This window comes from Phaethon aethereus (genome assembly GCF_964289735.1).
Source record: "Phaethon aethereus genome assembly, chromosome: 3".
Classification (NCBI taxonomy): Eukaryota; Metazoa; Chordata; class Aves; order Phaethontiformes; family Phaethontidae; genus Phaethon; species Phaethon aethereus.
The window spans coordinates 95,042,644-95,112,014 of record NC_138576.1 but is presented as its reverse complement, the minus strand read 5'-3'; the positions used below and the strand labels follow the sequence as shown (position 1 = coordinate 95,112,014).

At 53.9% G+C, this 69,371-nt stretch overlaps 3 protein-coding genes across 3 annotated transcripts in view; 1 reads left to right on the top strand and 2 right to left on the bottom strand.

Moving 5' to 3' along the window:
• CAPN11 (calpain 11) overlaps positions 1-7,520 on the bottom strand; it is a gene marked incomplete at its 3' end in the record, with an annotated part of 8,829 nt that extends 1,309 nt beyond the window's left edge. The window contains exons 1-16 of the mRNA XM_081997287.1: positions 7,263-7,520; positions 6,598-6,667; positions 5,017-5,135; positions 4,758-4,891; positions 4,407-4,575; positions 3,757-3,840; positions 3,585-3,670; positions 3,304-3,378; positions 2,731-2,891; positions 2,482-2,651; positions 2,248-2,259; positions 1,733-1,944; positions 1,582-1,621; positions 1,260-1,325; positions 854-911; positions 691-755 (exon numbers count right to left, since the gene is read on the bottom strand). Coding sequence (XP_081853413.1) covers positions 691-755; positions 854-911; positions 1,260-1,325; positions 1,582-1,621; positions 1,733-1,944; positions 2,248-2,259; positions 2,482-2,651; positions 2,731-2,891; positions 3,304-3,378; positions 3,585-3,670; positions 3,757-3,840; positions 4,407-4,575; positions 4,758-4,891; positions 5,017-5,135; positions 6,598-6,667; positions 7,263-7,508 — 1,767 coding nt within the window. The 5' untranslated portion in view covers positions 7,509-7,520. The remainder of the gene's footprint in view (positions 1-690; positions 756-853; positions 912-1,259; positions 1,326-1,581; positions 1,622-1,732; positions 1,945-2,247; positions 2,260-2,481; positions 2,652-2,730; positions 2,892-3,303; positions 3,379-3,584; positions 3,671-3,756; positions 3,841-4,406; positions 4,576-4,757; positions 4,892-5,016; positions 5,136-6,597; positions 6,668-7,262) is intronic.
• An 8,052-nt stretch (positions 7,521-15,572) lies between these two features.
• On the bottom strand, positions 15,573-32,586 carry TMEM63B (transmembrane protein 63B; the record flags this gene model as incomplete). Its single annotated transcript, XM_081998155.1, has 23 exons — positions 15,573-15,737; positions 16,805-16,885; positions 17,120-17,235; positions 17,377-17,544; positions 17,622-17,727; positions 17,894-18,056; positions 18,196-18,261; positions 19,648-19,734; positions 20,573-20,679; positions 20,932-21,085; positions 21,361-21,498; positions 21,645-21,778; positions 21,860-21,983; positions 22,117-22,197; positions 23,004-23,074; positions 23,591-23,699; positions 23,990-24,041; positions 24,296-24,438; positions 25,213-25,250; positions 26,068-26,158; positions 29,815-29,853; positions 31,699-31,778; positions 32,410-32,586. 23 exons carry the CDS (start codon positions 32,584-32,586, stop codon positions 15,573-15,575), a joined length of 2,490 nt encoding a protein of 829 aa, XP_081854281.1.
• A 29,119-nt stretch (positions 32,587-61,705) lies between these two features.
• Positions 61,706-69,371, top strand: part of MRPL14 (mitochondrial ribosomal protein L14) — a gene marked incomplete at both ends in the record, with an annotated part of 10,788 nt that continues 3,122 nt past the window's right edge. Inside the window, 2 exons of the mRNA XM_081997570.1 lie at positions 61,706-61,770; positions 69,299-69,371. The exon at positions 69,299-69,371 is cut by the window's right edge and continues 8 nt beyond it. Coding sequence (XP_081853696.1) covers positions 61,706-61,770; positions 69,299-69,371 — 138 coding nt within the window. The remainder of the gene's footprint in view (positions 61,771-69,298) is intronic.

Sequence of the window (69,371 nt, the reverse complement as noted above, 5' to 3'; positions counted from 1 at the left end):
GGCCACACTTGGCCTGCCCAGTTTTCCTCCCAACTTCCCCTCTCTGTCCTGCAGCATCAGCAAGATGAGAGCCTGCAACCCAGCAGGGAAAAGTGCAATGTTTAAACTAGCTGCCATGCCACTCCCCAGGAGCAGCTGTGCACTTGGAGGTGCTCCTCTACCCTCGCCTGACCCCTCAGCTGCATGTCCTTGTGCAAGCAGGAACACAGGTCATGGCTCCTGACACTTTACACCTCTCACCCTCAACTGCTGGACAGGATGGTTTGGGAGGAAGGCAGCCCAACAGCCCTTGTTCCCTTCCAGGAGTGCCTTGAAAGCTGGGTGGCATCATGGCATGTCAGGCTGGGGAGCCTGTGGGGAAGGGAAGCACAGGGTGCTTCCTCCTGGAGGGGAAGACTGAAGGTGCAAGTGGGTCTGGGCTGGGCTTCTGGTGGTGGAGCCAGGGCCTAAACCAAGCAGGGGAACCGCTGGCCCTTTCCAAAAAACCTCCTGCTAAAGCCCAGTGGCGTAGGGCAGGTGTCCCTGAAGCCACAAGGACTCCTTCCTGCCTGCCTGCCTGCCTGTCTTCCTTCCTCTGGTTGAACAGCCTCAGCATGGCCAGAGAGCCAAACCCCAGCTCCCGTGAATTCTTGCTACCGGCAGGCTGAGCACTAGGGAAGCTGACCCCTGCCTGCAGCACCAAGAGGATACATCCATCAGATTGACCATGTTGCGGCAGGAGTCCAGGCTGAACCCATCCGTCTTCAGATCTTTGTCTGAGGAGGAAGGAGGAGCTTGAGCACATGCATCAAAACCCAACCTGCTGAGCAGGCATGGGCCACGGGGAGCAAGGGGTGGGAAGGGCAGTGCTTACGCCTAGCGATGACTCTGTTCAGAATAGTCCGGAGCTCGAAGACACTGATTTCCATGTCCTGCAGCAGGAGCAGAGTTAGCAGCACCCCTTGCCTGCCCTCCACCCCACCTGTGGCCATTCTACAACTCCTGCCTAAACATCTCTGCCTTAGTCACAAAACTTCAGGGTGCCATTGCATTTCCTGCATGCTCAGAAGAGCTTGGGCCACAGCTGGATGCCCCTTCCCCAAATCTGCTCCCGTCACACCACCCCTGCAGGCAGCTGGGCTGAACCATGGCAGAGATGGACTTGTCTGCAGGATTGGACTGAGCAAGCATTGGGTGGGCAGGAGCTCTCATGGCCAGGGGTCCTGTCCCATACTCTCCCCAAGCCAGGGCCCCCCAGAGCTCGGCGCAGCTGTACCCACCTCCCCTGCCAGCTGCTGGAACATGTTCTTGAAGCCGTCCTCTATGTCATCCTCAGTTATTGCCTCCTGGGGTGACGCAAGGCAGAAAGAAGTTAGTGGTCAAACCCGGGCTCTGCCCTGCCTCCCAGGCTCAGAAAACCCAAACTGGAAGGGAAGCTCTTCTTTGTTCTTTGTTACTTCCCACATCCCCATCACCTCGACCCTGCCAGCCCCTCTCCAGCCACAGCAACGTCCCAAACCCAGACAGCCACCTCCTGCCTCCAGCTTCCCCTCCCAAGCCCCAGAGCCTCAGCACCAACCGAACCAAAGCAGCAGCTCCTACCTCATCTGCCAGATCAGCTGAGATCTCCTCGTCCAGCTCCCTGGGGGCAGAAAGGAGGAAAGCAGAGTGATGAGCAGGATCCCCAGCCATCTGGGGGAAATGTCCCACCGCTCACAGGCACAGGGCATCCCCTGGCCAGACAGGGACTCACGCCGTGTCCGACTGCTTCTCCGTGAAGACTCGCAGGATGAAGTCGGCCTCCTTGTGCGGCTCGAAGGTGGAGGGCACAACGATGTACTCGCCGGGGGGCAGCCGGATCTGGTTGCTCACCTCCCGCAGGTTGATGAAGGTCTCAGACCGTGCCCGTGACTGGTTTCGCAGGAAGAAGTCCTTCTTCAAGTGTACGCTCTGGCTGCCCTGCGCCTAGGGGAATGAACGTGCTTGGGGCCCACAGCTCTGCAATGGCGGGAGGGACCCACAGGGAGTGGCAGGACCAAAGCTGGCCCCGTTGGGCAGGACACCCCTACCCTGCCCATCCCAGCAGGAGCCATCCCTCCGGCATGAAGGTGCCCAGCACCCATTAGCACCCTAGCCGCTGCCAGCGTGGTGGGAGCTCCCATGCCGCTGGGTGCACATGCATGCATGCATGCATGTGCATTAACCCATTCCTGTCCACTCTTGCGCTCCCCTCCAAGAGGGGTTAGGCTCTGGTGGCTCAGGACGTACCTCCTCAGGAACCTGCAGGGAAGACAGAAAAGGGAAAAAAAAAAAAAAAAATCAGAATCCCAGTACCTGCCCCCATCCCTTGCAGCGTGCAGAGCACGGGACAGGGGACATTAACCCACACACTGGCCAAAGAAGGTGGGAAATCTTTCCTTGAGACTGGGGTGCCAGGTCCAGGCAGGACTGGCGGGGCTGAGCTGGTCCCAAGGAAGCAGCATCGGGGCAGGCAGGAGTTACCTCGTAGACAGCGAAGCCGATGGTGTGCATGTCACCCCCGACCCGCCTCTCTCGCCGACGGTGTTTCTGCATCAGAGCCACCAGGAAGCTGCAGGCCACCTCATCGTCCCCGGGGTCATCATCCTCTTCCAGCAGCTTGATTTTAAACTGGGGGTTGATCCAGAACGTGGCTGGGAGGAAGAGGATACACAGATGAGACACGCTGCTCAATCACGCTGCCAAGAGTGGAGATGTGGCGGGGAGAGGTACCTGGGTGATTCCTGCAGCCCCCTGCAGTGCTCCCCCGGCGCCACGTGCCCTCAAACACTTGCGTGTGCCACCTGCTGAGCTCGTCCTTGGTGAGGGCATCGGGGGTCAGGTTGCAGATCTCCAGCCTGGAGAACTCCCTCATGAAGTCCCGGAAAGACATCCTGCAGGAGGCAGACAGAGGCTGAGGCCAGGGCACCGCAGGTCGGGGGGGAGGAGAGCACAAGCAGCTCCAGACCCAGCCAACGTTTTGGGATAATGAAGTGACAGCGAGATTATTCACCCTGAGCAGTTATAGCTCATTTAAAGCCACTGCTGGGTTTGGGGAAGAAGGGATGTTTACCCTTTCTAGATGTTTATTTTGCATTTAGTTGGGCTGAATTTCCTTGAAGGGAGGAAAATTATTAACTAGGTCAGATGAGAAAACGCTTCCAGGCTTTCCGGTGCTGGAAACCCAGCTCATAAAGGCAGGTCACGCATTTCAGGTGAAGCAGGACCATGGGATCTCTCCCCAGCTCCTCTGCTCTTTCCCAGGCTGGCTGCTGAAGAAGAGCAGCACTTTGCTCTGGCACTCACCAGAACTCTCCATCCTCCATCTTCAGCTGCAGCTCTTCCCTGTCGCCAGGGTCAATGTTGTTCCACTCAGAGGAGCTGGAGAAGCAGAAGAGAGACAATTAGACAAGGACTACTCAAGGTGAATCAAGAGCACTTCAGAGCTGGCCCTCAAACTGCCCCCCTCACCGAAGGGCATTGCATGCTGCGAGCTTCCCTCGGCAGTGCCGCGTACTCTGTTGCTGCGTGTGCAGGCCCTGCTGGCCTGCCAGCAGTGGGACCGAGGTCCCATCTGTCCAACTCACCCATCGCTCCAGGCTCCGGTCCACTCCACCTGACCCCAGGGGTTCCTGATGCGGATGAGCTGTTCCTGCTGACCCCGGTAGTTCACCTGCCGGCCATCAGACACAGGAGGTTGAGCCCATGCCACTGGCCAGGCTATTTTACTGCTATTAAAGTCTCATGTAGCCAACTCACATCTCTGAAGGCTGTGACAGAATAGGCGTGGCCCTTCACCAGCTTCTTGAAGGTCACCGCTTCCATATCAAAGGCACTTGTGATCTGAGGAGAATGCGCAAAGCTCGAGTGAATATGATTAAATTCATGTAGTCCTACCCCTATCCCTTCCCTCCACCATGTGGAGAATTCCCCTTGCTTTGCACTGCTCTGGCCAAGAGAAGCAGCAGGTACCAGCACCCTCTGCTCAAAGGCTGCTGGCTGAGGACAATATAAAGACAGTTTCCCAGCCAGAAGACCCTGAAGATCCATCAGGGAACCACCCAAACTTCAGAAAGCAAGCAAAGGATTTCATGAGAGGGAACGGATGGAAAACCTCACTCCAGATAATTCTCAGATGCTGACGTAAGACATGGCCAGAGCTATAGGCAGACCCTTGTTCAGCAGCCAACGCTGGAGATGGACATTCCTGCTCTATCCAAAGGAGCCCATTCCCAGCAGCTGGGCTGCGGCCCCACTCGCTGTGCCCCAGGGCTGCCACGCTGGCTCTGGAAAGGGCGCTCTGCTAAGAGGGGAAAGAAGTAACGCCCAGCAAGGGGACTGCTGACACGATCTCGGGCTGCGAGGCCTCACTTTGGCTATCGCTGGGGCAGAGCGGGTGCACCACTTACGTCGATGGAGCAGCCCAGCAGGGACCCCCTCTCCAGCGCCTTGCGGATGATGTGGCCCATGTTGCGCGGCGGCCGCTTAAGGTCGTACATCTCTGCCACGCCGCCGGTGAAGTCCTCGAAGCCCTCGGTGGTGCTGCCCCCCGAGAGCGACTCGTAGCAGCCATTCAGCCTGAGCGCCGGCCGGCAAGAGGGGAGCGTGAGGTGACAAGGACACAGCACAGTGCTGCTCCCCACTCCCCAGGCACCCAGCACAAGCAGGGCCAGGGATAGAAGAGACCCCCTCCTCTCCCCCCTGCACAGTGAGGTGCCCTGTCCCCCACCTGCCCATGTGCCCGCCGCGGGGGTACCCACTTGGCATAGGCCTTCTCCAGCAGAGCACTCCAGAACTCGGTGCACTCTGCCGAGTGCACGAACAGAAGCTCCCCGTCCTTGGTGGGCAGCTGGTCGTCCACCACCACGTCCACCCACTCACCAAACTGCCAGATCTGGGGGGTCCAGGAGAGAGTGGGGTGAGCTCAAGGCATCGCACGACTTGCTCATCCCTACCCCAGACGGATGCCCTCAGCCCACTGCCCTCCCTCCTGTGGAGGTGCAGGAGCTCCCAGCCCACCTGGAAGTGGAAGATGCCGGCATAATCTTCCTGGAAGCTCTGCCCGTGGGGCACCACGCGGTGCAGGAGCTCCTCATTGAGCGTGAGGGAGCCGATGGCAGCCAGCAGCCAGCAGTCACCTGGGGAAGGAGAGAAAGGTGGTGTGAACACCCATCACCTCCCTAGCTGGATGCGTAGGAGCCTGCAGCGTGCTCTCCTTGTCAACATTTGGGGTTCCCAGCTCAAAAAGCACGTGGAGCAACCAGAGAGGGTCCAGCAGACAGAGCTCAAGCAGCCAGGCTCATTCAGCCTGCCTTGGAGAGAAGTATTAGCTCAAGGCAACAGGGAATGATCCTCCCTGACCTGCAGCCTGTGTCCAGACCACCACATACAGTCAGCACCAAACAGACCCCTCCTGCAGCCTTTTATCTAGACCCTCTTGGGACTCATTCGTATGACCGCCCTCCACACCTCACACAGTGAATTCTGCAGTGGAATTACACTTTGTATTTAAAAAAAACCATTTTATCAGCGAGAGGTTTAACGCTGCTGCCCTGGCTTCTCAAATTGTGAGCAACACCACCGCACTTTTCCTTCCAAGTGCTGTTAACCACAACTGCTGCTCCAGGCCAGCACTGCACTTCAAATTCTTTGCCTTGGTTCCCCTTTTTCTTTTGCCTTTGAAGCCTGTCACACCTTAGCCTTGAGCCTGGATAACTTGTACCAGGCTGTGGTTTGACAAAATGGCATTTCAGACTTTTTAATGACCAGTTGAACACCACCGCAGTGCTCTGGGCTGTTAGGTGCTCCAGTTACCACCTCAAGTTTGTTTTAATTACTGGATGCATTAAATGTGGTCAACCCCAAAAACAACATGCTATGTGTTCTAAGGTACACGATACTCCCAATAGAGTGCCCAACTTGATCCAAATCAGGATGACACTCTTGGTGGTACCCAGATGGGGTTCCGATGACCACGAAACCCCAGTTGCCAGCCCTGTCAGCCTACCCAGCCCATTAACACTGCTCTCCTTGTCTCAGTGCCTTTGTCTCAGGAGACATCCCTGAAGAAATGACAAATCACCACTTGTACTCTGTAGCTCTTCTCTCAGTTCCCTTCTGCCACACCGTGCTGCTTCGCAAGCACTTTGTCATGACCAGCACATCCTCACCTCAGTTTGTTACTGTCATCCAGCTGCCATCCCTCACCATTTATCAAAGCAGGGAGCTCTTTGGAGCAGCTCCTGGTGTTGCCGTTGGCATTTGTCAGGCATGGGTCCACCCGACATCTCCCGTGATCTTAGAATCGTCAAGCTGTGCACACATCAACCCAGTTTTGTGGAACCTTAACCTAGAACCACCAGGAGGCACAGGGTGTCCCCTGCCTTCCAGTTTTCACCACACTAAATGGGAGGGTAAGCCTTTGGTGCAGAGATGGTTGTGCAAAGGCTGGCATGAAAATGCACCGGACAGGCCTGGGACAAGGTGCTGTGAAACTGGTCCACCCTCAACCTTATACAAACACCTCTTCTCCAGCCACACCAGCCCTCCCCAGCCACTGCTCTCCAGACCAAGGTCTGGGGACAGAGCTCCAGCACTCACCCAGAGCCCCCTGGCAGATGTCTGTCCGGGTTGCACCACCAACGATGAACTGAGGGTCATCCACTAATTCCTGCAGGCGGAGGAGAGAATCAGATGCTGGTGTTGGATCTCAGCAGGGCCTGGGCTTCTGGGAGGCTGGCACCCACTGCAGCTCTGACTTGGGAGGAAGGGTATATGGTCCTTGAGAGATGTACCCCACCTTCCATCGGCCAGGGAAATCTGCTTGACTGCAACCCCAAGGCCATCACGGTAAGGCGAGGCAAGATCTTCTGCTGTAGCCATGGGAGGGCACAGCTAGATAGACTAATGGCATTCCCCTTGCACTCATGGCACTGGGGGATATACACCCTCAAAAGCCCTAGTCACTGAGGGTGACACACCCATGCTACAACACCTAGAAGGAATGACATAGCCCACCCATTTTAAAGCCCACGGTCTGCTGCCCAACGGAAGCAGGACCTGCTCGACATGATTCTTTTCTGAGCAGACTCTCGTGGGGCACTGCTCTAGACCCTTGGGAAAGGAGGCTATGAAGCACTTGAGGGACTTTGAGCACCAAGAGGAGCAGTCCAGGGCCAGGCTGCAGCTTGGCAAACCACCTCAGTGCAGACCTTGCAGGGCAGGGATGCCAGCCCAGCCGGAGGAGAAGCAAGCCCAGGGCTTACCGATGGACGCTTCCACTCCACCCCCCGCGTCTTGCTTGAGTGTGGCCCCAGCTCCTTGAATCCAAGGGCAGAGGGGCCAGCTGGGAACTGGGGGTCCCTAAAGAGGGTGCCGCTCTCAATGCACTCCTGTTTGAGGGCCTCATAGTCCTGGTTGAGGTACTTGATGGCGTTGTTGTGTTGGCCAACCCCCTCGGCTCTCAGGCGGTCCCTCTGCAGACGGGCAGCCATCCCACCAAAGGGCATCATGGCTGGGCACCGGCAGCACTACTGTCAGCTCCTCTCCCTGCAACGAAACCAGCATGGCCGGGCTAAGGCAGCACCCGGTGCCCGTGTACCCCCTGGGGACGTCAGCCATTTCACACGGTGCCAGTCTCAGAGGCTGGATCCCCAATTCCCCACCACCCCCACTCCATCAGCATTGCCCCGGGGCAAGGAGGACCTCCCCAAACCCCATCCCCGGCAGCAGCCCCGTTCTAAGCCATGGCCTCCAGCCCGGCCGTCGCAGCCCTGCTGTCTTTAGGGGACACCGAAGGAGCAAGAGCGGCTTTGAGTGCCGCTGGGAGGAGGCAGCCCGCCGGCGGCCAGGCTGCGGCTCTCCCGTCCTGTCGTGTCCCTGCCGCGTGGAAAGGCTGAGCCTGGAGGAATTTCAGGCACTTTCCGCCCCAGCAGCCTCTCCTCCCGGCGCAGCTTTCTGGGACCTTCCCTCATCGCAGCTCCTCCTCACCCGTCGCAGCCGGGAGGGCGTCGGCGGCCATCCCGCAGCTTCTCCCGGCCGCGGGCGCCTCTCCCTCAAAAGCCGCTCCAGCTGCCTGAGCGCTGAGTCAATAGGGCGGTGAGGGAGGAGTCCAGCGGGGCGCAGGGACTGCTCTGTCTATGGGGCCGGCGGAGGACGAGGGAAGGAAGAGGCGCGACAGCCCTTCCCGGCACACACACACACACACACACACACACACACACCGCAAGATGACTCAAGCCCCGCCGGCGGCCAGCGGAGCAGCCCGCTGGGAGGCACTGGGGAAGGGATGCGGGGTGCAGCGGGGCACCCCGGCACCGGGACACTGGGGCAGGGCAGACCCTGCAGAGCCCCCGCATGGCGCCGGTCCCTTGCCCTGGCGGAGGCCTTGCCACAGGCCTTCCTCCTGGCGGGTTTTAACCGGCAGCTCACGGCCAGGCGTGTCGAACCGGCATGACACAGCTGTGGGGCATACCTGGCCCCGCAGCCCGGCCCCACTGTGGTAGGGCAAGCCCCAACTCCCCTCCCTGTGCCCAGCTGCCCTCAGCCCTGCTTGGGCATCCATGGCAGGAGCTGGTGCTCGTGCCCACCGCACCGCCCAGGCTGGAAGAGTCCAGTCCTCCATGCAAGCAGGGTCACCTGCAGCAGGGCCATGGGGCAGGTGCCACCACCAATGGGCCCACCGGCACTTGTGGCTGACCCTGCCCCACTCCCCAGCCACCTCAGCTCCTGCTCGGTGTGGCTGGTGCCGAATACTCTGGAGGTTTCTCCGTACAAGGCAGCGGAATAGTCCTTGGGTAAATAACCCAGGAGCCAGCAACCCACTCAGAGCAGCAGGCTGGGATGCCAGCGCTGGCCTGCTGCCCCCCAAGCACCCCGTCTCAGGGGAGCAGGGTGCAGCCTGGCTCCGCAGAGGCGGCTCCCCTCGCCCTGAAGTGCTGTGATAGCGAAGGGAAGCAGGGAACAGCAAACAGCGCGCAAGCTCTTGGCATGTGCATAGGGCATAAACTTGGCTGCTAACCCAAGGGGCTGCCCTAACCAGAAACTTTTCAGGAGGAAAATCTATTCGTCCCCATCACTCTGCCTGCCTGGGATGCTCTAAACCCACTATCCTTCTCCAAGGCAGCGCCAGCCCTCCTCTCCTCTACAATGTCCCCAAATTGTCAAGCTCAGCACTCTTCCATCATCTATCTCGTCCCTCCGACTCCTGCTCTGCAGCCAGCACCCTGGCAGGCTCTCCCAGTGGCGAGGCACTCGTTGCCTGCAGAGCTGGCAGGATGGCTGCTCCGCTCCCAGCCGCTGCCCAGAGCCCAGGGGGGCTGTGGGAGGAGGAATCCCAAACGCAGCATAGCCTCCAGGTCCCACCTCGCCACCTCCCCAGCACTCACACAGCAGCCTGCTGAGGGCCGGGGAACCCCCCTTGCCCACAGCCCCTGCCAGGCTCCCTGCACCCTCGCCCACCCTGCCTACCAGCACTGGACATGGCTGCGGACACGGGGAGCTGTGTGCGGCCCAGACACGGGCACTGTGCGAGTTATTCTTAGCTCTGTGGCTCAAAATACTCAGGAAGGTTGTGCTTAGTGGCAGATGGAGGTCACGCAAGCGCAGAATGAGGAAAAACATTTCAGACCCCAGGATGGGACAGAAACCACACGGGGCCTTAAGCAATGGGGTCAGTTGCTGACATTCCCCCCTCAGACTGATGCTGATGGACACTGCAGGTCCTCCATGGGGAAGGCAAGGGCCTGCAGAGGCAAGCCAAGTCCCCAAGGCAGTTTTCCACACCAGGCAACATCCAACCCCAATATGATGCTTTCCAATATCGGAGGCACCTCTGATCCCTCCCAGGTGGGAGCAGAAAAACACTTTTGGTCCCCGCAGGGTCCCTGATACCTCGTGCACCTTAACACATACTGGAAAAGCCCTAGACAGCATCACTGCTGAAGTCCAGCCAAAAATGCCTGCAGACCTCTGGTTTGCCGGCTACTCTTGCAGATCGAAGGAAGAAGGGAGCTCCCTTCCCTAAAAACTCTTCATTTCCCACAAGCTCCCCTTTATATTCCCACAATCCCTTCGACGAAATGCGGCGTTGGCTCGGGCTCGGCATCGCGGATCGCTGCGGTAGCGAGTTTAACTCCCCACCCTGATTAGGAAGCCTCCGCGTCTCTGTGGTTACGTTATCTAATACCAAAAGCCCCTCGGATAAAAAGAAAAGGGGGGGGGGGCGGGGAAGATAGGCAAGCCTGGAGCAGCTCAGAGCCCGGGGGAAATAGTTTGCGGGGGGGCCCCCGCCGACGGGCGGGCAGGGCTCCGCCGCGAATGCCCCCGCGGCGGCGGAGCCCTGCCCGCCCGTCGGCGGGTGTGTGTCCCTCCCGCCGGTGCTAACCCCATGCTGGGGGTCGGATAAGGGTGAGGATGAGGATGGTGGAGGGGGGGGGAATGGATGGACTTACGGAAGCTGTCGCCGCCACCGCCCTGCCCGCTTCAAGCCCAGCCCAGCCCGGCGCTGTACAGCCCCCCACGGAAGGTGGGGTTTAGGCGGGCAGGATGTGCGAGCAAAACCGGGAGGGCGGTAGGAAGGAGAATTAAAGGCGCAGAGACCTCTCACAGTTATCAGGAAGGGATTTATCGGGGATGTTAGTGCGGTCGTGGGTGCTGTCACCCCCTCCCAGCTCTCGGGGATGGAGGGGTAGGACCGGGCTGGGCGCGCTCCTTCCACCTGCGTCCCGAGCAAACGGCTCGGTGTACACGGAAACCGGGGCTGGAAGGAGAAGAGGAAGCGACTTTCCCCGAGAAATTGTTTGGGGGTGACATGGCACTGCCCCATGCTGCTGGCATGCCAGCTTAGCTGGGTGAAGCTCTACGCTGCGCCTCGACCCCAGGGCTTGTTGACCTGGTGCCAGGGCTAAGCACAGTGGTCCCAATGGCTGTTACCCACTGTGGGGTCCCTTCTCCTTCCCTTGTGCCCAGAGAGGCTGTTGCCTGCACCACCTCACACCTGCAAGCCCAGGCAGTCACAGCTGGCACCCACCCCACCAGCTGCCCCGTGCTGCTGGGTGCTGGCAAGGCCCATCCCAAGCAGGTCTCACTGCCCTGGGGCTTCCTGCAGCAGGGCTGCCCGTGCGTGCGTGCCCTCCATGACTCACGGTGCGGCTATGCCGGGTGGTGCCCTTGCTGACACGTGTGGCCACAGCGGGGCTTGGCACGGCACCGTGCAGCCCAGCATGGTGCAACATGGCATTGTCTGGCGTGGCATGGCCCGGTATGGACTGGCACAGCTTGGCCTGGTGTGGCTTAGCCCAGCATGGTCAGCATGGCTCAGCACAGCATGGCATGGCTTGGCCTGGCATGACCAGCTCAGCTCAGCCCATGGCCTGGCCCAGCCCCGGGTAGAAGCTCTGCACTGCCATCCTTCTGGTGCCAGGGCTGAACATGGTGATCCGAATGGGTGTCACCAGCTGTGAGGCTCCTTCTCTTCCCCTCATGCCTGGCTGCAGCTGGGGAGGCTGTGCCCATACTGCCTCATTGCAGGAGCTGGCATCCTGCCTTGTCCCCGAGGGGCAAATCCTTGCTAAGCAGGGAGCAGGTTGCACATGGGGTAAGGAGCTGTGTCCCTTGCCTAAGGGAAGGGCAACCAGGACATTCAAAACCAGCTGTAGCATGGCCCTGCTGCCGCACCCATAAGTGAATGCTTCGGCCCTGGCCAGGACCCACAGGAGCTGCTCCGGTCCCCATCCCCGCCTAGGAGAGCCTGCGACAGGCAGCTTGTTCTGCCCACCCTGGCACAGAGGCAGCTTTGGGGTGCTCTGCTCTGCGTTGCCGCAGCAGCCGCTCCATCTTCTCCTCAGCCAGAAGGCATGTGCGTTGCTGCCCGCGGGCTGGAAGCATAGTGGGGTCCCTGCTGGGGTCACCAGCCAGCTCTACACCGAGCTGCAGGCAACAGCAAGGAGCAAGCAGACTGGCAATGCCAGAGCTTGCTCCTCCTGCTTTGGGCTTGTGCCTAAATGGCTCTGCCAGCTTTTTCTCTGGCCTTGACCACCACTGACCATCCTGCCCACTCAGTTCCACCCAGGACAGTGTCCATCCTTGCTGCGACCCCGTTCTCCTGTTCAGCTCTTGCCTCATTACCCCTCGGTGGCCTTTAAAGCCGCTTTCACAGTTGACTCTCCTGGGGTAGGAGACAGCTCCTGTATAATCCTGTCACGTGGGCTGTCCCGTGTCCTGCCCCATGTGCTTGGGAGCAGTTTCTGTCAAACACCCGCACAAATACCTGTGCAATTTCCTTGTTCCTTTCCCTCCAGCTTCCCCGGGCAGCGATGCCTGCAGGGACTTGGCAGTGAGCACCGTTCTTCTTTTGGTCTTTGGTTCTTTGTCTGCACCCAGGCGTTGCCTCTTCCCCGTCCTTTGGCTGCAGGCTGCCAGGGGAAGGAGAGCTTTTTGTCCCCTGCTCACACCACGCTGCTGGCACATGAAGTCACAGAGCCTGACCAGAGCGAGGCAAGAACGGAGCTGGGAGCCTGGGGTCACTCAACCATCTCTCAGAGGCCTGCCCCACACCTCGGCCCTCCATTGTGCCATTCTCCGAGCAACAGCCACTGTACACAAATTAAGGAGCACGCAGCAGCCGCCTGGGAGCCACCCCAGCACCAGCCCGCACGCCTGGGGGCTGGCTGCCTGCCCCTGTGCTTAGGGGAGGGCCGGGCTCTAAGGAGCATCGCACAGCCGGAAGGCTGTGCGAAAGACCCTCCCCCCCATGCTCCAGGAGGTCTAGCACCCCTCACCCTTTCCCAAAGGCTTTAGCTGTCCACCCAAACCAGGCTAGGAGATGGGTTCCCGTATGGAGACGGCAGGAGCAGCCACATAAACTGCTCTTGGGATTGGGTTGGGCTGACATATGCCACAGAGGCTACCAGCAAAACACCCCTCCCCTCCCACGCCATTCCCAAAGCATCTTCCCCCATTGCAGCCTCAGTACATGCAGCTCCCCCTTCTACCTGCTTTTGGCAGTGAAGCCTTCGATGCCTTTGCAAGCCGGAGGGAGAGCCCACCTGTGCTGGGAGAGCCCCTGAGCCACGGCCGGGTTCCCGGTGGCAGGGCAGGGCTTAGTGCTCACACAGGGGGAGCACACAACCCTCCTCCTTTTGCTCCACGCATGCTCCTGCATCTCTGCTGCAGCTGGGGTCCTCTCCTCCCAGGTCCCAGCCCCCACCCCCAACAAAGAAAAGACTGCAAGAACAATAGCTCCTTTTCCTTTTTTCTTTTGTACACAAATATATACAGGGTATTATACACATCTCTACACAGACAGTGCCACTCAGAACACACAGCTCTCCTCAGGCAGAGCCCCAACAGCCGCAGAGGCAGCCCTGGGCCATGGCCATACCTACAGAGGCTGGAGCATCTCAGCCCGCCTGCTGGACCTGGGCAAGGGTGGAAGGTGGGCACAAGAATAGGGAAGCAGGATCAACATCTTCCCTGCTCCAGCCTGGGAGCAGACCAGGAGCTCTCAGCTCATGTGCTTGTTTCATTTCCAGCCCGTCCCTGGAGCAGACGGGTGACACTCACGGTGCCCTGCTGCACCCACCTGTGCTCCAGCCCCAGCCAAGCCCTGGCAGCTGGGGTAGCCTGCCCTCCACATGCAGAGACCCACATCTCTTCCTTTCTGTCCCCGCTTTCCTCCAGGCCTGGGATTCCTATAGAGAGGTGTATAGGAAAGTCAGCTATATTGTCCCCAGAGCAGCCCCCCGCCTGCTCCGTGCCTCTGGCTCCCCTCCTCTAATGGGGGGCGAGGGGGAGAAAAGCCATGGGATGTGATTGCCCTTCCCCAGAACGGGGCTGGGCAGGGCTGACGCTTCACTTCTTCAGGTCGATTAAAGTGCTTGGAGCTCCAGAGCCAGCACAGATGACTGAAAAGGCAAAAGACTGTCCCCTTCCGCCTGGCCCCATAAGACCCTGGAGGACATGGCCCCAGCGAGCCAGTGCAGCACCCACAGATGACAGGCAAAGGGAAGGTGGTAGTGTGCGCAATGAGCACCGAACGGGATGGTGGCAAGGGGTTGAGGGAAATAAATATAGCTCAATAGCAGGGAGATTTATTATTTTCCTTTACATTTTACACAAGGGGAGGGGGGAAGCCATTGAGGGCAACTGATCCTGAGCAGAAACCTCCTCAACAAGGAGCATTTCAACAGGGTCAGACCTCCCTTGCAGGTGCCAGGGGCTCCAGTCCACCTCTCCCACCGGTCCTGTCCCCTGCCTGTCTCTGGGACATGGCTATCAGCAGGGAGGCGGCAAGGGCAGAGGTAGGGGAGGAACTGCCCCCCACTCTCAGGCTAGGTGATGGCAGGGGAGCCCACACCCAGTCAGGGCAAGTGAAGAAAGCCAGCACAGCCCCACGAGGCTTTTGTGCTCCTGAAGATGGTGGTTTTGCTTGGAGAGGGCTCCCAGGGGCTGCTCGCCCAGGGCTCCCTCCCTCTCTGAGCACCTCAGCTAAGGGAAGACCCTGCGGCAGCTCAGGGAAGGCAGCCCATGGGACCCTGTCGCAATCAAGTGGCCCTGAGGGTGCCACGGGCATGCAGTCCAGGACCACTTTCTCCCCTCTCACTAGCACCCAGGAGACCCCCAGCACAGCCCCCATCTGCCCCCAGGCCTGACCCTGACGTGCAGACACGGGGCAGCAAAGAGGGCCACAGTACCGTGTGGGAGTCAGGTTGATTTGTTTGAAAGGGGAGTAAAATGTGCAAAAAGAATGCCACTTAAAATGATGCTGCAATCCCCTGCCTGTGCCCCTGGGGGAGGAGGGGATGGCACCTGGGGGAGAGGCTGCCTGCGCCTCCTCCTGCCCACAAGAAACGCCCTCAGCACCCCTCACCCTGCGAGGGGCTGCCCAGCCCATGCCAGACCCACACCCCTTCCCTGGGGTGATGCCACCCCTGACCGCGAGGCCAGGTTGTCACCTTCCTTGTGGGGGGGAGGTCTCTGTCACCAGCCCCTGTGCCTGGCCCAGCTCCTGGCACATCACACCAAGGGGATGCTGCAAAGGGTTGAGAAAGGAGAGGCACGGGGAGAAGGTGCAACAAAAGCCACCCCCCTCCCTAGGGGGGACTTCCAATACACTGACTAAAGCATTGTGTTTGTCACCTTCCTGTAAATCTAATAAATTATTAGTGTTTCTCACCAGGAGGACAGGGGACAGAAGGGCCTGCTGAGGAGCCCCTGAAGGTTCCCTTTGTGCCCTTCCCCAGAAAGCACCCAGCCTTCCTCCTCCCTGCAGGTCCAGAGCAGCACTGCAGGGGTCACAGTCCCCCTCCTCCCCAGCCCCTAGGGTTTTGGGGTCTGGAGATACCATAAAGAAGGTAGCTAGTAAAGAGCATGCCTGCTGAGCTGCCGGGCCAGCGGAGGGGTGGACGGGCAGGGAAATGGAGAGCTTGCGGCAGGGCTCCTGCCCTCGCTGAAGGCAGCGGCCCTGGGGGCAGGCGAGGGCAGTGGCCAGCACCCTTGGGTGCCTCTCTCTAGGTCTCCATGCGCAGAGCCTGCCACGCTCCTGGGCCTCCTTCCCCTCCCGCCCTCTGAGGTCCCTACTGGTGGATCTCGTTCTCTATCAGGCTGTCCTCACACGACTGGAAATCCGTGTCGTTCATGCCATCTGCGTTGATGAGCTCCTCGTCCTGCGACCCCTGCTCCTCCGACTCCGTTGCTTCGCCCTCCGGCGAGGAGTCCTGCAGCACTTGGGCGATGTACTTCTGCCGGGCCACGCATGGAGCAGGCGAGGGGTGGGGAGAGCAGAAACACATGTGAGGCTTGGGGGGCTTCTCATGGCAGCAGAGCACAACATGCGAAGTGCCATGCAAGAGGTTGAGCATGGGTATATGCTGGGAGGGCGAGGAAGGGTCCAGATTCCATACAATGTACCGGAATAGGGGGGAAAAAGCAGGGTAGGGCTGGCTTAGCCCTGAAACAGTGGACATGCCAAACTCCAGCATCCTGAGATGGGCAGAACTCCCAGAAAGCCAGGGCTGGAAGAGCATGGGATTTCTCAGCTCTTCAGAGCCCATGTGGACTGGAAGACTGTGCTCCCTTTTCTGCCAGTGGACGTGTCCCTCTGAGGCTGGGCCTGCATCCTATGGGGAATCTCCTTTTGGACAGATGCTGCTTCCCTTAGATACGTGGAGACTGGGAAGAAGCCTAGATTACATGTGCACACCCTGGCCCTGCTCTCCTGAGGAAGCATGAGGCTCTGCTTTACCTCGGCTCTGCATGAACCCCCTGAACAGCTCTGCACAGACGCCAACTAGAAAACAGCTGGAATGAACCAGTGAGCCAAGAATTTCAGAAAACTGACTCTGTGATGTCAGAGAGCTGGGCAGGGGAAGGGAGAATCCCCAAAGCACTTTCATGGCCTTCAAGGCTGTGCCCATAGATACCCCCTTGCACTGGCACTAGGACCAGCCCGGTGGGTGACATCTTTGCTAACAGGCAAGCATGCAAAGATGCAGAATGAGAAGGGAGACTGACCCGGCTGGATTCACTGTCCCAGCCAAGAGAGAAGCAGAAGGTAAATGCCCAGCATCTGAGCAGCAGCAGGAAAGGCTTGTGTGTGTTTGTGTGTGTGTACGTGTGGGGTTACACTTCATCACCCAGCTCAGGTGAGGGGCACAGCACCCAACACTTGTCTCCCACCCTCACTGGGAGGCTCTGGGCGCTGCCTCAGAGAGGTGAGGAGTGAGGTACTCAGACAGGGAGTTACCTCCCCCTTCCCAAACCCAGGTGAGGAGTGAGCCAGGGCATGGAGGTGGGGACAGGGACTCACAGCTGATTTGGGAGCCGGCAGACTGGTGGCAGGTCTCCCATTCTGCCTGTTTTCTATGGTGTCCACTTCTGTGTGGTCAATCTGGAGATGAAAGGAGAAATTGAGAGACTGCCAGAGCAACATGTTTGCTGTCCCACCACAGGAGCAGCATACAGGCAGCAGGGACAGCATTGGGACCGTCCCCTTTGTGAAGCCAGGGTTGAGAGGCTCTGCTGGGGCGATGACTGGGACCTTCCTCAGCACCCCTGCTGTTTTGCAGCTGAGCTGTGCTCCAAGTAGAAGGGTCCCACATGCCCATCCAGCACTCTGCCTCACCTTGTAGTTGTGAGCGCTGAGGTATTTGAAGTGCCCAAAGCAGACGTGACACAGGCAGATCACAATGGTGATCACGAGGACCACGAAGGTGAACATGGAAGTGGGGGCCAGGAACCCTGGGGCAAAGAAAAACCAGTGTGGTGGTGTCAGAGGGACCCTGACCATGCCTCATAAACTGGGGCCTGCCAGGACCACAGCCCAACCAGGGAAGCGGCTCTGCACGAGTCCAGGGGATGGCATCCCAGACCAGCACTCACCTGTGCGCACAGTAGAGAAGAAGAGAAGCCAGAAGAGGCAGAGGATAGGTGCTGCCACCACCTGGTTCACAGCCCCTGAATGGATCTTCTTGTCCAATTTAGCAGGCAGGTAAGCATAATACAGGTTGTATCGGTCCACCAGGTGCTTCAGCAGCATGTACATGAGCCCTGGGAGAGAGGGGAGGGATGCCAGCAGAGTGGAGAATCAACCTCTGTCCCAGTACAGGCAGAGGGGTATCACTTACCAAAGGGGACAATGATGGGGCAGGTGATGCTGTACGTCATGACCACAGTGAAGACACACATCATCCAGGCGTAAGCAGCCCCAAACTGGAACTCGTAGGCCTGGTGCTGCAAGAGGGAGCAGACACCCGTCAGCACAATCCCCCGGGAGCTCAGTGGGGGTGTGTGACACACCCAGCTGTACACACAGCATCGGGTGAGCCTCTGAGTGTGGGGGCCCCATTTCAGCGCTCCCAGCCCTGGGCAGAGGCCATGACCTGTCCCCGCTACGTACTCGCTTGACGTTCCTCCGCTCGGCAGCCGAGCGGGCCAGGCAGAGGCGTATCATGTACATGAGCAAGCCGGGGATGCGCAGCAGGTCCATGGCATTCCCGATGAAGGCAGAGGCGATGACATAGTTGACGAAGAAGGCCCCATTGTCCGGCAGAAACACACACCTGGGGAGGTGCAGTGAGAGCAGGCTACAGAAGGTGCTCCTCCCTTGCCGGGCAGCAGTTGGGAGTCCCCCAGTATCTTTGGATACCAAGATGAACCTCCCCCATCGCAAAGAAGGGCCTTCCACCCAGCTCCACTTACTCAAATCGCACAGCTGCTTCGGCGAGGAACTTTTTGTCAAACAACCAGCGGAAAAACACATCCAAGCTGTGGGGGAGGGAAGCAAGAAGAAAAGAGGAACAGTCAGAAGCAGTGATATACGGACATGCACATGCCATGCGTGGAAGATGCTCTAGGAAGACCCAAAGCTCTGACCATAGACTGTTTTGTTCCCTCTTGGGATGTGTCACCAGCAATTATGTAAATCAGACACTGGGAAAAACAGTGCAGCACACAGAAAGGGATGTAAAGCTTCCCACTCTCATGTGTTGTTTTCTCCCTTTGCCCTGATCCTATCAGTTAAGTATTTTCCTCTCCCCTCTGTTTGGGAACAACATCCACACAAGGAACAGGTGACTGACCCTACAGAAGAAATCGGTTAGGTAAAAAGTACCCTCCAACAGCAAGATTAAGAATCCTTTAGGAGAGACAAATCCCATTTTCCTTGATTCTGATTTTTTGATATGAAACTGTGCAATCCTCCAGCACCTTGGGTACTGGTGGAGTACAGAGCTCCACATGCAACAGCAGCAGGACTGTGTCCTCAGAAGCAAGCGTGATCTGTTTAATGGTATCCAGGCAAAACGCAAACCTGAGAGCATTCACCTACCTAGGTCCTAAGGTCATAAGCAACAAGGCATTTTTAATCTGGCTGGGAAACATTACTATAGTCACTCATCCTTCTGCCTTTATCAGAGGCTCATCTATTTTCAGGAGCTGTCTGACTTAGCCACTGAGTGGCTGTATCTCAAATCCTGGATTCAGAGGGGTTTAGATTCCCCAACTCACAGTGTGTAACTCCTTACCACACTAAGGAGCCCCAGTCCCACTCCCACCTCCCTGTTTTCCCTTCCTCACACTGTTTCCCTACTTGGCCACTGTTCAGTGCTGGGAGCCCATACTGATGGCTGGCAGCCGATGCACCGCTGCTTGCTACAGGGCATTTCTATAACCCCTGCAGGAAGATTTGGGGCCTGCATCCAGACGGATCAGTAATTCTGCAGCCTACACATAGCAATCCCACACAGTCAAGCAGTGCAACCTACTTAGCTCTGGCTCAAATGGGTAATTTACTAGTTTTGTGCAAAATTTGGAGTGCACACTGAGCCCAAAGGTGAGGAGTTCCTCCTTCAGCAGCAGACCTTGACCAGACTTTTCACATGTCTACTGACCATGCTAGTTTTTGCCGCCTTACTTGTAACACCAAGGTACACATCAATGCACCTGCAGATTGATTCAACAAACTCCTAGGGACCCAAGCAGGTATGGTCTGGCCTGGCCCCATAATCAGAACTAAATGCCACCTCCCCAAGGGGATGGTGGCTATGGCACTTGTGCAGCAGGGAAAGGAAGCAGTGTAGGACAAGAATCATGGGTGCATCTCAACCCTCCCCATGCTCCAGGTCTCTGCTTTTGCTTTCCCTCCAGCCCTACCTGCTCAGGCCCAGTGATGGCAGCAGCAAGACCATGAAGATGAGGAAGGTGTAACACTTGTGCATGGTTGTCCTGTTCTCTCCAGACCTGAGGGCAGAGAGGAGGCTGTTGACCTTTCATTGTCACCCCACTAGCCCCAGGAGCGGCATCCCCATCGCTTTCTCACCAGAAAGCACTTCCCAGTGTTTAAATCCAAATCCCACCCTGTCCACTACTGGTACATGAATATGCCCCCCTTTCCCTCCAGTGTGTCTGAAGTCTGTCTGTTCTTGAGTCTCAGTTCCTCCCCCCTTGTCTCACAGGCTCTCCAAGCCCTTATATCATTAGAGGGCTCTCAGCAATCACTCCTCTTCACCTGCAATCCTCAGAGCTAGTGACATCCTCCCCACCAGTCTCTGCAACACAGAGCAGAAAACAAAGCTTACATTGCACACCCTGCTGGGAACGTGCCTCACAAGCAGCACATTTCTAGTGCTCTGCACTTCAAATACCTTTTCTATGGCCAGAAGGCATAGCTGCTAAGGCAATTTTCCCTTGGAAAAGCTATGACTTACACATGGGTACAGGCATACCACCCCTGCCTGCTCACTTGATCCAAGATTTCCCTCTCTACTAGCATTTCTCACAGTGACCAGCCCCAACTCCAGCTTTCTTCTTCTTGTAGACCTACGTCAAGCTCTGCTCGGACAACCATGCTGCACAACAGCAAAGGACTGGCAGAACAGCTGTCCATGGCAGATCCCATGTGTCCAACTGGTGCAGCCTAACACCATGCTTGGAGTAGAACACAGGAGTTCAAGCAGAAGGATCAAGCCAGCAGCTTTACATCAGTGTGTGTATCATCACAGAAGTGATGTACACCAGAAGTGTCCAGTGGCCAGGCAGCATACCAATATGACTAAGAACAGGCACTGTCTGTCTTTACCTGGTCCAGTGCGCTTCGAAGAAGGCAGAGTAATACACGATGGTGGGCAGCAGAGCAGAGAAGCACCACAGCAGCAGGGTGGGGAAGAACTGGGTGATGATGGGGTTCTGTAATGAGGCAGAGAAGAGACTGCATGTTACACAGTGCAGCAGCTCTTGCACTAGCCACAGGTACAGCTGCTTTTGGTGACGCCGAGTCCCCAGCACCGTGGCTGCCACTGCACCCTGGCCAGGCTCAGCACCTCCCTCCTGGTCAGGCTGACAGGACCTGGGGAACACTGACAATCTCTCTCATGACCCCCTCCCTTGCAGGGGCTGTTCCCATGCTACCCATCCTGTACCCCTTTCTGAAGGCCTTACGTTGAGGTACTCCACGGGCTTGGTGACATTGAACTTGTCCATAGTGGTAATGATGATAGCAGGGGTGGTGAGGAAGAAGAGGAGGATGAAGAGGACCACGTTGATCACCAGGCAGCGGATCCACCAGATGAAGCCCCGGATGGAGAGGTGTTCCCTGGCAGGCAAGGAGGGCATCAGAATGGTTGTGTGGGGGCTAAGGGCAGGTCCAAGGCCTCACGTTCACAATACGGCCCAGGCTGTGTGAACAACACTTGGGGCACAAGCCCAAGGTTTTCCCCCTCCAAGTCAGATCAGACCTCTAGCTCAGCCAGGCTGGGCTTCAGCAAGAACAACCCATTCAGTTACCAGAGGAGCAGATGGGGAGGGAAACAGGGAGGATGTGCTCCTTTCCCATCAGCAAGGCCCACTGAGCCCCACAGAGCTGCTCACCAGTAGATGTTCTGTGGGTCAGGGGCATAGCTGACAGTCCAGTTGGAGACATGGAGGGACTCGCTGCAGGAGGAGGCCCTGGGCTCCCCACGGCATGCACAGCCCTGACACTTGCAAGCGTTGAAGTCTTTGAGGATTCTGGAGAAGAGAGAGAGGAAGATGCTGACACAGAGGGCTGGCAGGGACAAGCAAGGGGGGATGCCTTAGTGGTGGCATTCCTCTTGTTTAAGGGGAGAGCTGCAAGAGGTCACCTTCCAGGGAAGGGCATGATCCTTTGCACTCACATGGCTGTGATGGTCTCATTGTGGAAAGTGACAAAGGCCATCCCCAGAGGCTTCTCATTCACCTTCTCCTTCTCCCGCTTGTAGTCATCTTTGAGCTTCTCCTCCAGCTTGGTGTAGTACTCAATGGCCTCCACCTGGGCAGGGGGACACAAGTCAGAGCAGAGACCCAAGCCCCTGTGCGCCCCTCTGCCCAACACCTCCAGCTCTCCTCCCACCTCCTCACAGCCCCTGATGACACAGCAGCACAGGTGGCCACAGGGCTTGGGGTTGATCATGGATGGTGTGTTCTCCTTGCTCTGCAGGTTGGTGAAGTAGATTCGCCCACGCTCAGCTTTCTTCCTGAAACAGGAGAGGGGAAGAGAAGGAAGGAAGGAAAGAAAGAGTGGCTCACAGAAAGCTCTTACATTATCAGACTTGAGGGGGAGCCCACAGCATTGGTCCACCCTGCCCTCTCTCCCAAACCACAGATTACCTCTCTGCATCGAGGAACATCAACCGGGCCACATCGTAGCAGGGACGGGCCTCCAGGACAGTGCAGTTGGCGTAGGCCTCCCTGTGGACAGGAAGCGCCAGCTCATCACACCCAGCACCAAAGATTGTACCCTCAAGCAAGCCCCACGTGTCCAGGACTTCTACCCTGCCCCAGGCTGAGCATAATGATGCACAGCAAGAGGCTGTCCCTTATAGTGGGAGCAACGCAATGATCAAACACTACATCCTCTGGGCTCTGGCACAAGGAGCCTCTTCAGACTTTACCCCGTGGCAAGTTAAGGCATCCCTCTGACCCCACATTCCCTCTCTGCCTTCACGGGCCACAGGGCTTGGGGTCAGAAAGAGGCAGAAGGCTTCCCAAAGGGTACAAAGAATTTCTTCTTTCCCCATGGTGCTTCTAAACACACCCTGACAGTGTGTCCATTGACGTCCTGATGGAAGAGGACTTTTGTTCTTTTTAACGTTAAAAAGAAAAATCCACTTTTCTACAAGGACCATGACCAGGGCAGAAGCAGCAGCACCACATCCCACAGTCATTGCTTAAGCGCCTCCTGCCTGCATCTCAATCTCTGAACTTGACTACATCTCAGGACACGCTCTGTCTGCTACCTACCACGCTGACCCCCAATGGCTCCACAAGGGATATCTGGGCATAACCCAAGCCACGAACCAAGAACACTGCACATTCAGATAAAAATTTGCACAGAAAAGTAGTACTGAGATGCCTAAAATAAGAGTGTTCACCTTAAGTTGACTAGCTTTCTGCTCTCCATGTATTATTGCTGCTTCAGGTAACACTAGCACTACCCCAATAAAAATGTCCTCATTACAGAGCAGCCTTTAATTAGAGATGCAGTTCAGACTCACTCAAAATGCTTCTTGATCTTCTCTGGCTCAGCATATTTTGAGATCCCATTGATGAAAAGAGTTCGCTTAACCTGGAAGGAAGAAAAGGAGAGGGCAGGTAGGTGTGGATGACATGAAAGACCAGACCGCAGCAAAACCCCTCAAGGCTCGAGGCAGCAATGGGAAAGGGCAGTCCCTACGCTTCTAGCACCCGGGGCTTCCCTCTCCTGTGCTTCCACTATCTGCTGGCATCCTGCATTGCTGCAGATTGACAGCCTGGGGGACTACATTGCAGCTGCCAGAAGAGAAACAGGGGGTATCCTTGAGAAATGAGGAAGGCAAAAGCAGCTGGAGCAACCCCTGAGGAAGGCATGGGGTCCCCCTGACACGTTCACTCAGTGCAGGCCTCTCTTGCTTCCCCCCAGGCAGTCAGGATGGCTGCTGTGGAAAAGGTCTGCCTTCAGCCAGGCAGAACAGAAGAACAGCCAAAACAAGACAGCCTCAGATTGCTGTGGGAAGTGGGGTGCTCCGCATCCTCTCCGAAGCCACCTGATTTGACAGGAGGGCATGGAAAAACGTGCGTGGGAGAGCGGCCAGATTCTGCTCACCAAGTCATCCTCTTTGTAGCGCATCTTGGAGGTGTGCCGGCGCATGCTGTACACCGTCAGCAGCAGGTACAGGAAGGCAAAAGATGTGTGCAGCCACAGCAGGTTATTCCTGTCACAAGGGAGACCACAAAGGCCAATGCAACGTTGCCACTACAACTCTGTATATGACTGGCCAGGCCCTGAGGGTGCTGGGGCCATGAGCAGTGTAACCGGCATGGCACTCGCATGTCCTACAACCAACTTCCAGGAGCTCAGCCTGGAAATTGGAGCAGGGACAGAAGCCTCACAGTGAGGGCAGAAATGCAACCTTCAGGGGGGTGAGGCTCTGCAGCAAGTGGACACTTACAAAATACCCCCCTGTGGGCTTCAGTTGTCCATCCCACCCCTGCCCACACATACCCAGAATTCAGGTTAGCAATAGTTGTCCTCCCAAAGCTGTAGGCGTTGTTTTCTAGGGAGAAAGAAGCAGATACAGACATGTTCAGTTATACTGAGTGGCACAAAGCACCACTGGAGTGGGATACAGCAGGAACCTCACCTGCAAAACACCCTAAACCCCATGCTTCCCAGGACGACACATGCTCAAAGTTGGACACGAATCATGGTTTGTCTGTGTCAGTCCTGTCCTGCCTTTCACTACTCCCCGGTGGTCTGGGCCATGGCATTGAAAGCCGTGTCCCCAGTCTAGCCAGAAGCTGCTCTCACCTAGCAGATCCCCTGAGAAGTTGACAGGTAACACGATGCCCACGGACAGCACACCCACGGCTACCAGCAGCCCAATGATGTGCCTCTGGAAGGACAGGTAGTGCACTGCATCACCCCCACACTTGTCCCGGATCTCATCATCCCTGCAGGGGAGAGAAAGGCAGTCAGGCAATCTCCTGTGTTCCCTCAAGTGCTGGAGAAACACAGAGGGTTATGGCTGCCCTCCTGGTTTGAGCCCACACAGCACCCCTAGTAATGCCCTACAGAGCTATGGCCAGGCCCCAGGGTAGGGACCCCAGCACTGAACCTTTAACTAGCCTGGGCAGAAACCTGCCTGTGCAATGCCCCACTCCCCATACCCCTACCTTCTGCATCCCAGGACAGGCAGCTTGTATGCACGCAAACCCCACCTCACACCCTTCTGGTGGGCCTTGCCTCCCCTGCCGAGATCCAGGATGGCTGACACTGTCCTAGAGCACTCTGAAGCCAAGAAGTGCTTAGGAGATTACTCCTGAGAATCATCAGGCTGGGGGTTTCTCCCTGCATCCTCCAGGTCCCTCCTTCATAGTCACTCCTTGGACAGTAGACTCCTAGCAGGAGTCCCAGGGGAAGAAGCATCTCTGCAGAGCAGTGGGCATTATTTCTGAGATGGGACAGAGGCAGAGGAGGCCTGGGCTGGGTGCTCTTCTCTGTAACAGACTCACTGTGCAACCTTAGTTTTGGCTTTAGGACTCCTCATCTAGTCCCGTCTTTGCTTGTCCTCTCCAGAGGACACACTTTGCTTGCACTCTTCAGAGAAGGGGCTGCAGCAAGGGCAGTGACTTCACACAGCTGTATTGTGCTGGGTGTCCCAACACCCTGTGCTACTTCTGCTTATTCCCCATGTGGGTCCCCTGTGCAAGTCCTGGGGCACTTACTTTATCCTGAAGATGGCTGTCAGCCAGGAGCAGAAACCCTGTGCAGAAAGAAGACAGGACGGTCTCACATCACTCTGTGCTCCCTTTTCCCTGCTCCCTCTTTCAAAGGCTCAGGGGACCAGGCTGGTGTTCTTGCACCTCCACAGACTTGGCTCAGGTGGGACCAACCATGAGCACTCAGACATGCGGAGCAATGGACGGGCCCAGATGAAGGAGATGACAGTGCTACTCCACAGGGCACAACACAAGGCTGGACTCTGACATGTGGCTGTCCCCTACCAACTGTCAGCTCACACTTCCAGGCAACCCAGGGGCTCCTGGCTAGCACAGGAGCTCTCCACAGCCTAGGCACACCCAGAAAATTCAGCATACAGGTACTTCAGCCATTGTCCTGGACAGGAGGAACTCTGCAGGGACTGGGAAGGCAGAGTGGGCCAAGCCAGTGCTCCTCAAAGAACAGCTAGGGGGGAATAACGTCTCCAGGGAGCTTCACCACCCATCTATCACACCCTGTTGTCCTACTGAACTGTGCCTCCCCTTTAGAGAGCAACACAGCAGTAGAGGTAAACAGTGGTGTTAGGAGCCAGACACCTTTCTCCTGGCAAGTATGGTTTGTAATGTTGACATGATAGGTCAGACAGATGTCCATTAAGCCACAGGGATGTACAGCCTCCATCTTAAGCACATCTAGAAGCCATTAGTTGTATCTCCTTGAGCTCTATACCACACTCACACACTAAAAGGTGTGGAACCTAAGGCCCAGGCATGGGCAAACAGTGTTGCTTCTGAAGACCCCTTGGTTCAGACAAGCTGTGGCCACTCAAAGGCAAGGTGTTTGACTCTGCTGCTACTCACGTTGTCCCTCTGGTCGAAGTCCACAGAGCTGGAGACAGAGGTGAGGCGCTCGTAGCGGTCATGGTTGTCGGAGTGCAGGGCAGAGGCTACGCTAAAATGACAAGCGGGAGGCGAGGGAGAAAGTTAGAAGATGTGAGGAAGCAGCCTGGCCAGGAACCAAGAGCACCCAGAATATCAGAGGTTAATTCAGATCAGTTTGCCCCAGGTGAGATGGAGAGGTGAGATCAGAGAGCAGAGGGTAGCAGTAAGCAAAGACCTCAGACACCACCCTGAGCCCGGCAGCCATCACAGGCATGACTGTGGATGCTACTTGCACAGCACCTTCCGAGAGGCACCCACGTTACGCAGCAGCTCCTGTGAGGAGGGGCTGGCAGCAGCTGCCACGGAGAGATGCGGTCTGTTTAGTGCAGGGTTTAGAAGAGGAGAGGAGGTGGGAACCAGAGGGTGCCACAGCCCCCCTGGCTCTGGTGCGGCCACGAGGCGGCAGCCCCGGTGCTCCGGAGAGGCACCGGCATCAGCTCCTGTCCTGAGGTCCTGGCCAGCCTCACTCGCCTTAGGGAGGAGGAAGGCTGGGAGTCTAGTGGGCTGTATTCCCACTACACCAATCCTCCCTGCCCTTAGTGCTTCAGTGCAGGGAAACCCAGGAGAAGGAGGAATGCAGCTGAGCCCCAGCAGCTGTGCTGCCTGGAGCCAGGCTCAGCCCAACCTGCTCCACAGCCTCAGCTGGACCTCTTGCCTGGAAATCCCTCCAGCAGGAGCAAGGCAGCAGCTAGAAGTGAATGACTGCAGGCTGAAGGACAGGAAAACAAGAGAAGTGAATAGCCCAGACCACTTTACTCCAGATGCAGGCAGGGACCTAGATGAAGAACCTGCGGCAGAAGCATCCAAGGCAGACAGTAGCCCCCACTACGAATGGAGGCAGAGGGCAGCTGGCAAAGGAGATAACAAAATGGTCCAGAGACCTAAATTAAATAGCACTTGCAAGATGACAACGGCAGGCTGGGACCTTGGAGGTACAAGAACAGATATGGCTGATCTGAAGGCTGAAAGCAAAGGGGAAAAAAAAAAAGATGAAAACAAGGTCTCCCTGTAACCAGTACAGGTTCAAGGAAGATCAGATGGACAAGAACCCAGAGAAGAAGCAACTGAGACAAGTGCTAGAGACAAGGTGGATGATACTATGGGAAGGAGAACAAGCAAAGATCCTTGTGACCCTGCCAAAAGAAAGAGGATGTGACACGTGGCCTCCCTCAGAGCAGACGAGCACCTGCCGAGTCCCTAGCTGGAAGTAACAGTGAGAGGGGAAAGGAGATCAACTGAACATCATGGGACTACATGAGTGCAGATCAGACAGTGGTGTGCAGCCTTGTGACTGCGCAGCCCAACACCCTGCTCTGCTGGAGGGACAGAGCGAGCTTCGACCAAGCTCTCGGACCCTCAGCCCTTTAAAATCCCAGAGGTCTTCCAGCTGGGCATAGGGAGCGAGGGTGAGTTTGGGCTGTCCGTAGCCCTGAGGAGAGCCCAGCATGATGAGACAGTGTGCTTTTGGCTCCTAGGTACTGGAAAAGCAGAGGGCAGAGCACAAGCTGCACTTGAGGGAAAAACTGAGAAGAGCTCCGTGTTATGAGATGACCAGGCTAACTCAGCTCCATTCAGTGGGATGCAGAGATGATAATCAGGATTACCAGCAGTACTGAGAAGATAGAGGGGGTCAAACCTTGCCCAAGATGGGAAGCTGAAGAGGGAGCTCCAATGGTACCTGCACCTAGCTGGCAGCTTTTTAGAGCAAAGCACTAACAAAGCAAGTAGGTGGAGACAAGGTTGCCCTAAACTGCAAGAAGATTAAGGTGGGACCCTGCCTGCTGCCCCCGATTTGGTGTATGGGCCCTGATAGGGAGGGAGAAAGATGGGGTCCAAGGCACGGCTAGTCTCAGGCCAAGGGAATCACAAGCTCTGGGAGGAGAGGCCAGGCATGCTGTGGAAGGGGCTTGCTGCAGTGCAAGGCAGGAGGCAGCTGCGTGGGTGGCAAGCCCCACAGGGCTCTGTGATCCCCTGCCTTTACACACGGAGGTGCAGGTGGGTTGCCACTATCTTCCAGTGCAGACCAAGTCACCCATTAAGAGTGCCGACGGCTACCGCAATCCCTGGCAAGGGGCAGGACAAGGGTACTTGCTGGTTCTCGGGCAGAGACACATCTGAGGAGGACGTCCTGCTGCACCAAGAGCGATGCTGCACATTCATGGGCTGGGAGCACCAGGCAGTATACACATGTCCCTAACCCACCACGTGCCACTGTGCCCCAGCAGAGAACAGCTGGGATGGGAAGGTGCCAGCAGCCTTGGAGAAGAAGAGACAGGTTTCTTTGCTGAGCTCAACAAGCTTTTGGAAGTTTCTAGGTACCAACACCATCCCAGTTCAAGCAGTAGGTTTTGGGGAGGGGGGGGGGGGTGTGATCAGCAGAGAGGTCCAGCCAGCCCAGATGAAGAATGGGATTAGGAAGCAGTGACCCCCTAGAGAGATATGAGCATTTGTGAGGATAATTGAGGTGTCTCCCCTGAGAAGCTTCAGAACATGACAGCTCTGCTACCTCTACCTTACACCCCTTGCAAGGTGTTAGCAGTGAAAAGTTGCCAGACACACCTGAAGCAGGGTCAACCACTAGTGAAGCACTCAAGCATAAGCGAGGCATCCCCTCTGTGCCATGTACCACAGCTACCATCACCTCTGTTTTCACAACTCCAATTGCTCTGCTCCTTTTGGGGCAAGAAGCAACTACAAAACCAGGAGCATTCCTGTACCCTCTCAAGACAGTAGCAGGTACCCACTCTGCAAGTGATGGAGTGTGAGAAGTGAGGCTGTGGCTTGTTCCCCTGGCCTCAGACATACATCAGCCTGGCTGCAGTGACCATCGCAGGCTCTGTCCTGCCAGCTGATTGTATCTTCTGAAGCATGCACCACCCAGCCAGTTAGCAAAACACAGGGGATGCTCTTTACTTAGGCATAAAAGCAGCAAGAAAGATGAAAAAGCAGGGAGGGAAGGTCCATGGCAGCGCTTAAGAGGCAACACTAGGCCAAGGTGCTGGAGGATGCTTTCAGCAGTGCTGAGGCAGGAAGTTTGCTTCCGCAGGGGGAGAGAGAAGGAACAAAGGTGCTGCCTTGCCAAGCATGCTGCCAGCCAGGGGTAGCTGGCAAAGGACAAGGGCAAACACTTGCCCTCATCCTGGCAGCATCATGGGGTGAAGGAAAAAGAAAGAAGGCTTGCAACTGCCTGCCAGATCCACCCCATGCACCCATCTGCCCTTGCAGCTGGTGTGGGAGCAGCAAATACTCATGGCACCTTGGCACGAGGAAGATGAGGCAAAGGAGGCTCCCCTGCGCCTGGGTGACCCAAATGTGCTGTGGGCTCAGGCAACTGGGTTTATTTTCTCCATCATAAGGCAGGAAGAGCATGGTTATGTGATGTGGCACCCTCCACCTTGGCTGGGACTGGGAGCTCCTCAGCACTGCTGCCCTCAGGGAGCATTTAAGGGCTACTAGGGGAAAACCAGAGTGAATCCAGCTGTGATAGAGACTGACACAAAGGAGAGGAAAAAAGAGCATCAATCCACCGAGAGGCACAAATCCAAGCCCGAACTCCCAGCCACTTAGATTAGTTGAGAAGTAACACAGAAAACTGCAAGAGAAAGGAGAAAGAGAGAGTGCGAGCAAGAAAGACAGAAGAAACGAGACCCTGAAAAAACGACATACTATTCCCGCTCCTCTCGCTCCGTCTGCCAGCGTCGGCGCCTGGGGGCACAGAAACAGAAAGGGAGAGGTTACAACCACGGGAGCAGGTGCTGGGTCTCTTCCATCGAAGGGAGCTACATACCCGACATGGCTCCAAACTGCCCTGAGGAAAAGAAACCTGCCAGTGGTCAGGCTGGAGAGCAGCTTCCTTCCAGAGCCCAGCACCACCCCAAGCCACAATGACCCGGAGCCCTTGCTGGCCCAGCGGTGGAGTGCTTTGCTGCCAGCTAAAGCGAAGCTGGCTTCACTGGGAAGGTGGCCTGGATCCACGCAGTGGGCATCCCAGGGAGCTCCTGAAGGACAGGGCCAGGCAGCATAGCCTGTCAGGGCTGCCTGGCTACCGTCTGAGCTCCCCTTCCATGCCTCTCCTCCCACCCAGGCAGCCAACACACTTGCATCCCGGCCTCCCGAAACAGTCATCCCACCCCATGGATGAGCCAAGCAGCAGGGATCCCAGTCCTGGTGATCCACAGCCCTTACCACAGCCATGCTGTCCTTCTCCCTACACTTACCAGCTCTCCCTTGCCAAGCAGCTGGCACCCCTCTGCCCTTCTGCCTTCAGACACTGCTCCTACTCCCTTGCACCCAAGGTGCTCAAGCATCGCCTCTGGTAAGGGCCAGCCCTTTCTCTCCACTGAAGACCAGAGCCGTGCAGCCCTTGTGGCTACCAGTCAGTGCCTAGGTCCAGATAGCTTAACCCTGAGGAGCTGCTGCCCTCTCCACAGTGAGGTCTCACACAGCTATTCCCTTCTCCTTGCTTTCCCCTAATGCCATTGCATTGCTGATTTCCCCAGCCAGGCCAGGAAAGGAGGGGCAGAGGAGCCACAGGGACACAGCTGCTTATCTGGAGCTATCCAGGACCGCTTATCTAAACCAGGACAGTTCCTGGTTCGGTACTGGACAAAAACAACTCTTACTCTTTCCATTGTTGTGCAGGGAGTGCTCAAGACCAGCTTGCTTGAATCTGTATCACCAAAGAAACCAAAGAGGCTGGAGCTCAGCCCCATATGAGCCTTTGTGCCTGATGAGCTTGTAGAGCTGATCAAGGGGAAGAAGAAGCCACAGCCAGCCTTCAGAAGCCACACTTCAGCCTCCAGCATGTGACAAAGCCCCACAGGCACAGCAAACCACCCCTGGAGAGAGGCGGACTACCCGCACAACCCCTCCAGCTTAATCAAGGAGAGTTCCTTGTTTTGCACTGGAAGAAAATAATCATTGTCCTTCCTGCTGCTGACAGCAAAAATAAGAACAGCATCTCACTCTGCTGTGAAGCTGCCATCCCCAGTGGGTCCCAGCTTTTGCTGACAGACACTGTAGCCCACAAATGCCCTGGGCAGGAAGGATCCATACCCAGCCCGACTCATCAGCACTTGGGATGCGAGCTAAACTCACATTAGCACAGCAGTACCACACCTGGAAACACAGCCTACCACTTTCAAGTGCTCTTAACAAAAACTGAATCCAGCAGAGCCATAAAGACACCTTCAGAGGCTTAACAAAGCCTTCACTGTGGCAGCCCTCACCCTTCCTGTGACCTCTTTTCCTTTCTCCTCCCTCCATCTGCTGTTCCTCTGTAAAAGCCCTTGCAAACCTCCATCACTGTAGGGACTATAAGCGATATGAAGCCAGTGGGGACAATTCCCTGTGTTAGGAGAAGGATGCTGCAACAAAAAAGCCAGTAAGTGGGGATTTTTCCTGTTCCTGGAGCTCAGAGGATACAACCGGCATGGCTTGCCTCTCCTCCTCTGCTGCCTCCAGCACACACAAGGGGATTTATTCCTTCTGTCCCACAGCAAAGAAGGGTACCACTCATGCCTTGTTTTCCTGTCCCTCTCCCACGTTTACCTGTCAGCATCTGTCACCAGGGCCAGGCGTCCGTAGTCCCAAGCAACTTTACGCAAAATTGAGAAGACAAACAAGAGTGCCTGGAAGAGAGAAAAGGAGCAGCTGTGAGATGAGGCATTGTCCAGCTCTGTCCTTGTGCTCTGCGTGCAGAGCCACAGGAACAGGGAGGGTAGGTGGGGACAGGACTGCCCAGCTAACAGCACACTGAGCCCATGGGACAGCACGAGTTCCCCAGGGCTGTTAAAAACAGACTATCTGAATGGCTGTGGGAGGTAGATGTCCAGGATGCAACACACAGTAGCTAAGTTAGCCACAGGATCAAAAGGCCCTTAGGTCCCAAGGAGGCGAGATTATGGCCACAACACCTGTGGTCCTGCAGTTCCTAAGGAGGAACAAGCAAAGCCTTTGGGTGGGTAAAGCTGCAGCGACCTGGCACCTTAAGCAGGAGTTTCGGGATGCAGGACCGACCTAACATGATCCATGTTCTTAGGAAAATTTGCAACACCATTCCATGGGCTCAGTGCAGTGGTACTGGAGTTAAGTCAGTAGTAGCTATACCCATGGTGGCTAAAGGACATGATCAGGGCCATAAAGTCTGCCAGCAAAGTCCCAAACAGCATTTGGGACCCTCAACTCTAACCACCCCACCACAGTCCTCCCTTCAGGGCTAATTAGGGGAGAAGGTGCCGAAGCAACGGTAAGGAGACTTACGAGAAAGCACATAAAGTCAAGGGCTAGGACGGTGGGCACCCCACCGAACGGCAGCCCCTGCAGCACAGTGCTGCGGATGCGGGCACTGTAGCAGTAGTCCTTGGTGCTGTTGTTGCATGTGGAGGCTTTGCAGGTGGCCCCTGCTGAGCCCAGGGTGGCGATCACGTAGGGAAGCATCTCTACAGCTTCATTGTCTTCCCTGAAGAAAGGGGAGAAAGGTCTGGTTAGAGGCACCTCAGCTGGATGACAGCATAGCCCCGTTGGAAATAGGGGCCAATCTTGCTGGCTCTTTCGGGCTCCTCTGCACTGCAGAATTTCCCTGGGAACCACTGTCCAGGGACAAGGTCATGTGGAGAAACCTGCTGAGTTTGGGAGGTGCTGGAAGAGCCTGGGTGCTTGCAGCAGCTGTGGTCCCAACAAGCACGGTCCCAGAGCTCTCCTCCTTGTTCCCCCACTCTCACGCCATTGAGGTGCACCTCTTTCTCATACACTACTCTTCTTGAGGACACGGTGTCTCAGCCCCTTCCCCTCAGCAGGGGGAATGTTTAGGTACAGGAAAGAATGAAAAAGTGGGGTGGTGGGGACATGAAGTCAGGTCTGGATGATGCAAACAAACTGCTACAGGACAGTTGCTGCATCATGATCCCACAATTTGCTTTGTCTGGCTGCATGCCATCAGCTTTATTAGGCTGAATCACCACTCTCCACAGGCCTCAGCCCCCAGGGCATCCATCAGGGGCTGGTTACACCCCCTGTTCGTTTTCTTTTCTTCCTCTGACTTGAATGCATTTAGATGCAACACACAGAGGACAGAGTGGAGGCTTAGGCTCTACTATTTAGCTGGTCAAATATTTTATTTATTTCAGTGCCCTCCCCAAATTGCTACAAGACCCACAGCTGGGCTTGGGTCAGCATCACTGCTTGGACACAGGGAGATCTTTCTCCTTTGCAGAGCAGCTCCATGGGAAACAGAGGGAAAACCATGCTAGCAATGGATAAATGCAAACTGAGCATCACTGGCATGGTCTAGAAATGACAAATCAACAGCAGAAACACAACCGATTTGTGGAACAGGGGACAGAAAACCCCATCAGCAGCGATAACAGACGGGAAGACCTACTCAGACTGCTCATCCCTGAACCACCCCTCTTATCCAGCACCCACCAACCACCCCAAATCCTTCACTACTACCATGTACCAAGCCGAAAGGCTGGCTGACACAGCACGCTTCTGGGCAATGCTCAGGGGCTGCTTACCCAAGCCCAGAAATACCATCCTTGCGGGCTGAGCAGGAGAACCATCACTTGCCCAAAGCATGACAAAGCCACCACCACTGCTCTGTGCTGGTTTCAGGCTCTTGTCCCAGAGATGCCCCTTGCCACCAGCCCTGCCCTTCTAGCTCCATATTGGATGGTGACATTAGCAGAGAGGGCACAGGGCTCTTCCCTCCAGCTCACAGGTATATCCTGGCAGCCTCCCACCTGGCTGCAGAGATTTATCAGCATCACAGCACAACGCTGGCTGGATAATGACCACCAAAACATTCACTGCAGTGTCCTAGAAAGCTCAGCTTCAGAGTGATCCCTCCTGGCTCGGCTGGTACAGATGCACAGCTGCAAACCAGCTGAAGCACCGATGACAAAAGGCACCACAATGGGCCAAAGCCCAGCTGGGTACAGGCATTGAGGGGGGTCAGCCAAATTGGAAAAGCCACGAAGCAACCTATTAAGAGATAGTCACAGGTACAGAGCTGGAGCAGGGCTGCCAGGAACAGAAAAAGGGATTAGAAAAGCAGGAGAAGAAAGCCAAGCCACAGGATCACAGTTGGGAACCATCTGGGGAGCCAGGCAGGATAATTCACCCTGGCTGAATTAATGAGAGACTCAGAAGCTGCAGGGGAAGGATGGGAAGAAACGATGGGATAAGACTCAAAGGAAAGTCACATGCTTGGGACCATGAATGATTGTACCCCTCTGTTTTCACCTCTGAAGTACCAGCCTAGACGGACTCATTGCAAGGAGAAATACCTAAAAAGAGGAATGAGAGGTATCTTGTAAACTTAGGTTGTAAATGGTATCTTGCAACAATGAGTTCCAGATGTTGAGTAAAAGACCATGATCCCACTGCAACTCCACAGCCTTCAGTTCTCCTTGCATAGTGAGAAAAGGCAGAGAATAAAAGTCTTTGCTTTTTCTAGACCTACTAAGCGCTTTCTCCCTCCCATGTCACGAGGTATCTTCCAGCACTAACCACTCTCACCGCACATCCCCAATATATATCTTCTTTTTTGACCCAACGGAAAGGTGACCAGAACCGCAGATGATATCTTAGGTAGGGAAATGACCTTGACTGCCAGAACAGCATCCTGATGCTCTCAGCACCTCTCCTTACGCTACTCCTCATGTGGCTGAGCATGATTTACTTCTCCGATGGCATCTTTACGTATTGAGAAAAAGCATCTCCCTAGCCAGCCCGCAATGCTGCTGCCCTGAGTAGCCATGGTAATTTAGAAGCCAGCCATGTCCCAGAACAAAACATTCCTTCCAACACACCTGGCTGCATGCTTCTCAGTACCCACTTTCTCATCACCTCATGCCACTTTGCTTCATACAGTGTCACTTTGAGTCGCCTCATCTGGACAAATCTGAATGACTCCAGGGTATCAGCAGATTTTGGGTACCTTGCTGCACATTATCTTTTCTGTGTCATTAATAGTGAAGGACCTCATCCCTCTGCTCTTGTCACACTGAAATTGCTCGTTCACCCCTAGGCTTGAGAGGTCCTGGACCCCTCATTGAGGTTTGTGGACCTTCAGACAGTTTTTGATCTGGGACTCTACATATCCTCCAGTGGATAGTTTTCTTAACAGTCTTTTGTGAGGAATTTCAGAGGTTTTCTGAACATCCAAGCAAGTTACACAAGCTAGCCAAATATTACCTATTATTTTACCGAAGTACCGAAAGACTTGCAACAGATCAGGGAAGTATGATTTTCTTCTGCAAAGACCAGACCATTTACCTCATTCCTGCATGTTTTATAGCTCCATTTTCCAGTCGTCTTTGTAAAAGAAATGAGACTCATATGATCACATTGTCCATGCCCTATCATAATCATTATTTATACAAACCATTATGTGTTCAAGACAAACTTTGCAAGCCTATGCGTAATTTAAGCCACATTTCACAAAGACAAGTCCCAGAGATATATTTTTTTTTTCTGAAGCCTAAAGGATGGACTGTAAGGCACTAGACATAAGCCCTCTTAGCCTCTCCAGTAACCCAGCCAGAATGCCCAGTAATGGAAAAGCTGTGGTATATGCCCTGGGTTTACACTGCACAGTGGCAGTCAGCACCACCCGTAGGTATACCACCTCCTGCCCAGTAGGTATACCACCTCCTGCCCAGCTGATAAGCACAGGAAGGGGTTCCCCATGGAGACAGAGGTGCTTCAGGTGTGAGGGAAGGCTGGGAAAGCTTGCAGGGATGCCTGGAGCACTTCTGCCCTTCCAGCTCCCCCAGCCGCAGGCACACCCAGCAGCAGGCTAGAGGCAACCCGCCATCGCATCCCTTCAGGTCAGACCCACCAAGGTGCCCGGCTTTTTCTGGGGTTACAACATGAATTGGGCAACTAAAAAAAAAAAAAGAAAAACGCTTGGTGTCCATCTCTGCAGGCTTGATTGACAGTGCCTACCTAATATCCTTCAACGAAAGGCCTTTCCCAGGAGCCTATCGGCTGAGCAGGAGGCTGGCTGGTCTTGCCAGGCACAGCGCAACTCCGTCCTCACGCTCGGTTTGTACCTTGGTGTCAGATGGCCGCTCCACGGGACCCTCTGTCCCCACCCTCAACCAGGCAAGGCACGCTGCAACATGTCCCATGCTGCAAGGTGCAGGGCTGCTCCTGGAGGCAGCTGACATCGGGTGCCGTGTTTTAAGCAAAGCAGAGGCGGGGAGGAAAGGCGGCGCTTGCAGCAAGCACAGTCACAGCACAGCAGCTTACTTCCCCATCACGGAAAGCATTACCTCCAGCAGCGCAGGAGGGAGAAGGGGACTCCTCCAGCAACAACCGCCCCCCTCCCCAAACACACACCTGATGCCCTGCCTTCACCCAGAGGTGGTTTTGCAAAGCTTTCTGTTCAGACGCCACTGCTTGCCTCTGGGGAAGGACCCTCGGTGCCTCCTTATACCCACGCTGCCGCAGTAGGTTAAGAAATCCCCTGCGATCACGCAGGCTGTGCTGTACTGGGAGGGGGACGTGGTTACAGGTGCCTTTCCTGGTCCTTCCTTCCCCTTGCGGGCTGTAGCGCAGGGCGAGCTTGGCTCTGCCTGGGCTGTGATGCTAACATCAGCGTGAGCTCCTGCACGTCAAGACAGCCAGGGCCCTGGGAGTCGGTGAGAAGCCGCTGCAAGGCCTGGAGCGGTGGGAACCAGCTCGAGGCATCCAAGCCCTTTCCTGACCGCGAGAGCATGGCTTCCCACCACAGCACACAGTGGGACCAAGGAGGCAGTAAGAGCAGGACACCAAACTAGGTGCCACACGAGCCCCAGAGCTTTCCTCTCATGCACTCTGCACATTTAATGCTGACTTCCCCAAAACAGCAAGGACAGCATAGAAAGACTTGCCAAAAGGCATTTTTGGCTCTTATTCAGCAATACTGGACACCATCCCTTTCTCTATGAACAGCAGGAAGCAGTGAGGGAGGAATGGCAGTTCCTCTGCTTCCCCCACCCCCAGAAAACCCTGCACCACAGCATCTATGTTCCCAGCAGGACCAGCATGTCCACACTGCCCCATGTTTCTACCCTCGTGTCAGGAGCAGAGACATCCCACTTCCTAGCCGAAGTCCCTGAAGCACATCCCACCAGGGACCAGCTCCAGGGCTTGGCGGACCCAGCCAGGCAGGGGTTCTCCTCCTCCTCGGCTTTGTCCTTGGCCTGCAGGTCAGCACAGCTTGCTGGGTTTTCCTCGTGGTTGAGCACCCACGTGGGTGCCAAGCAAATCTCCATGCTCCTGCCTGTCCATTGTGGAGGGAAAGAGGGAAGAAGGCGGCATGAGGCTGGGATGACATGCCTTGGCCCTTGCAGCCTGAGACACAGCCATGAAGAGCATGCATCAGGATGCTCAGAGTAATCCCTCAGCCTGGGCAGGGGGTGACACCCAGCAAAGCCCTGAGGGGCTCTTGCAGGGCGGGGGACCAGGAAGCACCCTCTGAGGAGGCTGCCTGCTCCACGCTGAACTCTGCCGCAGCACAGCATGGCTGGGGCACACAGTAAAACAGTGCTGCAGGCCCTCCCAAGTGGAGCATTTCCCATTCTCTTCGCCAGCTCATCCTGGAGTCTCTGCCCCTCACGCCCAGTGCTCGTATCCTCTGCCAAACCCCTGGTGCCAGGAAGAATGAAGAAAGAGAAAGCACTCTGCTGGGACTCGGGCAGGAGCGATGCAGAAGTTGGACAGCCAGCTTACAAGCAGACAGAGGCACCAACACGGGCAAGTGTCTAGCTGCATTCTTCCAGCCACACCACTGATGTCAGCCAGACATGAGGAGGTGGCCTGAGAAACCCTTGCAGAAAAATATAAATCAATGAAGCACATGCCTGCGCTTGCAGCCAGAATGACGCAAGCACACAGGCTACGTTCATTTGTTGTTTCACCGATAAATGTTAATAACCCCATCTGTAATTAGAACAGCGAGATTGTGCTCTGGTAGAGACACATTCATTTATGGAAATGTGACAATCTCACAACAGGCTAGGGGCACAGAGATAGACAGCCAGATACCAGCAGGTCTGGAGTTAGGAGACTAGAGATTTCTCGATTAAAAAACAAGCAAACAGACAAAACAACCAAAAACCCCCAAAACCCCCCAAAATTTGCTAATTCTCTAGGACACAACATTCAGGGAGGTGAGGTGCATTTTTGTTCGTGGCCCCAGAGGATGCCCGAAACCAGGACACTGGTTACGTTGAAGACCTGCTCCTCTGGGGTCCCTTTGATCTCCCAAGCACCATGGGTGATCCATGCTGTGACAGCAGGGACCTGAGCCTGGAGGACCTGCCACCCTGAGCCCTTGCCTGTCAGGGCAGCACAGACTTGCCCGCACTGGGCACGTGGGGACCCTCACACAGCAGCTCACGCCCAAGGTTGACGGGGAGCCTCTTCATGCCCCAGACAGCAACCTAGGTTACCTGCACCTCAACGGCAAAGCCTGGTAGAGCTCTGTGCAAACCGCTTGCAGCCACAAACAGACCACGGGAAAACAGTCTGACTCTCGGTGACCAAGCAGGGAAAAGCCTTAGCACAGAGAAGGGGGCTTGCAAATTAGCTGAAAGCCTTTCCCCAAGTACAGCAGCAAAGAAAAGGAGTAAATAGCACTCTTGCTGCAGACAGAACAGTGGGAAAGCTGCCCTGTGCCATGCTTCAGACCGGGCATGGGGCTTTTGGGCAGCTGAGGGCTGGAGAAGTGCTGACGTGCTGGGAGCAGTGAGGAGGAACACGATCTGCAGGCCAAGGGAAAAAGCATCAAGAAGCAAATGTGCTACCAGTGCATTTCAAACAAGCCTGGGCAAAGCACCAACGAGCATACAATAAGGATCAGTCCTGTATCACCAGGAAGGAGGAGGACCTGCCAAAGCCCTGCATCTCTCTGCCTCCTCCTCATCTCCTCCAGTCAACATATAAAGCTCCCCGAACGCTTCATTGTCTGTACGAGCTAGCCAAACAGACATCGGGCCTCCAAAGCTTTGATCTGGCAGGCTCAGCTTCTTCAAAGCAAAAAGTAAATGCACCCTTGCCCTGGGTCCAAAGTCCTTCCAGCTGGCTTTGCACCATGCCTCAAATATCTACCAGCAAAGGGCATCATACCTTTTTTTCTTTGTGTGTATCAGCTCACAGCCCCGGCGCTGGCAGGTACCGTCACTGTCACAGCCAGACCCTGACCCCACGCTGCTTGTAGTACCACTTTGCGGTAGCTCGTGTGCTGCTGGTTGTGTACATCCCGCTGCTCAGGAACCCCTGGTCCTGCTCCCGGCACAGCTGTAAGCACAGCCAACCACACAAGTGACTCATCTGCGCTGGGATGGTGCCCGGCAGGGATGGCAGTCGATTGTAACAGCGGGGAGCCTTTGGATCCATGAGAAAATTAGGTTTGATTTTCTCCTAAAGGCAAGCAAGGCCTACAGAGCTCACTTCACGAACAAAACGGGAAGGAAGCATGGCTTCCCCACCCAAAAGGAGGAGGGGAACTCCTCCCAACATTCTGTCCTGAACCTGCTAGAGGGTGATCCTGAAGGGACAGAGATGTTTTGGAGACCCCTGCTTACTTCCTGGGGCTCAGTACTGGGCTGCTCCTTGGTTTCAAAGGCTTGAAACAGGGTTGTTTGAAGAACTCCCTTCCCTGGGAATAACCATTCCACAAGCTGGGGAATCTCAGCATCAGGGAAATCATCAAGTTCCAGGTGAAACCAAATTATTTTATTTCCACAACTTCATCTTGACAGTCCTCTCTTGATCATGCCACATAACCCCTCTTCTTTCTTGGAGGTTATTTTCTCATCCATGGAGAAGAGCTTTTGGGCGCTAACTTCCGTGAAGGTCAGGGAATCTGTTCATTTCAAGATCACTCCGGACAGGCAATCACAAAACCTTGCCTCCGAACGTCAGCAAAATCCTTCATGCTGCCTTTGCCCACTGGAAACAGTCACCCTTGCCAAACAATATGGATTTAGCTCCAGACACAGCTAGGTCTTGTTTATGCCTCTTTTTTACAGGAACTCCCTCCTCCAATCTGTTGGTAGTGCTTTCAAGTCATATGGCGCCTTGAACATGATGTACCATGGCAAGAGGGGCTGTATCACGGCTCAAAACCCTGTTCCGCTGTGGTTCATGCTCCTCTCATCTCGGCTGGCTAATCTGTCCCAGCCCAAAGGCTCTTTGGTCTCCCCGGCTCTGTGTTTTGCTCCCACGTCACATGTTGCTGCCCTCCTGCCTCACATCGCTTTGGACCGGGTGCTTCTGGGCAAGGAGTGTCTGTCCCTGCCTAGCTGTCAGGGAAGGGCTGATGGTGTCCCCTTCCCCTCCAGGGTGGTTTGGCAGTGCAGCACCACCCACACAACACCATGCTGCGGCTCTGCTCCCAGGAAGGCAGCCTGACTGCCTCCATCCAGCTACAAGGAGCCACGGCACCCAGCTTCTCTGCACCACTAAGGAGAGGTCCCCAGCCCCATCTTGTTTGCCTCCTAACAAACACTATGGAGTCTCAACGACACCTGGACACCCCCAGGGTCCCATCCATATGTCCCATCCTAGTCCACAGCAAGGGCTCATTGTCTCCTTTGCTTCAAGAGGAAGCCCATGCCTATCCAACAGTTCTCCCCAATTGTCTCTCAGTCTGCACGGCAGAGCCGCAGCCAACCCGATTTGCATTAAATTTTGAGTGTTAGATTGCATGAGTCACCAAATCAAATACTTTAGTCCCAAATATATCTACCTGTCACTTTCCCTTCAAGGTCCTGGGCTGTAAATCTATCGGAAGGAAATCAAGATTGTCTGCCAGCTTGTACTTTATAAAGAAATAACACTTACTGTTTGGCTTCCCTTGTTTCCTGTAGGCACATGCTGTAGTGATACAGCAAATGCAACATAAATAAGTTGAGTGGCAAGACTGACAAGGTGCTGGACTTCACGCTGTATATTCTGCGGAGCAGTGGCCATATGACAATGAAGCCCCATTTGGGAGTAAGTCCCAGAAAACAGGGCTTCCTCATCTACCACCCAATATCAGTTCCCAGTGGACATTTACTAAGCCCAAGAATGGAGACGCCACCATCTCTCAACACCAGTGGTTTTCACCTTCTGGCTTATGGATCCCCGTAGCACATGGGCTGTTCCTCAGGGGTTGTCTTCTTGGTTATGTCCCGCATGCCTATTATCAGCACTTATGCTACTTGCACATTGGTCTGCACCTTCCTTGCGAAATATCTGTGGGCCTGCCCCAGGTTGGCTCTCCCATACTTCATTCTTCAGGTGAAAGTGGCTATTCATACAGGATCTTGACTGCACAAATATTACTTCAGCTTTCAAGCATTGTTAAGGAGAGCTGTTCAGGTGCATGACATCTGGCTTGGCTGAAACATGGACCAATCTCCCTGGTGATCCCTTATTTACTCTGAATTTTTCCATGTTCACCTCCATTTCTTAAGTGACCAAATACCATCTTGTCCATTTTGCACAGGTACACATTTTTAGCAGGAGCTTTGCACCTCTCATCCCTCTTTCCTTTGTTTATCGGCTAGTTCACCTCATCTTAGAGCTTCTTGCTTATCTCTGATCTTAATCCTTTTGTGCATACAAGAGTATTAACATACTTGCCTTCCCTCATGCCCCATATCTGTCCCCTACCAGTCCTCACAGACTATTCTCATCTGCACCCAGCTTTTCCTCTTGAGTGAGGCATATGTGTGTGTCTCAAAAACAGGTTTTTGAGCTAGTTTCTCAAGGTCACATTGACCATTTCCTCCTCCTCACTTCTGCATGACAGGAGTCTTTACCTCCTTGCAGCACAGCACGTAAAGACACAGGAATTTTGTCCACTGGGCATGATTACAATCGCTTACCTACACAGTGAGGTCAGCATTTCCCACCAAGGAAACCCTTGGTGATGCCAGTCACCAAGCAGTGGCAAGGAGCATCTCTCAGTTTTCCAAGCTGCCTCTCAGGGCTCCAGAGCTGGTTCCTCACCAGGGGCTGGTAGGGTACCTGACTGTGTCAGCCCTAGGAGCATCCCTACTCCTTAGTCGGCAGCATGCAAGTTGCTCACTTAGAGGTTATTGGAGGTAGGCTTCTCTCTTGCCTAGTCCTCCTGCCCTAAGCACTGACAACACCACACTCAGCATGCACAGCGTTGGGGCAGTCATTCTCTTGGATGGTACTGCAGAAAAGCTTCATGCCTCTACTTTTAGCAGTTGCTCCACAGAGACCCAGGAAAACTGAAACCTTGCATCAGTTCAGGAACAGTGGCAAATCAGGTGCATGGACTGCTTAGAGCAGCATCCCTGGAGATGACACTCAGCAGCATGCAGAAAACACCCCCTTCACATCAGAAGCTTGGCACTAGCTGGGAAGGGCCCACCAGCCCAGCGCTCTCATCCAGCAGGAAACACGTGGGATGTAAAACCAGGAAGTCTAGAGGGAAACCCCTTCCCTTGTGGGCACTGGGGGGCAAGCAGCCAGAATGCTGAATGACCTGCAGCAGGAGCAACTTCTTCGTGTTTGCTCCTACAACAGCAGAAACATCTGCTCCAAACCCTGGCACCTGCACCCCTCCCACAACAAATAAAGGCTGATCCTTTTCACAGGGTCCTTAAGCAGACTGCAGCTCCAAGTGTTTGCATTTTGCAGGCTGGGCATATTCTTGCCTTTTCCTCACCTTCCTTACAGCACTCCTACAGTAGTGCTTGCCTTCAGGGTTGGTCTACAAAGGATCCAGAGCACAGGCAAGCAAAAAGATCAACATAATCACAGCCCTGCAGCAGGCAGAATCGAGCTCCCTTTACAACTCCATGCTGAGAAGAGATTTGGCAGCCACAGCAAGAAGAGGAAAGAAGTCAATTGCTCCTCAACGACAGCAGACACATCAGCAAAGGGCTCTTGCAGCAGGAGGTCTGGATATGGCCAGCAAGCTTAGGTACATCTAGGAACCAGCATCCTGCATCTGCTGGGGAAGGCACGACAGACAGTGTTGCCAGAGCTCTGGCAACAGCAGCACAGACCAACTTGTGGCACAGCACCCAGTACAACCAAGAGCAGCAGGGCAACCTCGCCCACAAGGATGTCCAAACTAAGACAATGCGATGCTGGAAAAACCTTGAGGCTTTATGGCACACCATTCCCTTTACGCAGTCTGTCCCAGCAGCTACTGAACTCCAACAAGGGAGACAGAGGCTGCGAGAGACCAATTTTGAGCTCCTTCTGAGCACATAAATAACAATAATAATTGTTTATATTGAATAAATAAGAAAAGTCACAGCAGAGCAAGACTGACATTTAACACAGCCTTGAGGCTGTCCTTGTCCCCAAGTCCTCAACTATGCCAGAGAGAACCGCCAGACCCCACTTGGCATATGAGTGCCCAAAGATGTTCCAGTTCCTCTTCTGCAGGTTGTTTGCTCTGATGCTACCAGAGGGATCTAATCTAGAGGTAGTTCCACTATAACCTTTATCTGCTGGGAAGAATGATGGTTGAAGACCTCTTTCTGAGTTTTCAGGGCAGCTCTGGCTGCCTTCAGCTGCCATGGTTGGGGTCTGCAGCCAGGAGTCACTCGTACGCACCGGGCTGGGGACACTGGGCTCTCAGCCAGTCACCAGCACTTGAGAGATGCTGACTGGGCTCTTCTTTTCAATGGTCTCTCTCCACTCGGCAGGGCTTGGCAAGAGGAGCTGGGCCCAGCTTGGGAACACAGGGAACAATGCGCCGGTTGAGCGCTGGGCACAGAAACGATGGCATCCAGCCGAGACCAGGAACACTGAAGTGGTACTTCAAGGCAAGCAGCCCGGCTCCCAGACCCACAGATAAAGGTGTGCAAGATAAAGCAGCTGCTTGGACTTGGAGGAGGGCACTGAATTTTCAGTAAGATGCAGCAGTGCAAGCCTCATGTCACCCAGACTCCTATCTCAACTTTAGGACAAACAAACAGTACTTTAACTGGGCAAAGGCACTCTGAGTCACTGTTTATCTGTGGAGCACAGCTCCACAAGAGCAAATATCGAGCCTGTGAAAGTCCACTAAAGACTTGCAGTTCGCAATACGGGCTCCTCTTGCCTGTAGTCCCAGCTGAAGCCGGGGCATGCACGTTCACTAAAACCACTGACATCCTGACTTCACATGAAGAAGATGGCTTAGAGGTCATCCCAGAAGCAACGTGGAGCACACCAAATACTGTGCACTAAGGGCCCTCTTGCCCAGATGGACCAGCATCACACAGAAGAACTAAGATCGGGCATGTGGCAGCCCCTTCAGGCATGCTGGCCAGGTGGTCAGAGAATCTCCTGGGCTCTGCTCTAGGTTGGGGCACTGAAAGGAAAACAGCAGTGGGTGCTTTTCATAGGCTTGAGTCTGGACAACACCCGGGAGCAGCTAAGCATCATTGCCTGGAGCTGCTGTAAGGCAGCCTGCACACCTGGAGGCTGCTTTCCACAGAGAGCACCTCCCTAAACAGAGTGCAAATCAGTGGGGAATTGCCTGACTGGAGCAGTAGTGGCAGCCCGGAAAGGGACCACGCTCAGAAGAACTGTGCAGCTCCCACCCCACTGCCTCTGCTGCCAGGCTCAAGCCCTTCGGCCTTGATCCTTACACGTCAGTGGGACCCAAGACCCATCACTTATTCTCACCATGTTTCCTGACACCACCTCTCCCTGCCAAAGCACTTCCTCATACTCTATGCTTCCACAGGTGACTTCTAAAGCTGAAAGAAAACAGCATGCCAATACTGATAGCTGGGGTCCAGGTGCCCCAAACCTGTGAGGAATCTCATCCCTGACCTTGTGTCTCCATCCCTGTGTGAAGCCTTGAAGTTTGAAGGTCACCCTGTACTCACAACCCACTGGCAGGATGCACCAAAGTGCACGACAGGTTTCCACCAACACACTCCTGGCTGTTCCCCTCACATGAATGAGGCATCTGGCTCTACAGACTGATGTGAAGTGCAGCATCACAGAGGTGGGCAGGAGGGGCAGTACACCCAAATAAAAAGGAGCCAGTGGACCCCAAGGAGAATCAGGGTACCTTCAGACAACAAAACTGTTCTTTTCTGGTGCACATGCTGGAGAGGGTGAACATGCTGTTCTATACCTTGTTTCTGGATCAGGACAACACACCGTGTGCATTGCATGAAAAGACATCATTTGTTAAAGCTGTGGCTGAGACCTCTGATAAAACATGACAGAAGAGCAAACAGTCCCTCTAGAGTTTTCCTTGTAGGCGTGAAGTTTGCCTGGCCTTCCCAAACAAGTCACAGGAGCAGGAGTATAAAAACAACTAGTAGATTATGGCATTCTGACATTAATTACTAATTAATAACCCAGATGAGGTTACTACTTAGTATTTCTCCCAACACAAATCTAGCTTTGGCAGCTGTATGGGCTAATGCTTGTTAAGATATTTCTCCAAGGATCTTCATGCAAAAGAAATCACCCCTGTTCGGGAAAGCTCCTAAGTACATACTTATCTTGAAACACTCTCACTGAAGTAATGATAAATTAAGTACATGGCTAAATTAAAGTGTTTACCTAAAAAGGGACAGACTTGAGCACTGTGCTCTGCTTCAAGCACCAGATGTTTTCCAAGACCATTCTCTGAATCCTGGCTATGTGTACCGGTTATCAACCCAGCCCCAGTTGAGCATCTCAGGGTAGAGGCAGCAAAGACCAAGTAGCTTAACCAGAATTCTTCTTTGATGAGAAATAGGTTTCTGCAATACCCTTCATAATGACTGGTTAAATAAATGATCCTAGACCAGAAAGCTTTCTTCTTTTCATGGGGAAATGGTTCTGGCAGGCTTGAAAGGCATGCCATTCCTCCTGATCCTGTTTCCAGATTTCATTACTTCTGCTTCTGGCTGTTCCTCCAAAAATACTGCTCCCCCTTCTTAGCAAGGGGATTGAAGATGCCTTGCTGTCAGGAGACATCTCAGCTGTCTCCACTCTCCTTAAGCTAAGCTCTGTACCCCTGGCATCTTTCCAAGCACACCTTTCCAGCCTCTGAGTGTTTCCATAGCTGATGTCTCTCTGTGTGGTCAAGCATCTTTCTAGCCATATTGTACCCAAATGTCCCAAGCACAAATAGAGCCAGAAGGAGATTGGTACTGTGGTACTTCTCTCTCAGCAACACAAGTCCTTTGCATTCATAGCCTGAGAGGCCGATGAGTTCTCTTTCAGTCACACTGTGGCCAAATATCTAAAGCCCCATACCCTGTCATCCTAGTTTGTCCTCTGGCTTCCCATTTCCTTCCAGCACAGTTGCCTCCCATGGTGTCCAAACCATCCACAGTGGGAAAGGAAAGCAAGCTTTTTTTAATTTTTAAATAATCACAGTATTTTGGCAAATGTCAACTGTTACGACAAACTTCAGTTTTCTCATTTAAATTAACAAACATTTGAACATCCTAATCATCCCATTTTTACATAGTGGGAAACACCTAAACCTTGTTGCCAGACTTGCTACCCATCATCAGCATTAGTGTCAGGGCTTGCCTGGCTCTTGGCAAATGCTACCACACGACAAACACTGCCTTTGCATCTCCATTGCTGTTATGGAGTATTTTGAAAAGGTCTCCTGCACTAAAGCACTCAAGTACCTCAGAGTTTCCCCTAGCAGCTGTCTGATCTAGGGTCTCCTGCACTCCCATCAGGGCAGGTGAGCTACAGATGCCAAGGGAAGAGGCGAACTCCATTAATGCTACATGCTGGACATAAGGCAGGAGCCTCTTACAGGGCATTTGCTTTTTATCAATGAAGAAAGTGCAGCCACATTGCCTCATCTCGCATGCCAGACAGGCTGTTCCTGGGATGCCTTTTGCCTGGCTCTTCCAACGCATCCCAATCAGCTCAGAGGAGACAGCCCAGTACTTCACAGGAAAGCACTAGGCAGCCTTAGGTTTACATGGCTTAAAACACAACCTGGACGACGCAGAGTAAGGCCGGACAACACTGCTTATTTGAGCAGTGGACCAAGCAAAACCTCCGCTCCTCAAACTACAAGAGCTTTCAGATTCAGTTTGCACTTTGCAAGCCACTGCCACCCTCCAAAGAGCTCCCAGGCAAGCCCAGCTGCTCCTTTCTCCCAGTCACTCTCCCCTGTTAGATGAGGGGGGAAGGCTGCAAAATCAGCAGTCCCCTGCTTAAGCATCACCCCAGCAGGAGGTGCAGCCCAGGCATGCCAACTCACAGCTCCTCCTTGGGTCACGGCCACCTGCGGTGGGGACAGTCTCCCCTCTGCGCTGCAGCAGCTAGGAGCGCACCTTCCCGGCCAGCTTCCGGAAGGGAAGGTCTGCCCCCAGGGCAAACCTGCCTGCCACGCTTAGCTCATCGAAGGCAAAAGGGAAAAGTACAGGGATGCAGAAGGGCAGCACCTCCTCCAGTCTCGCTTTCTGGGCGGCCAGTCCTGCTGTGGCCGCCCTGCTTGCCTGTTTACGCCCGAGGCTTGCCAAGGCAATCCTGCCACAGCCCCGTAAGCGAGCGGGGAGGCTGGAATTTCACCCCTGGCACCCTGCCCTCCGCTTACGCCACCCAGCTGGCATCCTGGTCAAAGCCTCTGAGGAATCCCTGCATACAGCAATGAGGCCTCTGCTGAGGCTGGGGTGCCAGCCACCAGGAATGACTGCTGGGGACCCACTGCCGGGTCTGGTGGCACGGGGATACGTCCTACCAAGAGTCAGTGTTGGGACCTTCGAGATCAATCCTGCCCCACGGAGCTCTGCGGGGCTCCACGTCACACACACACCCGAGGGCTCACTCATTTACTGCAGCTCATCACAAATCCACAGCCCCAGCAGTGCTTTAGGGTTAACACTTGCTCTCCAAGTGGCACAGGCAGGGGGTGTGTGTGTGACCAGGTAGCAATCAAAGAGACACCCCTTGCTGGGTGCCTTCTACCCAGCACCCCAGCAGGCACTGCAAAGCAGCCCGGCGCAGCCATCTGCTCATCTTGAGTCTCACCCAGATGCTGGCCACATACCTCCTTCCCGAGTCAGGGGCCATTTCAACAGGAGGAAGCTGACAGGGACCCTGTCCCAAGTTTTACCCCAGCTGCAGTACCTTTGTCCCTACACAAAACACCTGCAGCCCCTCAGGGATAACTGTAGCCCAACACAGCCACGTGCATCTCTCTCCTTCCTCCTGAATCCTAGCTGCTTTCAAGCCTCCTCCCTAATGCCCCCGTCCACTTGTTAGTAAGGGTGGGAGGCTGTGGATGGCTTCCCAGGGCTGGGGAGCAGAGCTGGCATGCCCACAGCAGCTCCTTGATGAGGGGTCTCCAGTGCCTCTGCACACCTGCCAGCCAAGCTCACAGCTTCCAGGGGCTTCCAGGCCCCGGTCCCACTATGCCTGTGCTCACCAGCACAGAAAACTCCTCCCAATATAGCATCAGTTACCTATTTATAACGTGCTGTTTACCAACACCAAGCACTCTCTCATTGGAAGCAGAAGACGACATGAGTCAAAGGAACATAAGCAAGGGATTCTTCTCCTGTCATGGGAAGATGAGGGGACTGTGGAAGGGTTACTTAGGGCTGGGTGCTGCAGCGTGGTTGATCACCTGCAGCTCTCTCACCAATGCAAACAGACTCAAGGGTGCACTCCACTGCTGCCTTTTTTTTTTTTTTTTTTTACATCAGACCCTTAAGCTCTGGGAACATCTTCCTGTGAAAGGGTAAGATTAGTTAGATCTAGCTCACGGGAGTGAGCCAGCATCCCCTTGCAGCCTGCTCCAGGCTTGGGAAGTACAGAGTGGCAGCATGTATTGAAAAACAGATTTAGCACAAGGTCTCCAAAAACCTCCTGGCTGTTCCAGGGACCCTCTTCCAGCAGCTCAGTGAAGGGCTGCTGGCTGCTACAATGCTTTGACGGGGCTTCTCTGGGGGAACCACAACACTGCCAGCCAGCGGTCCTCTGGGAAGGCACCCCCACTGCTCACCCTCACCCAGCCTCCCTGCTTGGAGGGTCACTCTGTTACTACATTTGCTCAGCACCCCTGGGAAGAGTTAGATTTGGGGGCTGTATAAAGCAAGGACATCTGACTGCTAAGGCACTAATGATGCCAGCCTTCTGTTGTGCTCATCTCTGCCCACTGCTAAGTTTGCTATGGGTCTCAAAGCAGGGTAGGAGGGAGAGAGGGATTACAATCCCAGATCCCCATGGCAATGCCTCACATTCAGGATACTGTCCAGGAATATGCTTCTGAGCAATAGAAGGCAAGAAATGAGTACTTCCTAGGGCTCCTTAAATTTTGCAGACCCTCTCCAGTGTCCAAGCTATACCCCCTCCTGGGTGGCTGGAAACAGACCCCGCGTGATGTTATTGAACTGCACACCCATATGGTGGCAGATCAGAGTCTTGAAGCCTGTCCAGGCGGAACAACCGGTGCCAGCCCCTGGCTCCTCCCAGCACCACCACCACATTTTCCATTCCTCCCTCCTGGCTGCACCCAGCCATCCCCCAGTGCCAGGCTCATTTTTAGAGCCTCACATTTTCCTCTCTGTCTTCAAGAAAGTTGTTACTTTCCTACCCTCAAATAGCCAACACCTCTTCCACCCTACCAAACTGGTAATGGACCTGCTGGCTCCATTCCCCTCTGTCATTTCCCAGATCCATCTCCTATGCCATTGCACTTACCAGCCCCAAATGGGCTGGCAAGGATGCACGTTTACATCAAGAGGCTGGATCGATTTCTGAGTTTTTAACCTTTCCTAATGGGCATAGGGAGGGTTGTCTTAGGGGCTTTACTGGAAAGCCTCAGCTGAGGCTTGGTGCATGTTCAGCCAAGGCTCGGAGTCCAGAGCATGCCTGGAACACATCTCCCTAGCTGAAGGAACATGGGACATCGTCACACATAGGACCCAGGAACTGCTGGTCAACTGCACATTGAGTGTCAGCTATAAGCCGCCCACTCAGCTCACCCTCACATGCCATCCCTTCGGCATGGCTTCTCCTCACTGACAAGCCACAGGCTCCATCGGAGCACTGGCTTCTGCGCACCATGTGCCACCAGAGGCGGAGGCGCCAGCGGCGCTGCCCATGCCCAGGGTGATCCTTCGCTCTCTTCATCCACCCGGCTCACTCAGGTACCTGCTGCTGAGGGCCCACTCTCTGCCAGCTTCCCACGCGCCTATGTAGCAGGTCCTGGACATCCCCACCCGTGCCCCGGCCCACCTGCTCCTCCCAGCACCGATTCACCCGCCTCCAGCCCTGACTCACTCCCCGCCGCTCACAACTGCGCATCCAGCTTGCCTCGAGCATCCCCGCCACCCCGAGTCACAGGGCGAGGTGTCAGCACTCTGTTTTAGAGAGCAGCAGCGAAGCAGCGTGGACCCACGACGCAGAACAGCGTGGCTTTGCTCTGCACCCCACCCCAACTGGCTGTATGACCACAGGCATGCCACTGATACGCCCCGTGCCTCTGCTCCTGTCTGTCGAAACCACATACAACCCCTCCCAGGGAGATCACATAGTCAATTCATGGGCATTAAAAAGACATTCCACTTTCCAGATTAGACATACCAGCAGCACACAAGTATTTCCTGCTGCTTGCACACCCACTTACAGTCAGTTGAAATCCCTGTTGAGTTACCTGGTATGAAGGGTACACCCTGGAGCTATGGTCTTCTGCTCCCATCGGTAAGGTCTGGGGAAGCGGCAGGGTGCTGTCACTGCCCTGCTGCCCCTTCCTCTGCCACGGCTTTTGGATTTACCTCTCTCCTGGGTAAGCAACACCTGTCCTGTTCCTGCTTTAGAGGATCACCAGCCACAGATTAAAACCAAAGTTACTTTTGGATGGTTTCCCAGCTGCTTGCTGGTGTAACTGCAAGCTTCATGCCGCCTCTGCCAGCTCAGGTCAGCTCGGAGCAGCCGGGGAGATGCCCAGGCGGGCAGCAGCGTACCTTACAAAGTTCTGCCACTGCGAGTTTAATAGGCCATCCAAGTCAGCATTTAGGCTCTTCGGGACCAGGTACACTCCCTGCCCTCCAGGGAGGGGGTAACAGCACCAGGCAGCAAGTTTGTCTCAAGGAGTGAGAAAAGAGGAATAAAACACTCCCCATACACCTATGGCCTGAGTCATGGGACCCCCTGCCAGCCCTGGCACAGCTGGAGAAAGCATGGCAGGGTTTGCTCCTGCACCTCTCCTGTCTGCAGGCAGCATCTGTCTTCGGGTACCTGCGAGGAGAGGTGATGCTGCGGGGTGCTCTGCTCAGTGCCCCAAACTGCCAATCCCCATCCGTGCTCTGCATCTCGCATGGCTCCTCCACATCATCTCTTGCTACCTGCTGCTTGTCTTCATTTTTTGTCCTTTAGTTCTTCCCTCCCTGGAGAGGACTTCAGGTTTATGTTAGGATCAGGCCAACCCTCAGCCCTACGAGGGGATCCCAGCAGGGACAGCACATATGCCTCAGTGCCTTCTGTGGTCCACTCTTCTCCCCCAGCATCCACAGTCACCGGATTGGGAACGTAAAAACTGCATCTCAGCTGTTCCATTTGGTACTCGTTTTGGTGCCGCAGCACTGGGGAATGAGCGGGACGTTCCTCCTCTGGCACAGCAGAGAGCCACGTGTGCCCACAGGGCCTCCTCCTGGCCCTTCTTGCCTGCTGGGTTACCAAGGGATGGGGCAGAAGTTCCTGTCCCACCATCCCCAATGCACATGCCTTAAGAAGAAGCAGGGGCAGATAAATTGAAAAAAAAACAACCAAACCCACCTGAAATCATCTCCTTCCAGCCACATTCATGTCTCAAACCCACACTGATCCTGAAATCTGCCCAGCGTGAGGCTCCTGCAGGCAGAACGGGGCACTAACACACACCTCTAAGCAGGGAGGCAGAGCAGGAATAACAAGGCAGTTGAGCCCCAGCGCTGGGTTAGGAGGAGAGGGTGTTGCCCCAGAGCTCTGCTTGGAGCCTCCAGAGCCAGCTCTGCAAGGAGGGGTTGGCAGGAAGGGCCGGCTTCGCAATCAGTATCATGCTGCAAGTCAAGGGATGCTCCGAAATGCTGGGGTGGGCTGGGAGGCAATTAGAGGTTGATCAGAATGATTGACAGGCTGGGAACAGCCAGGGGAGCAGAGGGAAGAGCAAGCAGGAGAGCTCGCTATGGGCCAGACAGGCTCTCCACCCTGCAGCAGCTTTTCAGGACTAGGCTGGGAGTTTCCAGTCCATGCACCCATTTGGCCATAATGCACAGCTCTATCTGCACCACTGGGTTGGTGGTGGGTGGATGGGCTGGAGTCTACCTTCACTAAATGGGTTTAAAAATGCCTTTTCTTGCTCCAAGAAATACAGCACAAGAGACGGAGCATATGCGCTGCAGTCCAAATAGCAAAGCCCCCTCTCCCCAAGCTGCCCGAAACCTGCTTTGTTCTCTATTTACCAGCCATGCACTTCCAGCACGGCTTTCCTACCCATACATCAGTCACTCCCATATATTTTGAAAACCAGCTCATTAAAACTGCACACCTCCTCTACTTTGATTGCCCCATCCCTTCTCTTCCCTAGATTTCTGAGCTCCAACTAGAGGTCCTGTTTGATCTTTCACACCCAGCCAACCTTGGAGACACCTGCAAGCACAGCTGTGTTAGAGGCAGAGACCCAAGCAATCAACATGTCTCCACAGGCATAAGTCTGCTGATGGAGGTGCAGTTATACAGGCAAAACTGCTTCTTGGTGTTTTGAGGTGGTGAAAACCAGGCTGAGAAGCAGGAGCATTTTTGCCAAAATAATATATCAGCAGAGCAATCAAAACAGGCAATCCTACACATCAAGCAGGCCCAAAGCTGCAGGTGTTTTGAAGGAGGCACCTAATGCACCACACAGACACAGCCCAGACTGTGCTCAAATACTGCTGCCATACCATGTTTTTATGTCTTTGATTTGCAAAGGTGTGTCCCTCACCCCATACCCACCAGAGGAGAGCTGAGCTCTGGCTGTTACTCCACAAGACTCTTCGGGAGCAACTCAGGCTGTTCCACCCTGTAGCACTCAACTCCCCAGAAGACAACATGAACACTTACCAGGGTTATTTCATGCAAACCAAAGCTCAGCTCCCATCAAATGGAACAAAGCTTGAGAAAAAACAAAATAAAGGAGTGAAACACTGGGGTTTTTCCCCCCCTTCTCCCTTAAAGCACATGAAAGCATTTGCTTTCCCCTGACTCGCAACCATAGTCAGGAGCTATCTACTAGCTTTGAAATTCCCCTCCTACCCCAGGCAATAACAAAACACAAAGACATGAGAGCATGAGATTCCAGGAGCACTAGGCAGCAGGGATTTACAAGGGATACATCCTGTCAGGCACACTGGATCATCTTTATTTTTAACAGCATTACAGTGTTAGTGGGTGAAAGGGAAGTTGTGGATGTAGCAAGATTTTAGCGAGCCATCTGCTGCGGCATCTCACCCAATCTCCCTCTTGAGGTTTGTTCATCGGGCTAAGGCAGAAACATCCCCTCACAGACTGAAAATGGGTGTAATGACCCTAAATAAACCAGCAGCTATAAGTGACGGAGAACTGGACCACAGACTGGCAGGAACAAGAGGCGAGGGTGACATTTGGTTTCGTTCATCAGTTTCACTGACCCAGGCGCTGAGTTTGGAGAGGTGGTAGGTGCTGGCTGCTCCCAGGTACCTGTTTGGCAAAGAAGTCGGGTGCCACAAGGGAAGGGATGCTATAAATCCTTCAGAGGTGGATGACAGGCTGGGGCAAGGAGAGGCAGGGAACAATTTCAGAGGCACATGCAAGGAGAGTGGGCGTAGGTTTGTCAGGGCATCACCCTACATTAGCTGGGGCCAGGCTAGTGCTTTCTTTTACTGAAGATGCGTCCTCATAAGGTAGAGGAGTCTCAAGGAAAGGGCTTAGACAGATACCAAGGCAGGAGCAACAAAAAAGGAGGGCTTTGAAACCCAGAGAACAGGGGTGCACTGAGAAAGTGGTAACAGGTGAAGACAGGGACCTGTGCATGGCCACAGCCCCAGCATCTCACCATGGGTTTTTCTTACCACTCTTCATGGCCTGGCATTTCTGCCCTACCAAGCTAATGATACATAGTCATAAGGTATGTTACACTTACATCGGATAACCAAGTCCCACCTTAATCTTTTCCTTGATTAGATAAACAGATTGATCTCCTTATGTTTCTCACCATAAAGCCTTCTTTTCAGCCCTCAGATTATTTTGTAACTCTTTTCTGCATTCTCTTCAATTTTTCTGCATCCTTTTCTGAGCAGTGCCACTGGATTTAGACAGAGTATTTCAGTACCAGTCTCCCCTCCACCTCCTACAGCAGTAAATTCTTATTCCTAGGGCTACTCACTGCTGCCTTTCCAGGTTTCAAACATTTCATATAACTGCCAGGCTAGAAGGGGCTTTAATAAGTCATCTGGTGAGATTCTTTGCTTCAGACACAGCCAACTGCAACTCTTCCATATCTACAGACTTTTGGCTAATTTGTTCTAAAACAAACCAACCCCCAAAACCATAAAAAAACCTGTCAAGATAGCCTCCGCTTCTGCTTCACCATCCCAACTGATATTAGGGAAAACTATGAAGTCTGAACTCCCCCAACACAGGTAAAGTGACTTCCTGCCTTGTCTACAGTCTTCTAGAAGTACATTGCTGTATATCCTTGAAGACCATGAAGTTCCCTCTTCTATCCTTTCTTCCCCAGGCTACACAGTCCTAGTTCTTCTCATCCCTCCTCCCACACCGTATTTCTAAAGACCTTAATTATTTCTGTTGCTTTCCTGGATACTCGCTTGTTTGCGCACATCCTTCTCCAAGGGTTGCATCTACATCTGAGCCTGGTCCTTCAGCAACATCTCGTCTATGTCAAGGAGAGCACTAATTGCTTCCTGCACCTTCAAGATGCCACTCCTCATACAGCCTGGCACAAGGCTTGCCTCGTGTTTTTCTCCTCTTCAGCAGAACACTAACTCATCCTGCTCACAAACTCTAGTAATACCAATTATTTTCCTCCTTATCAGACAGGAACCCTTTTGAGTACAGCTTTTCAACTGGCTGTGGGTCCACCTGAGGGATGCTTCCTACCTCCCACCCCTTGACTGTTTGTTTATGAGGCCAACACTTGGGTCAGAGACCTAGACTGACTTAAGTAAAGATCTATCACATCCACCGGCCCCACTCAGCCAGTAGGCAAAAACCGTGCTTTCAGGCAAGGATGTTGACTGACTTGACGCAGTGCTTTCCAGACAAATGGACGCTGATGGATATTCTCCCACCTCCTTAACAGGTTAAACACTAACTGCTTAACTGTATATTCTGATTTATTTAGACAGGCCAGTTGTAGTCCCATCCTTTCTCCCTGTATTTCAAGGGATCAAACCTTGGCATCTCCCTCGATTACATGTTCTCTAAGGTGGCTGCTCACCATGCAAAAGTTGCCTTAGTCTATTCTTTAAGTACTTTCAGGGAACTGTCATAAGGCTTTGCCCACATGCCCAAATCTAATTTACCTAACTAGTCTCGTCACCTGTTTTGACTTGTACTTGGATTCACTTTTTAAAGTTAACTCCTTTAAGTACCTTGTCACCTCTGATCTTCTTTGCAAGGTGAAGACAAGAGTTCTTACTGTCACATTTTTTTTGTTCCTCTTTTCCACACAGCCAGGACACAATTCCTTTCTCTATCCAATAGCTGCATTGGCTCCTGCCCTAGCCAGGAGTTCACACTAAGTTTCGCATCCACCGCAAATCTGGTTCCTTCCTCCCAGATTTATAACTTTGCGGCTCATGACAGCTGAAGCTGCTTTTTCGTGTTGTGAGTAATAGCCAACCCCTGGGCAGCTACCGCAGCTCAGCAGACACACAATAATTCATTTCCAAGTCTACGCCTCAAGCGTAGACAAGAGCCCAGCAAAACCAAATCATCAACTTGCATACATAGTCATCCTGGGGAAGATGTCAACTTTACCACCATTACCTGAGAGCCTCCAGAGCCAATGGTTTCACACAAAGGGAGTCTAGACCACATGCACAGGGAGTTGAGGGATGAATTCCTTTTAAGATCTTCCTCAGGACCCAAAGGCACTACATTTTTGGCTCAAGAGCTCAAGTACCCCTAAAGTCACTGCAGAGATCTCCCCAGCCTGTGTCACCGCCAGGCACTCTCTGACCTCCAAGCAGAAGACATCAGATGTTGATAATGGTTTCAAGCAGGACACAACGCCTGCTGCCATCTGAGTTTCCTCTAAAGTAAAAGATCATGCTAAAATTGTCTCACCCCCTGGATTTGAGAGGACCTGAGACAGAACCTACTAAAGGTCCCTATTTAATTAGCAAAAGCAGGGCCAGGCCAACACATGACTCTCCTACTAAATGCACTTTTGTAAGAAATTCGACTTAAGAGTAGCACACTCCCCCTGACCCATGTCAGCAACACATCAGGAGACAGTGGGATGCTCTTAAGGAAGACTGTCAGAGCTGCTCTTCCATGCAGGTCAAAAGGAGAGTGCACAACACCTCCCCACGAGCAACACCACATGGCCATTTTGACAGAGCCAGAGGTCACACTGCTGGTGGCAGCTGTCTGTCTGCAGGGTGATGCTCTGCACTGAGCCAGGAGAAGAAACCTGCATGGACCCAGTGGGAGCATCCCTAGGCGAAAGGGAAGGGGTGTCAAAGCAAGCAATTGCTCCACACGCAGAATTACAGGGGTGCAGAGGGGATGAGCGCGCCCAACGCAGGGACTCACAGGAGTAGCTCTGGGGACAGACAGTCCTTCTAGGGAGTGACAGGCATCGGTCGGACAGGAGAGACCTGAAGCAGCCGCTCTTCCAGCCACAGAAAGGCAGAGAGGTTCTTCAGCTTGCTGCTCAGAGGCAGCACGGTTGTGGTGGTTCTGGAAAGCGACTGCAGAACATACTGAAAACAGGTAGACATGAATCCTGCCTGCAGCTGCTTTCTCCTGGTGCTCATGCAATGTGCTGCCTTTCGAATACACAGTCCCTTTAATTCAATAGCACAAACATCTTCCCAGATCGGTCCATACAAACAGGAATCTTCAAAATCTTGTGTTAAGCCAGACCCATACTACCAAGTGGTAATTTGTCTGTGGAAAGACAGCAGACATAAAACAAGACCTCCCTCTCCTCCCAGCACAATAACCATGTGGGCAGAAGCTGCTGGCATCAACAATTAGACCAAAGCACATCAAGAACAGGAGACCTAGCTCAAAAGATGTGGTGGGCTACATCAGCAGGATCCCCATCTTGCTCATATAAGCTGTGTAGCCACTGTAAGAGCCTGGCCTAAGAGCACTGGGACATTGCGAAAGCGTTCCCTCTCCCCCACCTGGCTTTATGAGGGATGAGGAGGAAGGGACTTGAAAGCAGAAGAGGGTGAATGGCAGGCAGGCAATATCAATGTGCAAGAAGCCATGGGGAAAACAGAAGTATTTCCAGTACCACTTAACAGTCACGTGCGGGGAACACACATCAAGTGTGCAGAGATAACGCTGTGAAGGGCAGAGTGCTGCATGGAGAAGCACTGAAAACGTTCTGCATCTCACACTTAGCAAGAGAGTTTTGGGCTTCCTGCAGCTAATCTGTATTTGGAGCAGAGGGCAGACACCCAGCTCCATGCTGGAAGAACATGAAGCAAGAAGGCAGTGCCAACCACAGGCCTGCAGGCTCAGAGAAAAGCCATTTCATACTGCAAGCCTTTGCCTTACAAACTTGGCACCGGCTTCACAAATCTCACCCTCTCTCCATTGCAGGGTGCGTACACACATGCGTGTTCCTTTTTCATTCCTCGATTTTTGTTTTTCTCCTTTTAACCAACTTTCTAGCCAATGCATCAAGCCTGCCCCCACCACTCACTTCCCTGAGCGATACAGGGAGCTGCCGACAGGCCAAGGGCTGCAGGCGGAGAGATGCCTCCTGAGCAGGCCACGCTCAAGACAGTTCCTGCACGCACCAACTCGCCATATGGCTGGCGAGACCAGGAGTCCTTCCCAGCAAGAGCCTGAGCTTCAGGGGACGAGGGCGAGAGGCTGAGGGCTGTGGCTCCAGGCAGAAGGCACTCCCACGATGAACGCAGAGCTACCTTCAGAGATGCCGGCTGCCGCGGTCATTCAAAGCTAGAGCATCAGACCAGCAACACATTAGCGAAGATCAAAGTGGTGGAGGGACACAGGGACTCCTTCCCTCTCCCCCTGCCTGGAAACCTGCATTTCAGCTCAGCCTGCAAGCAAGCTCCAAGCTCCCCAGGCTTGTTTCCAGAGCCGAGAGGAACAGGAGACAGCTCGGCTGAGACCAGACACAGGTGAAGCTTCCTCTGGCTCACACAGCATCCCAGGGGCCACGGACCATTCGAGGCTCCGCTGCTCACCCCCAATGCCTCCTGAACCATCAGGTGAGACCTGGGACCCTGCAGAGCCAGTTCAGGTGGTAGCAAACCTGTCCCTTTGCTTCAGGCTCCAAGTGGGGCCTCTGCCTCCTCGTGCGAGACGCAGCATGGAGAACAGGCAGCAGGCTGGCACACCGGCTGCTCGCTGCAGGAGCTGCCGGCCGGGGGCATGGCTGGCGGGCTCGACACAGCAGGCCACAGTGCAAGCTGTCACTGGTGTGAAGGAGGTAGGGCAGAGGCAGCCCGAGGGACTGCCACCGAGGATTGCTCCCTCTCTCCTTGGTTCCCACCGCCTGGCAAGCAGCTGCTAGATTAAAAAAGCCTTAACGGTGCTGTCATTCAAGGACATGGAGACAATCTCCATTTTCCAAACACCTCCATCATCTCGTCTCATCTACACACCACAAAACGCCCCAGGGAAGATCCGGCCCCAGCCTCCAGCAAGCCCTATCATCCTTGCCTCCGTTACCCACCACAGAGCTCTCGGATGCTTTGATATGCAAATCAGTCACAGGATCCATAACCAGCGCCGTCGTCTACAATTAACAGGGCGCGGAGGATCCTACGCCCAGGGCCTCCCTCCGGCACGAAGCAGGCACCCCACGACTGCGCAGGCTTCACGTCAGACAGCGCAGGTCCCGGCTGCCTTTCCTGGGATCTGGAGGTGCCGCCGGCAGAGCCCTCGGATCCCCAGCATACAGCCTCACCCTGGATGCCAGGACGCAAACAGAGTGCTTGCAGAAATGATGTGGGCTGGGGAGGGTGGCAGAGGAGCCGCCAGCACGATGCTGTGGGTCTCCCCATGACCTGAGGCACTCCAGCTACCCTGGGCTCAAGGAAAGCGTTAATTATAGCAACGGACAAAAAGCAGGCCCTCGGCACTGCCAGCTCTCAGGCTTTTACTGCAAATCTCACACTACCTGGGATTTTCTTAAAGCCCTAGTTCCCAGAAGGATGGTGATTTCATGAAGATTTTTTTTTCCCCTCGTAAAAATTTATCAAAGAAACACAAGCAAGTTCCTAGCCCATTTTACTGCTGAAGAAAGCTGTAAATATGACCAAGGATATTTTAAAAGCCCGGAGGGAAAAAAAAAAAAAACACAAAACCAACCCAAAAACACAAAAACAAGCAAGAAGCAAAGCACTCAGTATTTTTCTTTTTTTGGCTCAACTCGTGACTTCAGGACATTTCAGGATAGTTGCACTGTGCTCTGGTCAAAGGGGAAGAAAATGGAGCATTGCACAGCCTCACAGCAATGCTTTCTTGACAAGAAAACCGACACCCTCAGAAAATACAGTAGCTTCAGTTCCTTCCAAGGTTACTGAAGACAGGAACAGACAAAAATAGAGCAAACTTAGTGCAACAAAACATACTCATGAGCCAAACCAGAGTCTCTTTCCAACCTCCTCAAAGGCATCTTCTTTCATGTTTATCTTGCTCCTATGGTATCCAGGTGAAGACTGCAGAGAGGACCTTTCTCTACGTAAAGAAAGCATATTCCTACCACTAAAAGGCTCTAGATGAAAAAAGGCCTTTCCGACGTGGATACCAGCTAATTGCAGTAATTAGAAGCAATGTCCTTAATGCTTTGCTATTTCTGGTTTAAACTGAGTCCTCCTGGAGTCAGTTACAAGCATAGCAGTTGGCTTTTTGCTTTCTCAGAACCATTAAGAGAATAAAAGGCTATCAGGGACCCTACAGCACAGGTGTTTGGAGGGGAAGGGTACCGGTCCCTGCAATGCACTTGCAAAGGCTTTGTCCCACGCCCGGGTGGGGCATCTGCAGGACCATCCAAGAGGCACCTGTGCTGTGCAACCCTTCAGCGGCTTTGTGACCACTGCTAACAGAATGCTCCTGCCCCACAGCCCATGGCTCTCCATATGTGCTTACTCCAGAGGATGACGCGATGGAGCAGGACACTTCCACAGTAACAGATAAATAAGGGGAGTGGGTGTATGTGTGACTCCTCGTGGACTATGCACAACTAAATTAGCCACCGTGAGGCCTTCTGCTTCTAATTCCTACTATCGAGGGAAGAACAAGGGAGGGAGGTGCCCAGAATCCCAAATTCCCCAAACACCTGGTTTCCATCCAGCTGAGAGCTATCAGACCTGCTACGGGCACCAGGCTTGACTGCAAACACGTCACAGATTTTTGGCACGATGCCTCCAGCAGGTAGCTACATACAGACATAAAGGGCGCACTCTAGGACAGGAGGAAGAAGCATGCCTGGCTGATTGGAGGGTCTGGTGATCAAAACAAGAGCAAGACGGGACTGCTTGGCTACATGGCCACAGACACAAGCCCCATCCAATAGGTCTTTGCCAAGCTGCCCGGGGCAAGAGAGGCAGGGCGGTATCAGACATTTGCCTGCTGTTCCCACACCTGAAACATCCCTCCCGCCTGCCCGCCGCTGCGGTGCCCGGAGGAGAGGCGGGGAGGAGGGCAGGCAGCTCTCCGAGACCGAGCACGCACAAAAGCGGCCTCAGCACCTCCGACGGCGCTCGCAGGCGAGGCGGGAGCGGCTGCCACCCCATAGAAATAGGGCCGGCGACCCCCCGAGGGGGCAAGAAACCACGTTACTCAGCCGAGGGGCGCCGCACCGGGAGACGGCGGAGGACGGGCGCCAGGCCACGAGCCACCCCGCTTCCACCCAGCCCCGGCGGGCCTTGGCGGGGGGCACAGGCCGCTTCGTAGGCGCCGCGCTCGGGCGCGCCCCCCGCCCCGCCCCAAGATGGCAGGCGGCGCCCCCCGCCCCAGGCCGCCCCCGTTGCGGGGCTCCGCACAATAGACGCGCCGCCCTGCCCGGCCTCAGGAGGACTTGAGGTGCGGCCGGTGCCCCCCCCCCGCACCCCGGCAAGCCCCGAGGCAGCGGCGAGCTGCGGCCCCGGGCCAGCTTGGCCTGGAGGAGCCGCGGCCGCCGTGCCGTGCCGCAGCCCGCCGCGCCAGCGGTTCGCTTACCCCGTGTCAGGCGTAGACTGGCTCCCCACGGGCTGCCGCTCCGCTTCGCCCCGCAGAGCCGGGCGCTGCGGTACCGCGCTGCGCCGCGTACGGGAACGAGCAGCGACCGCCCGGCTGGGCTCGGCTCCGCTGGGCTCGGGGCGGGGCCCCGGGTGGGCGGAGCGCGGAGGCACCGGCCCTGCACAGCGGTGGGCGGGGCCCGCGGGTGGTGGTGGCGCTGCGCATGCGCGCGGGCCTGCGGTCGGAAGGCCCGCGTTCCCCTCGGAGGTGCGCGGCGGGTGGGTGGGGGTGCGCGGGGTTTGCGCTCCATGCGGGCGGGGGGGCTGCAAAGGCGGCCCCGGGAGCGGCGGCGGAGCCGGGGAGGTGGGGGGGCGGAGCGGGCGCCGGGTGGGGGTAACCGTGCGGCAGACGGGAGCTCCGCCCCTGAACCGCGGGGCCTTAGGCCTTCTGGGCGGGGCCAGGCTGCCGTCTGGTGGCCTGCGGGCGGCCTGCCCCCGCCGCCGGGCCGGCCTGCTCGCGGGATGCTGGCTTTCCCCTGGAGCCGAGCTCTCACCCGGCCTTGCGGCCGAGACGCTCGGGGCGCGGGCGGCCTCCCCTCAGCCCCCCGGGCGCCGTGGCTGGGCGAGGGCGGGCCGCAGTGCCTGTGCGTCTGCCGTGCTCGCGTCGCGTGTGGGCCCTGCGGCGCCGGGGGTATGTCCGGGTCCTCCCCCCAGATGGCGGCCCTGCTGCCCGGCCCTCACAGGGAGCCGTTTGCAGGCGTCGCTGATGCTCTGTGCACAGGGCCTGAAACGTCTAAACCCTGAGCGTGGGTTGCTGCTCTAAAAAGACTGAGAGATGCAGGCCCCGGTGACGGCCCGGGGGCCGAGTTTGAGTGGCACGCAGCAGGGCAGGTAGTTGTGACATCTTGCCAAAGCCGCTGGGAGCCAGAGCCTGGGCTGTGTGGAGCCTGGAACCTTTGTGTCGCTTGTACGCAGCGCCCTGCAGATATGGGGTGACCGGCAGCATCTTGCCTCTCCAACAGGCAGCACCTTCTGCTCCTGCTGGGCTTCAGCCCGTGCCCTAGCAATCTGGCAGGGGGGAGGAGGAAAACACTATTGACACTCCTGCCCATGTGTCCTTCAGAGTGTTTCTTTGCTTCAGAATTCATGTGGGGCTGTGCTACCAGGATTAAGCTTGTGTGGGTAGGAGTAGTCATGCAGCAAAGTTGGACCAAAATTCCTGTGTCCTGACAAGCATGGCATTTACTCGTGTGTGTCATGGGGACTCAGGAAGTGTGGGTGCCAGTCTGTGCTTTGCTGGTTATTCTCCAAAAAACTCCTTTGGAGGTCTGGTGAGTAAGGGGAGGCAATTTGGGGAAGAAGACAGTATGATGTGTTTCTTCTAAGCATAAAAGACTTTCTCCTTGTAATAAAAGCAGAAGGGCAGCCAGCCTTAATAAAAGCAGGACACAGATGCTCCTCTGAGCTTTGTTCACTTGTCTGGTTCGAGGCTTCTCTGAGCTTACCTGTGAGGGTCTTGTTTGGAAGCAGAGAAACTGAGTTAAGGGAAGTTTCTGAGTGAGAAGTGAGGTTTATTTCAGCAAAGCTGCAGGTAGCTCTGTGCTGCCTTGCAGCATGAGTGTGCTTTTGTCTCCAGGTCAGGTTTCTCTTAAGCCTGAATTCTGTCTGTATTAGGCATCCTTTCCTTTATTAGGAAGGCCTGGAGCCACTATCGTTCGTTGTTCTGTGAACAACTAGCCTAGGTCAGTAGTTCCTGACTTTTTTTTTTTTATATGGTTGAGCCACAGCTCCCCACTTTCTCTTCCTTCTTGTTTGTGTCCTTCTCCCTGCCACAGCTTCCCCCAGTGTGATTACTGCTGTCTGGTTTGTGATCACACCTTGCTGATTGAGACCTGGTCACCCAGGTCAGGGCTGGGAGCAGAATCTGGACTTGTGGCTTGCTGCCTATTGTCCTGTTCCTGAGACCTCAATACTTTTAGAAGTAGTAAAGATATATCTGAGAGGTGATAGCAGCATTAAGTTACAGGAGTGTGGGCAGTTCTTTGAATTCGTGTGTAATTCTGGAAGGCAGAGACAGGGAGGGACCTCGCAGGGCTTCACCTCTATCCCCACGGACTATACCAGAGCTGAGCTTCTGGGGTTAGGTATCTGCTCTATGGGTCCTTTCCTTTGACCTCACATAGGAAGTTGTCCTCTCTAGCTTAATTTCCTGCTGGTGCACTGGGAATAATCCCTCCCTATTTTAGTACAGTGCTGTAAATATGAATATATAGAATGGTTTAAGGTGCTGAGATACTAGAATGATAAGAGCCATAAGTACCTTGGAGTTGGGACTTCTAGATACTTAAAACGTCAAAAGTAAGTTTTCCATTAAAGGTATTCAGCTCTCTTTTATCTGCCTTTCCTGATTGTGATCTGGAAAATGAGGTTAGTGTGTTTTGCTTCAAAATTGTTAACAGATGTACCTGTAATGAGTTTCTGTTGGTAACTTGGATCAATAAGTATCCTGTTTAATAGCTAATCCTATTCATAAGCGGAATTCAAAAAGACTTAATTCCTCTTTGTGAATCCTGGCCTTTCTGGCTGTCATTAATGTAAAACCAATTACGTCTTGGTAATGAATATCTTGTGTATTTTTAACACACACAAGCCCTTAATCACATCGTTTCCTTTATGAGGAGAGCTGTGAATGGATTGAGTCCCGTAGTTCACAGTTGGCTCTTGTAGCTCACCCTGGCAGACCATCTATAAATAAACCTGCAGTGGCAGAGTAGGGGTTTAGGTATTTGCATCGCGCATATTGTCTTGGATTTATTTCCTGCATTTTAATGATGGATGACAGATGCAGTTCAAATCTTTGTGGTGCCTGGAGTGTGTCTATTGTGGTCTCTTGGAAGAATAAAGGGGATGTTGGCCCCCACTGTTTGACTGTACAGATCAGGTTACTACTATTAAAGTGAAGAACATTTTTCCCTGGTTTATTTTGTATGTTTGACATAAGGCTTTGGGTAGTAGGCCTCAGCATTTGCTTTGCCACATCCATTTGTGCTTCCTGGGGCCTGTTTGTGTGGGTGAATTACTAGCAGAAAGAAGGAAAAGAAATAGCTGAATGATTGTGGAACTACAGATCTTGGGAATATAGGGAGCAGATGTCATTTCCAAAACCTGTGCTTAAAAAGGAAGGTAATACTGGATTGCTAGGTAGCAGCACTATTTACATGTACGTTTACTCTAGGATGCAGGCAGGGTAAGAACAGCACCTTGACTGGTTTTTAGGATATGCACCACTGATTAAAAACTCGGTCAGAGCCATTGCAGTGGCCTCTTGAGTGTTCAGATGCAGACCTTTTTAGTGCTCCCATGGCCGTGCTAACAGTGCAGGTTCATACAGACCATTCTTGTGAAGCACATCAGTATTTTTGCTGAAATGAAAGAGATCCTGTACTTGTCCAAATCTCCCGGCGTTTCTCCAGAGATACTATCACAATGCAAGTCTGGGTTGGCAGTGAAAGGAGAAGTCCCAGTCTTGTGTTTTGCCACATTCCCTCACACCAGCATTCATGTGGCCGCAGGATGAGTTGGATTAGGGAATTGATCTAGCTGAAAACTGTGGCTAATTTACATGAATGCTAGAGCCAGCATAAGGGAGGTGATGGAAATGTGTATTGGGGTGACACTGGGCTTCTGTTCTTGGTACTGTGTGCCCTGACATTGGTTCAAAGTGGGTGTGTAACCCTGTCTTCCTTATCTGGAAGATGTCCTTGCTTTCTATCAGCTCCCTGAGGTGGTCTGCTTGTGCGTTTGCATGCGTTTGATGGATATGTTGTACGCGGCCTGCTTCTGTTAGCTGGGATGAAATTTTCTGGAACTCTTCCATTCAAAAACCACTCAAGATTGCAGTAAATATAAGTTAGTTCTTTAAGCTCAAGGGAAAACAGTGAAGGTGGTAGCTTTCATATGGCACTTGAAAATGGTGCAGTGGGTAAGTAACTTCCAGAAGTTTATAACTGGTGAAGAGTTCCTTTTTTGAATGGTGTCGGAATTTGATGTTGGTCTATTGTACTGCGTGGGGTATGGCTGAAGGGCCCTCGAGAATGCAGTGTTTGCTGCAGTGGGTTATTGCATGCTTAGACTTATTCAGTGAAGTAGAAATTGGATCATTTCAGCAAATATTTGATTAACAGACTCCTTCACCATTTGTGAATCTTACTCTGAACTCAGTCTGAGATCTGTGCTAACTTTGAACAGATATGTGGAATGGAGAGAAGCAAAGCGTCTCTGTGATTCTGGTTTTAAGAAGGTAGTCTCTCTAACCAGGAGATAAAGCCACTGCTAGAATTTAGGGGCAGCAGGGTAGGAACTGGGAGAGAGGTTGCTCTGCACAGTTCTTTATCGCTGCTTTGGTGCAGCTATGCATGGCCAACATATATCAATAGCTGTCTTTGTGTTGGACCTTTCACTTTAGGGTAGTGTCCATTTAAATACTGCTCTTGCCTAGCATGAACAACTCGGAAATTAATCCTGCTTGAGCAGGACATTGCACTAGATGACCTCCAAAGTCTCTTCCAAGATAATTCCTTGGTCAGGCGTGATTAGTGGCTAAGTATTAAGCAGCAGTGGTGTTTTGCCCATCCAGGTATTGTAGACTGCACTCCTGTATCAGTTGGGCAGTACCAAGAGCACACTTTTGGGAATTCCTGCAGATTTTCCTGTGCTTGAGGGTTATGGGGGTAGTCTTCCCATACACCTCTGAGTACTGAAGCCTGATCGGAGGCAACCCTGGGAGAGCCACCTTCAGAAGCAAATGCAGGTCACGTGCGTTCCTTGTGCCTGTGCTAAGTGCAGCCTCCTCCGAGCGTTTTTAAGGCCTGCTGCTGTGAGGCAACATCCGTGCTGGGGAGAGAGGTGCCAGGTGCGCTGGGGCTGATGGCTTTCATCGCTTTATAGCAGCTCTTCAGCTTTGGCACCAACTTGGACCATTCGTGTGGCAGCACAGAGTGTGACAGAGCTAATTACTTGTGTGCCCTTCGAAGTTTAGTTTTAGTTTAGCGAATAGCTGCTCCACAGAGCGCAGAGGAGATCAAATGCCGTGTTCACAGCCGCAGAGGGAGCAAGTCGGGACTGAGTCTGGCACCTGGAAACAGACCCAGACTATTGGCTGTTGTTTCTAGAAGGGAAGCTGGCATGTTACGATAGTTGAAGATGTGATTCACTCTTTGTGAACCCACTTGCACCCTTGTATGCTCTACTCCATGCCAGAGATGCATTCTTCTCTTCCCTCCACCCTGAACCTTCCTGCTAATTGGAAGCATCCCCCCTGTTTACTCAGTTCCTAACATTCTAACTATGAAGGGTGCTTCATACCAAATAATCAATCATAAAAAGTTTCTTAGCTTGTGACACATCTTAATGTGCCAAGGAATAATTCTCAGCAAGGAAGCGGGTACTGAGTCATCTGAAAAAATAAACAGTCCTTGGACACTTAATGCCGTTGATGCTTCTGCCGGTAGTTTTGTAACTTCAAACCTTCACTGCTGCCACAGGGTAGAAAGAAATGGTGACTTCTCCCAGGAGCGGGCAGTAAGTTCAGAGTTTAGGCAGCGCTTTAGGACTCTGACATGCGGCCTTGCACACCTCTAGCTGTGCTGGTCCTCATGTTGCTGTCTGTCTGACCGCGGGCAGAGCGTGTGCCCGTGCCTGCCCTGCCATGAGCCAGCAGACCTATCAGTCTTATGTGGCGGTGAGGCTGAGCAGGCCCATATCCTCCCCTGCCACCAGGGCCGCCGTGCCCACCAGGGCAATAGAGGCGGGGTGGCATGGCAGCTGGGATCTCCAAGGAGTGTCCATCAGAGACAACAGGGAGGCCAGCTTGCTGCTGCTGCTTGTTTGGGTTTTCTAAAGGGATTCAAAGCCTCCGTGCAATTCTGGAGGAAGTAGGAGCTGTGTTACCCATCGGGTTTGAGTTTCATATGGGGAAACAGTACACTCAAGCGCAGAACGGGACATGGGCTGTCTTCCCTGCCAACGCGGAGTGTGGGCGTACAGCAGGGCAATGTAGTTGAACTTGCTTAGAAATCCTGGCAGCCTCAAGGCCCAGGTAGTCAGACCTTGATTGCCAGCAGTGCTATAAATACTGCAGGGCCTTGTTTTCATTAGGATCATGCAGCTAGGTAAGGAGCTGTGGCAAAAACACAGCCTTCTTGGGGTCTCATTTCAGAGAGGGGACAGTGCAGGTGAGCTCTGAAGAGAATCTCTGAACTCGTTTGGAGATCTTCTACCCCACTGAAAAGTGGCTTTGTTTAGCAAATAAATGTAAGCTTCAGCTGCTGATGGTCTCTTCAAAACCTGCCTGTATGAGAAGGTTTGCAATCTATTGTGTGCTTTGCTCAGGGAGCGCTGCTGCAAAGTTGCTGTGGTGTGCTTCTCTAGTGCCTCTCCTCTTGCTGTCAGGTAACGCTTGCTCCATAGGACAACCACAAACGCTAAAAATTAAATACATCCCCAAGTAAGCAAACACACTGGGGAAAAATAAAAACAATAAAGAGAGAGTGAAAATTTTGCCTTGTCTTTACTTGGTTGTAATAAGAACAGCTGTGGCATTGCTTGTCAGAAGGCTCTGTGGGTTATTTTTTTCTCCCTTAGAGAAGTTACGTCAGCTTTGTTTTTAAAATAAAAGTTAAGAAAAGGGCTTTATAAGGTACTGCTACTGTTTGGCCCTAAGCTCATCAGAACTGGTGAAGGGAGATAAGAGGTCAATGTATTTTTCATGTTTACTTTAGAAAGGAGAGAAACGGAGCTTGTCTTGGTTACACTGCCAAGGTCTAAGCAAGCAGTGTTACACAGCAGTAGTTTCAGTCAGATGGAAAGTCTTAGCTCTACTTGAACTGGCCTGAAAGAGGACTGGCTATAGGTCTGTGGTGTTTTCACCCTTCATTTGGGTCTGCCAGCGTAGCTGCCTGGGTCATCTCTGCCTAACCGGTGTCTGGCAACATGATCCAGGTTCAGATAAGACTTTGTGATTGTGTGTGCAAGCTGGTCCCCATCAGTCTGACAGAATGAGGTTAGGGAACTGCCATAGACATAGTCAGGGAAGAGAGTGTGGTGAACTCACTCAGAGGCTACCCTGGTAGCCCAGCTCTGCTGCAGTCAGGGTGGTGTTTCAGTTTGGGTTGAGCGAGCACCATGAAGTTGCAGGGAACCATTTTATCTGGGCAGCCTTAACAGGGCGAGATGGGCAGATCTGTGATTCTGGTCTCTAAAACACAGGCTGCTGAACACCTCGTACATGCTAAGAGGGAGCATGGCCTCACCAGTGGAGCTTTGTCTTGCTTCTTGTGTGGCAAATTGTTTCCTGAAGCTCTGATGACAGTCTACAGAGTACCTCTGGCTTTTTGCTTGGTTTTATAGGTAACTTTGGTAGCTTTTATAAGTAACTATGATAGCTTTTACTGGTCACTGTGGCCTCTAAATTGGGTCACATCCAAAATTCTCAAGCCTGCTGTTGTTACATGGTTCATGGTGCATGCAGAAGGCCCCTTACCTCTGTGCACAGGAAACTGCAGTGCAGTGATACTGAATCCAGCTTTATAGTATACGCGTCTGAATTATACTGTCTGCTGAATTCAGACAGAGGTTCTTGATCTGCTTTGTATCGTGCTGCGGATGCTGTTAGCTCTCTGTGTGCTGTGGATTGCAGCATCTAAAGAGGTGCTGAGACTCTAGTGTGTGATTCACATAAGGAAAAGGAAGTGAAACAGATTTTGTCCAATTTCCACTGTTCATGATTCTCTTGTTTCTTACACAGGGTGTGTTACCAGAATCCAAATGGCTCTCTTGAATAGGCAATTGGGTTTATCCTTAACCCATCTAAGCAGCGCAGTGATCCAACGA